General features: G+C 45.0%; 1 protein-coding gene across 1 annotated transcript; it reads right to left on the minus strand.

Annotated features, from left to right (window-relative positions):
- Nucleotides 1-15547: 15547 nt before the first annotated feature.
- On the minus strand, nt 15548-39388 carry LOC119403576 (uncharacterized). The gene is made up of 2 exons (XM_037670503.1): nt 39374-39388; nt 15548-16153 (listed from the first exon to the last, which is right to left on the minus strand). The coding sequence occupies exons 1-2, from the start codon at nt 39386-39388 to the stop codon at nt 15548-15550; spliced, it is 621 nt and encodes a 206-aa protein (XP_037526431.1).
- Nucleotides 39389-72089: the final 32701 nt, after the last annotated feature.

The following is a 72089-nucleotide window of genomic DNA, read 5'->3' on the forward strand; positions in this document are numbered from 1 at the left end:
TCGATCATGAGCTACTCAAAAGGTCATATTTGCTACATATCATATCACATTACCACTTCATCATCATCATCATCAACCTGTCTACGCCCACTGCAGGGCAAAGGCCTCTCCCATGTTCCGCCGTTCAACCGGGTCCTGTGCTTTCTGCTGCCACGCTTTACCTACAAACTTCTTAATCTCGTCTACACACCTAATTTTCTGTCTCCCCCTCCCGCGTTTCTGTCTCCCCCTCACAATAACTGCACAAGTACACAGCTAAAAACTCGGCGGTTACGCGTTTCCAGTGCTTTCCAGTTCGCTGAAAGGCATTTGGAAAGGCCTCTCGCGATTGGAATGGCGTTCCCACAGACGTTGTGAACATTAATCATCATGAACAGTTCCGTAATTCCGTAGCTAACATTGTATACTCAGGCTCTTTCTAAACTCACTGTAAGTTCACATTTTGCTCTTGCTTCATGTGCGTTTTCTTGTACTTTTTTGTTTTATCGTTTTTTGTCCCTTTGTTCCTTGTTTTTTTGTGTGCGTCAAAGTGTTGTTACCACTCCCCCTCTATAATGCCTCTGGCCCTGAGGGGTACAATAAAATGAACTGAAATGACAATGAAATTTGGAAATTCCGGAAACGCTGTTTTTGCTAATTAGTCGCCTCCGGCCCCACAACATACAAGTACAATGCTCTTTACTGCATAGTATACGTGTGCTTAATAATTACTGTTCATCGCACGCGATACGCCAGCACATTGATATAGATCAGGAGTGTAACGGCGCTTTACTCTCTCATGCCAGAAGAGTACATGGGCATTCAACTCTCTCAGAGAAAGGTGGAGAATAAAGTACATTTCACTATCTTCTTTCATACAGAGTAAACGATGCATTTCACTCCATCCGACGCTTACCGAAAGTAAAATACCGCTCTGAATAGTAACTCTGCTTTTTTACTCCTTCGATGCCCTCACCAATTTTGAGATTGTAGCACTTGCTCACACCCTAAAACAACTGATATTGGGAAACCGCAACTATCAATATTAGGACCTCGCTTGTTTTTAATATACAATAACGAAATTTCACAAGGCCTAAAATCATCTGGCTGTATTCTAAACGCTCATGACACCACTATTTCCTCCTGAGATAGAATTTTCGATTAATTATGTGGAAGCTCAACTACTACGCGGCAAACATAGTAAACATGCTGCCGACAGAATAGACTACACATTAATGCTACAAAATCTAACTTCGTAATTTTTTCTACTATACGAAAGCTTATTTGAGGGTCTCTATCGCAAACCTCCGGTTCCAACAAAGTTTGTCCTGATGACTGTGTAATGTTTCTTGGTGTCATAACAAATAAAATGCCTAAAATACAGTGGGCATGTCTTATCCTTAAAAATGACAGCTTATGGAATTCGCATATTATATAAAGTTAAGGATTTCATTATTTTAAACAGACTAATCTACCTTTACTACGCTTTTATTCATACTTATAATAATTATTGCACATCATCGTGGGGGAACACATATACCGTCCAGTTATCCTCTTTGCAGCGTAATCAAAATCAAGATATTCGCATCATGACACGTAGAAGCATCTCCATTGCTCGCCTCTAATGGTATTCTGAGTGGGAAAACTAACTAAATACTAACTTGGAATACTTGTCAACAAATCTTTTAACCGAAAGCTGCCATTCCTTATAATTACTGACAGCCACTTTCCTCACTCCAAGTCTACCCGATTCGATTCAGCCATCAGCTATTTCTTACCGAAACCTAGGACTAACTATGGCAAATTTACTTCTAACTTTTGAGGCATGCTACATTGGAACTCATTACGATTTCATACTAAGATACTCTCTCATTTCCGCACATTCAAATCAAACCTCCGTACTCATATGCATTTGCACTCAACATAATGATTTCATCATTATCGTTTCTGTTTAAATGCTTTGTGTAATAAAAAAACTGTGCAGTGTTATTGACTCATTCATTACAGTGTCCAGTTTGAATGCGTTTAGCTGCTTTGTACTTACTATACTACTCATTCTTAATGGGAGGTCCCCTGTACTGTGTGCTGACTATGGGACTTCTCACTGCATGTTTGCATAATCCCCATTTGTGACAGTATTATTATGCACACTAAGAGAACTCTGAACTCTGAACCATGTTGTACGTACTTACACGCCGCCGGCTTGACACGTAACGAGCCGCGCTGCTAAGCTCTAGCACGCGAGTTCGATTATCGGTCAGAACGGTCACATATACATGGCAGCGAAATTGAAGAAAATTTCTATACCTGATTAGATGCACGTTAAAGAACCACAGCAGGTCAAAAGTAGTTTGTGGTATTCCACTACAGCTTTCCTCGCATCCTTTAGTAGTTGTGCCACGTACAGGGGCGATGGAAAGAAAACGCGAACAGTCCGGCATCTGTGCGCTCTGCTCTTTCGCATCTCTTTTCAAGTGGTTCTAGGCTAGATGTATTAAAGAGCTGCTACAGTCATCTATGATGCAATAAAGGACAAATTTAGCACCTTATTATTGTTACCAAAATGAGAATGCAACGAAAACAGCGCGCCGCGTTGTTCGCGTTTCTTTCTATCGCTCCTCTAAAACCTCAGAGTCTGTTAATAAACGATGTCGCATGATTTACCCTTGCGACCAAATTTCGCTGCTTCTAGCGTAGGCGGAATGATCGAAGCTGAAAGTATTGAAGTGTCATGACGAAGCGGCGGTGAGTGCTGTCTCATATCTTTTACATTGGCCAAGCAGGTAGCGCCACTATACGCCAAGAAAAATTGGAACAAACAGTCTAAAAAGACGGGCGTGCAAACACGGACACAAGAAGTCAGGCCCCCACAAACGCCGAAAATGAATACTTACCAAATATCTAGAAGAATGAATACTTACCAACTAGCTGACCTCTCTTTTATTCAATGGAACAAACAGCTCGCGCAGGGCCTGAGCAGTTTTGCAACCACCAGGGTGAACTTTGAAAAAACATCGCTTTTCGAATTCTCGAAAGCTTCTCTCTCGCTTCATATGCACGACTAGGCGCAATGAAGGCTGCACTGTTTAACTTCTGTGCGGCTAGGCCTCGCAGACGATCGTTGGACGTTATTTCGTTCGCACCTCCCACTTCAATCAATCAAGCTTTTCACGCCGCTGTTCAATTACAGATTCAAGGTCTCACATGAAACTTTAATGCTCGAGCAGCAGCAAGCAGCACGTTTTATGTCAGCCTCCTCTAACACCCACGACTTCATCAATTTCGTCAGCGCGTGTTTTTTTTTCCTTTGCTCGAGCGTTTCGTCGCCACGCGGCCGTGACTATTCGTGGCGAAAAAACAGGACGTCCCTCTCGACAACCCCATTCGCACCGCGTCGTTCGCTTTGGCGGGAGGCGAACTACATACAAGACACGCTTGCGGAGTTATTGTTGTCCATTCTACGTCCACTGCGTTCTTCCTTTACATAAATATGCTTCTTATTCTTCGTCCACGTGCGCTTGATGCTGTAGTTTCCGATATAACGTGGGGGAAAGCGGAAGAAAAAATTCGGCAGATCCCACCTACCGTGGGAATCGATGTTATGCGAAGTATGCGCAGGATATTGACTGTAGCGTAGTTTTTCACATTGAGCGAACCGTTACGGAATGACGCCAGAGAAATGTGGAATTGGTATACGCACATTCATATGTTGAAGAGTAGCATATGTATTATATAAGCAGTTGTTTACAGTTGCGTAACGATGCTGCACTGCTAGTCAGCGATAGTTACATTGTGACGCACCACAGATGCATTCCGAGAGCTCTGCGCGTGCGCGGAAGCGGGGGCGGCAGTGTTGTGGCCGTGGATACCCCCAGTTGCGATAAGAGCTGCAGCGCCGCTTGACGTTGCTTTGGAAGTCTATGCGTCTCTGTTATGACGGAGTATACGTACGCACGTTTCACGAACCCGTGTGCATGTGTAGAAAGGGTTCTTGACAGTCAGCGCTCCGCGGTGGCGTCCGGATCATGAAGCAGCACATCCACCAGATGTCACGTGGTCGTGACGTCGACGAAGGCAGCAGTCGGTCTTTGCAGGGTGAAACTGTTTATTTGGCCGAACTTGTGGCCGGAAAATGAGAACTAAAACTACAGCAATACACGCCGTACAATGATAGCGGCGATTAGGGCGTCGTCCGTCGATCAAGTGACAAGCGGTCAAGCGCGTCGGCTTTTATACAGGCGCTATCGAACTTTCCAGCGATATCGCTGGTGGTTGCGCAATCTCTAGAATGAGCTCGAGCGTTCGCGTCTTGCGCGCAATCTTAACAAAATCATCTACAACAATCGTGAAGCTTCTCGAAGAATGAAGCGCGGTTTGTGCTGAGCGTTGCCGACAGCCTTTGTGGGCGAATGCAGCAAAAGTGATAAGAAACGTACGTGGCAATATATATATATATATATATATATATATATATATATATATATATATATATATATATATATTTATATATACAGGGTGTCCCAGCTATCACGCAGCACGATTTAAAAAAAGAGGAACGGCGTTACGCGAATCAAACCTACAGCATATTGTTCCTAGTACACTAGAGTAGCCACTGCTATTTTTTCATTAATGAGGTTTAATTAATTAGTCATAATTGTATTTCTAACTCGACAAGTACTCGCCTAATAATTAAAATGTCAATGAGGCGTATGTAGGCATGTTCAAATGGCATCTAACTGCGCTACTTTCAACAACGTGCTAATTGCGCGCTCATTTTTTCCGCTTGATCAAGAAAGCCCGCGAAATATGAAAAGTGACACGTGACTAGAGTGTTGCGCGCGTCGGGAACCAGCGCCCTCAAACAGGCTCCCTATGAGGCAGACAGTATCAAGGAAAAAATGCAGAAAAAAAAAAGGCATCGCCCTATCTGCCACTCCCCGGCCTAGAAACGCACCGCTTGGCTTTACAGAGTCAGGCCGTAATCAGAACACCTGCCGCGTTATCAATGAGAACAGTCGGCCGTGAGATATGGATGATTGCGGCGTACTATCGAACGGATTGAATCCCAGCGAAATTGCACGCATATCGCTGGCGCCCGACCTGTACCCTTGCCAAAATGCGGAACGCTGTCTTTCGCAACAGGCAACAGGCAAAGCGGTTGTTTGCAGTAAGCTTATTTGAGGGCGCTGGTTTCCTTTGCGGGTGAGAGCGTAGTCATGCCATATCATCATGCCATACACTTGATGCAACAAGAAGCTAGGGCAGTATAATTACCATTGACTAGTAGTCTTGCCACACAGATTAGCGTTGGGCAATAAATGCTTGATATTGAATAATCTTGGCACAAACTTTGCTAAGATTATGTGCTGCTGGCTTAAGGAAGGGTGCTGTCGGCTAGTGTTTGCTAATGTGGCCTTGTGCAGTCATATGCTTGCTAAGTAACAGAAATAGGAATGACGTCCCAGCATAAAGTCTCTGGAAATTGTTTGACAAAGTCGAATATAAGTGGTGTGCTATTTTACCTTGTACTTGGGATCACCTTCGACCCTTCTGTCTACAAATTCACGTGGTCACTTTTATTAGGCAGGCGTCTGCGCGTTATTCTACCACAATATGAATGAAACGGCGGGTAACCATCACTGTTCATGAAGATTCGCTATTTGGCACCCCAGTAAAGTGTCACGTAATATAGAAAGTGAATAATGAACAGAGCCTCAGTAGCAGTCTAATTCAAGGTTTATATATATTGTAGCAGGCATGGATGGAGTTCGCAAGTATGATTTTAACATGGGACCTTCGTCGGCATACCTCGATCTGCAAGGTACTTATTAAAATTACAAAAATTGGTCCAACAAAGCGTTTCGATTCGCAGTGAAGGGTTCCAGCAGGCTTCAAACATGAGCACAAGAAAGGAAACAGGACAAGGCTTGATGACGTCACGCCTTTTCGCGCGTGACGTCCTCGCGGGGACTCGGCTACCGCTCTGGGCTCATGCACTCGCTACGTGAAGGCTGCTCGACGCTGCCGGCCGGCCTGTGCTGCTTGAGTTATTGAAACGTAAGTGGGCAAGTTCATATAATAGAATTCGCAGTGAATTTTTAAGCAAAATGCTTCATGAAATCGAGCGGAGTAGCCGTCAGGAGCACGTTCAGAGTCGATTGCTCCTGGTGTCGTCTGATGACCATCAATGTTTACGTCTGCATATATGGCGTGGACTTCTTGTCATGACTGTTCTATGACTGTGCATGGTTCACTCACAATGACTTGCCGGCCCCTTTTCGATCATGGACTCCATTGTTTGGGCTTCGGGTTCCGTGTTAGCGTGGTTGCGAATTTGTATAGAGCGTGCTGCGCGTGTTCGGTTGCCAAGCCTGCTACGTCACTTTAATTATGTTGTTCGGAGTTCTAAGGATATGACGAACGACGTGTGATGTCATGCAAATAAATTAAGCGATCGTTACAAGCAACTACCTTTGAGTAGATTCACTTTTTCAGCAGCTGCTTGGAAGCGCGTCGTAAGTAGTTAAAATTTAGACAGGCAATAAGGTTTGGAGCTCGAGGAAAAAGGGGTTGCACGACAGTGATATGAAACATCGCCAAGTTGCGCGGTATTCTTTTATGCAGCATACGTTAATCGCTACGTTAATTAAATCGACGTGTTCGGACTCGTTCACGGTCGTCTGAAAGTATGCTGAACACAATTAGTGTAATCATACTAACGTAGATAAATACAAAGCTTTCGCATCGAAAAGTCGTAGTAAGATGTATTTGTAATAAAGTAGTCTCAGTCACTCTCAATGGTCGACTCCTGATACTGCGTGCTGCGATCGTTATACTAAAAAAAACTTACAGGGTCTGTTATGCATTTACCTCAGAATACTCGAAGGCGAAAGCCATATTCGTCTTTTTGTTCAGTGGAAATATTGTTTTTCTGCACCAGACGTGATTTTGCACTGCCTCCAGGATCGGAGTCATTGCAAGCTTTCTAGGCCTCACCTGGTAGTGCACTACTTCCGTGATCGGTGGGCCGATCACCACTGTGATTTGATGTCGTCATCATGTGACGTCACGTTGTGTAACGTCATGATGATGTTACAACTTTTGAAGTACTGTGACGTCATCAGCCAACGGGACGAAAAGAATGCATGGTGGGAAAGAGGGCTTTTTCTCCTCTTCGTGGACCCTTTTGCCGATTTTTCCGACTGTTTAGCAAGTTGTAGTATTGGTGTCAAATAAAACACGAGCAGCAGAGCGCGTTGCCCAAGCATTAGGAGTTGTACTGTGTTCGCCCTCCTGTCATCACCATTGACAGACGTGTAAACCGGATAAGGCAGCAGTGCGCGATCGAAAGTATGAATGTGGCTCACGAGCCTCAAACCGCATGGGCGCACCTATCTCTAATCATAACGGTGCGAGCTGTACCATGCGCACCACTGCTGGCTTTCATTGGGTGCCGATAAAATGTGTAACAAATATTAATATGCAGGGCTACGCTAGTCCACGCCAGTTGTCAGCAATAACCCCCCTGGTCGGTGAAGTTATCGATTTTATTTTGTCGGCAAACGTTTTTTGTACACATGCCCACACGACTACGATTTGGAGGGAAGTGTGAATTTTTATTCAACTGAAGTTTCATTGCATAACACTAACCTTTGCGAATAAGCCGTAAAACTGTTCCCGCTTCGTTTCGAAAGCAGCCTAGACTCTCGTTAACCCGCTTGACGAGACGTTCGAGCGTTCACGTAAGATATTTCAACGCCATCCAACCCAGTGAGTTACGCTACTAACTCGGGGCATTGACCCTGGCCGCGATGGCTGTAGGCATAGAATTAAAGGTAAGCATTCGGCAGGTGTCTGCCTGGTTGGGTGAAAGACTAAAGGCAAAAAGAGAAATCTCCAACCAGAAGGTTTATTTTAAAAACCCGACGTTTCGAAGCCTGACCGGCTTCTTCTTCAGGGGTGAGATTTCTGGCTGGAGATTTCTGGTTGGAGATTTCTCTTTTTGCCTGTAGGCATAGAGTTTCCTAAAATGACCTAGAGGGAACTCTGGCGCTGCGATCGTTCAGCCACCATGGGAATGATGGGTAGTACACGGATTTGCCTAGTCTTCGTGCTTGTGGGCTTCGAACGCACTTGTTGGTTTGTTTATTGCTATGTTTTGGTTTTCTTTCGGATAAAAGAATGGATCGTTGTGAACTTCGTGACCAGATTTGAATCGGTGAGCCTAAAGAAGTTAAAGTGGTGAAGTGAAACTGCTGATTTTTGCTGAACTTCGTTTTGCGACAAAGCGGATGCAGGCGACGCGGAGCCAAACGGAGCCGAAAGAACGAAGTTTAGACAAATCCGTGTACTACCCATGATTCCCATGCTGGCTGAAGCGCGATGCATTGCAGCTCCCATAGACACTAGCGCCAGAGTTCCCTCTAGTAAGTATTGTAGGAAACTCTATGGCTGTAGGTATATAGAAAGTATAATAATGTAAGCGTTTCTTAACTTCCTCTAATGCTGGCAGCCATCGATAGAACTATCACTTGAAGAAAATACAGCTAGTAGTCGACGAGCGCCGTGCGAAGCGACCGAGGTCTTAAAGAAATGCTGCTGTTCTAGCCAGAGCTTAGCAGACGACAAAAGCCGAATCCCCCCCATTTGCGTCTCCGGAGTGCTGTTCGCAGCGTCGCCATCTGTGGCGCACGAGGCGGATAGTCAAGCGCTGCTCGAATACGCAGAGAACTGCTGCGTATTATATGCAAATCGCCGCACCATGGCGGGCAATTCGCTACAATAAAATTGACGTCTCTTCTCTAATGTGAGTGCCGAACTTGCGTCGTACCATGAGCTGCGCTTTACACGTCGGTGTAGTCAACATACCCGAGGAGAACACGATATGCGCACATCCACTCAATTTACATAAAGACGGCGATCCGCTTCGTAACGCTGGGTCCAAAGCTAGAAATCTAGAATAGGCTGCTACTCGCGGTCTGCTTCGCATGAAATCGATTCGCAGAATGCGTGGGAGACTATTTGCCCTATGTGTACATTTGCCCTGGAACGCGAAGACAACGAGCAGAAAGTAAACGCTGCGCGCATCAAGTTTAAAGCTCGGTTTTGGATCGGAAGCTTCTCGGCTGTTTACTCAAGGCACCTCTTAAATGGACATGTATTTGCACAAGAGAAAGGGGATTTGTAAAATCTTTATAGGTTGTCACGATAACTGAAACATTTCCGTCCTGAGGCACATAAGTCCTTACTGTTGTTCCTAAGTTTATATTTCGTATTGAACGGTACTATGGCTGCCGTTTTTCGAAATCACTCTGCAGAATTGGGGTATAACGGGCGCGATAAATTCCACTGAGAGCATGGATATATTGTCGCTACAGCTAACACTGGTTGCAATGTGTCGCCTTCCTGCGCCGTTTAGGAGGCATTCTTTTCTATTAAATGCGAAGTATTTCTTTGCTGGACAGAGCACACTTTGACCCTATCTATCTATCTATCTATCTATCTATCTATCTATCTATCTATCTATCTATCTATCTATCTATCTATCTATCTATCTATCTATCTATCTATCTATCTATCTATCTATCTATCTATCTATCTATCTATCTATCTATCTATCTATCTATCTATCAGTTATGTTCGGGGGACGATTTCCCCAGTACGGATCAACGGTGACTAATCGCGGACGGCGCGTGACGGAAAACGGGCGCTCGGAAGGGCCATTAGGCCGTTCGCGTCTACCCGCGCCTTTGTAGCCGAACCCCGCGACCTTTTGTCGACCGCTCCTTTCGCGGCGGAGTCACCCGTACGGCGGAAGCGATCTCACGGAGACTGACAACGTAAACAATGTGTCGCCGTTGCGACGGTCCTCACTGAAGGAGCACCGACGTGGTTTTGCAGTAATTGCAACAGGCGGCGGCATCTTGCTGCAGACAAGGTTCGAGACGGCATAGTAAACTGGGCACGTTGGTGTGGTTCATTTCAGTGTACGTTGACTGTGTATGTGATTGATGGCGTTTTAGTTGGCTTGCCGCATAGTGAGGGCAGCAAAGCGTGGGAACGCGGAAGCGGAGACACGTCTCTGAGAGAAACAAAGTTATCTGCTTCATTGGTGGAGTATCCGAAAGGGTTGGTCCCGTAAGGCGGTCTCAGACGAGACAGGGTGGATTTAAAGGAAGAAATAGGAGAGGAGAAGGGGAGCTTGGTGCTCGACGGAGAGATTGCGGAGGGCACAGAGGTCGTGCTTGGCGCCGACTCTGATCCAGGGACGAAGGACTTAGAGATATTCTCTTAAGGGCTTGAACGCTTGGTGCGGGCCCAGCCCAGTTGTTGTCGCGAGAGCTGTTCAGTGGCCGCCCCGGCCTTTGTTTTGTCATACAGTGTAAAAATGTGTAAATAAACCTAAGTTTACCAGGATCTGAACAACCGGGCCTGTCCAGTCCTTCAACGTGTCGCCACGATCATCCGAACCATCGGGGTCACCTCCATCGACCCAAATTTAACTCTATCTATCTATCTATCTATCTATCTATCTATCTATCTATCTATCTATCTATCTATCTATCTATCTATCTATCTATCTATCTATCTATCTATCTATCTATCTATCTATCTATCTATCTATCTAGTAGCCGCCTAGGTATGGGCGCATTTATGGTCGTCTTCTTTACTTGGTATAGACCAAACTTGGCATAGGAGGGCTTGAGTGCATGATCAACACGATTACTGGGCATGCCATGAATAATGCGACATGATTGTTGCACACGTCATGGAACGCTTTCCTTTAGTCACGTGCGGCACATACCTGCGTATCACAGCCATGGAATGTGGGTATACGCCACACGTGAGAGCAACGTTACTGAGAGTGTATATCAACCCAGCAACGGCAAGAATATACTTTGGAAATGTTCACTCGATAGTGGTAAGGAGCCCGTGTCACATAAAATTACCATAATAATATTATCAGTATTAATGTTATCATCTGATATGTATACACATACACAAGGACTCAGAGGGAAGAGGAAAGAGATAGAGGAAATAACCATAAGAGGAAAGCAGGAGGAAAGAAGATAGGAAAGTAAAGAAAAAAATCACTAACACTTGGACAAAAATAGATAAAACACGAAAAAAATATGTATAAACGGCTGGCCATATTTCTTTGGTCCACATAAGTCAGCAGGACTCTATGGGCCTGGTCGCGTCGAGCACACCCTGTCGGAAAGACGAAATCGTCAGTGGTCGCGCACTTAAATCCCAAAAATTTATTTTACTTATTCGGCAGTGATCGCTGCGGAACGAATTAGGGACAGTATAATATAAGATGGTTTAACAAAACTTGACATTCCGCAAGATGGTGCATAGCTGAAGGGAACTCTTGTGCGCAATAAACAAGACAATTCACCAGAACGAGAGAGACAGGATGGGCGCTACTTTCATTTACCGTCAGAAAAAAGGGATCTGTATTGGATCCTGCGCAGCCTTGGTCCTTTGTAATCTGTTCTTACCTTTCGTAGACCGTGCTCATTCAACAGCCGGTTGAATGGTTGAATGGGATGGCTGTGCAAAAATTATTCCGGTACATGGACGATTACCTCATTTGTGTTGATAAAATAACAGTTTTGACGTACCGTGAATGTGTTGGTAGAATTTTGGACATCTTTCAGCAGAATGGGAAGGGTCTAGTTTTCACTCACGAGCTGCTGGTACGGGGTTTGTTATAGTTTTGAAACATTAACATTACGCTAGGGCGTGATCATGTTTGCTAGGAGTGCGCTCCGCAGGCCCAGAAAGAATTACTGCCCTATCGTTCGGCTCATTCAAAGACGGTCAAGAGGGCTGTAGCTGAAGTTTCTTTGGGGCCCGCATTAACGAAACCTTGTCTACACTCAATGCTGTCTAGCTTTATTAAGCACGTCAGCCGGCTGTTGTCGGCTGGCTACTCATGTGCAGGGACTCTGTCTGTGGCTGAAACCCTGTTGCAAAAACGAAGCAGTCTCTGTTCGAAAATATAAGCACCCCAAAAAGAGCACAGTCAAGCCTGTTGTGGTGGCGTACGTACATAAGGTTGCGCACCACGTGAAAAAGGTTGCGAACCGTCATAAGGTGCCATTAGTGTTCTCCGCTCCGAAGAAGCTTGCTCAGCTGTGCTCGCTTGCTTCTCGTAACAGGAAGAAATGTGGTGGCCAGAAGTAACATGGTAGAAAGTTTGTTAACTGTTGTACGGGGATTATCTATGAAGTACCTTTGACCTGAGGCAAACGTATAAATTCCAGACGGGTCGTTGTATTAATGACAGGGCGAGTGAGCTTTCACGGACTGTTAAGAGTGGGGCACTAATTTGGCTGAGCATTGCCCAAGTTGCGCGGCATGTGAGTCGAAACTAAGTGAGATAAAGATGCTGGGCAGAGGTAGAGATAAGATGGCACGGGAGTTACTGGAAGCGTTTCATATTAGGAAAAGAGGAGGTAGGTGTGCCATTGACAAATCGGTGAAGCTTTGGAAGGCAGAAACTGAATATCTTGAGAATTTTATTGCGATAGCAATTATATGGACGGTCTCGGCTGATTTTTGCCGTTGCCGCCGTCATGCACCGTATATGTATATATGTATATACATATATATATATATATATATATATATATATATATATATATATATATATAAAAGCCACGAAGAAATATAATTCAGGAAAATTTTCCGACGCGCGGAATCGAACGGGCGACCTCTCGCTTTGCAGCGCGCGGCGTTAGACGGTTAGGCCACGAACAGTACCGTCTTTCAGCCTACTAACGGCGAGCTATTTATATACACCACTTACTTCAGCATGTTTTCTTAGTCACCACATAGATGGCGCGAAATGCGCGCGTGGCGTGCTTTATAGATCGTCGCCCCGCTCCTGCGAACGCCGTTGCTATTCGCCCTACAGGACGTGGTCGCCTTCGTACGCTTATCTCGAGGAAAGAAGGGGGCGGCCGGCGGGGGTGGAGTGGGAGGTTGTATGTCTTGTGCTTTCCCCGCGATGTCCGCACTGAAGTCCCAGAGCGTACGAAGCATGGATTCCTCCATGGTACGAAGGTCACTTCGCTCACTGCAGCGGCCGCGTTTGCGAAAGGAGCGCGCTGTTCAAACAGAAATAAGCAACTGTGACAGTTCGTTCGCGCTCGTCCTGTGTGTACCTGTGCGTTCGTTTCGTGCGTCCTGCTTTATGTTTGAGCTGTGCGCGTCAAGTGTCGAGCTGTGACGCATGATAGTTCGCGCTCGTCCTGTGTGCGTTCTTTTCGTGTGTCGTTTGGGCTCGAGCGACGCGCTGGCAATTTCGAGCTGTTTTGCGTTCTTCGCGTTACATTGCAATTTATTTCTATCGCATTCATTGCTTCGCCGTTGCGGCGAAACTGTGACTTTTTTTACTGAAGTGAACACGGGTTAGTGACATTGTATTTGATTTTCTGCGCATGTGTGTTTTCGGCATATATTTGCTGGCGAAGCCGCAAATAAAGTTAGATAAAAGTAGCGCCCGTCCTGTCTCTCTCTTTATGGTGAATGGTCTCGGTTTTTGCGCACGAAATTCTCCTTCAGATAATATAACATACTCAAGTGTTTCACAGGAGCCACAAGATACACACAATAGACTGTCCACACGTTCTTTACGGTATAAGCGTTCCCGTACCAACACAGACACAACCTTTCGCTTGCATAAGAGTGCTCTGGAACGACGAGTGCTCCGGAAGGAGAGCCTATACAAGCGTCATGTCAGGGCAGCATCGATTCTGGTTCCAGTGTTGGTTAACCACTTCGATAACATTGTAATAAACATTACATATAAACTTCTATGCCTACGCAAGCCATAGTTAAGCGTTGCTCAACCGCGGAGGAATATGCCAGCAAGCACTGCTTATAACATGTACCTCAACGCAACATAATCTGCACTTCGTTTCGATGACACTCACGTATGTGCTCTAACATGACTACCCATCTTCAAGGGACAGTAGAGAGGAACATTGACTTGGTTTAGATGAATAAATTGTTTTCGAGAAGTGTAATGTCGTTAATTTCGCCATCATAGGTTTATTGATAGAGGAGAAAATCAAGTAGTTTCATTTTTAAATTTCGCGCCGAAATCTCCCCGCCTGACGTCACGGATCTCAACGTGTATTTATCGTATTTTGGCTCCATTGGCTCAACAAAATTACCCCTAACTTGGTATGTTAAGCCTATGGACCCTTCAGAGAACAATGCACTTCATTTTTATCGATTAGGAACTACGTAGTGCCTAGTAGGAGCTGTAGCGACAGAGAAGAGACCGACACCCGTGTTGCCCTGTTTCAACACTTCTTCTTTCTTTTCCTTTATTGCGTGCTCACGAGCAGCCTCGCCTTATGCCCGCTTCTTCGCGCGTCTTGTGCACGGCATGGCGTTTCCCGCCAACGTTTTCCGGTGGTAGATTCAACATCCTCCCGGGGCCACGCTGTGGTCGTTTGCATCCAGTATAGGTACAGCCGCTGAGCCGTGCGCCGGACTTGATGGCCGTTTGGGTAGGCGAGCTTGAATTATCTCGCTTTGCCGTCCTTGCCTGGATACGCCTTGACCACTCTGGTGACTTTTACTGCAGTACCAGCACGTTGTCATTCTGGATAACCATAATGTCGCCAACGTGCAGTGGGAACGAAGATAGATGGCACTGATGAGCGGAGCGCAGGCAAAGCAAATATTCTTTCTTCCTGCTTTTCCACAGCCGTTGCAGAAGCTAGTGCTCGCACTTCACACGCCTTCGCAGGTCATGCGTGGTGGAACCAGGCAAACACCCTGCAGTTCTTGCTGGTAGCCGCACGACGTGCTTGCCGGTTAGGAGGTGCGAGGGTGTCAGCGCCCGTGCATCCTTGGTTTCCTCGCAGAGTTGCGTTAGAGGGCGGTCATGTACTGTCACGCCTCTATGTTCTTCAGATGTCAATGACGGGTAACGTCAAAAGTGATGGTCAGAAAGAGCAGGACGTTCCGATGCCCACTTCCACAAGTCCTCGACGTCAGGAGGAAGAGGCTCGTCCCAGTAGATGACCTGCCTCAATTGCCGTCTGCGTTTTTCCTCCTCTGATGTTGTGGCTAGGCAGTCACGCGTGACGTCTACTGGCATGCGGCAGAGAGGACATACGGTCTGTCTAGGCATTGAAGTAGCTCCTGGCGATGATGACTGCGCTGTCACTGTTATGGTGGACGGTATATGAGGCGATGTTGAGGTGTCCGTTGCCTTGCGGTTTGCTGACGCTTTCCCTGAAGTAGTTTCCTCACCTGACATTCGTCTCTGCCGTTGACTTTCCACTTTAATGAACCTTAGGATTGCCTTTACTTGCTCTTCGTTTGATTGCCCCGCAGAGTCTGTGACGTCTGTGTCGGTGTTCGTGCGCTTACGGTACAAGATTGCCTGGTCCTCTGGCAATGAGCGCATCGGCAGTCGATGCGAAACAACCGCGTACTCCGCCGACGGCGTGTAAAAGCTGTCCAAACAGCCATTCCTGAACTGTGTTTTCTCGTAGAGGTTGCGCAGCTTAGATACTTGTGACGGTGACTGGACCGATTAAATGGCAAGCAAGCTGTCTGTGTGGTCCTCGATGAGGAGGTCTTTTCGGCCATATCGTTCGATGAGCACCTTGGCTGCGATATTGTTGTTCGCTTCATTCAGCTGTATCAATTCGATGGCTCGCTTCGCAGTGCCGGCCAAGTAAGTCTTCAAGTACTCGAACTTCTCGATACCGGTGGGATCGGGGTGCGTGTTAATGGTCGCCTCGTAGTGCTCCCAGAACCCCGGCCACTGACTGCTCTCGCCGCTGAAGATGGGTACTTGAAGGTTCGGCAGGGCGTCTTCTAGGCCTGGTGCTCGCGGCCTACGCTGATCGTTGAGGTTTTGACTGGTCACGTCCGAGTGGGCTGCTCCCATGGAATTGCTGGATCCATCTCTTGTCCACGCGTGCCTCGACTGGTTGGCTTCGATGAGGGTAGGACCAACCGATGCACGCGCTCCAAGCGCGGACCGAAGCCTGTTGACGGCTTTCACAATCTTCTCGTGGTACTCAATCGCGTCCATAATTTCCTCGTCAAACTCCTCATCGTCAAGGGCGTAGGCGATCTGTCTGTCCAGTTCAGCGAGAGCGGAGTCCTTGTCGCGAAGCTCGTCGATAAGTTCCTGCAAGTCGGCGGAAGACGGAACTGTGCCTTGCAGGAGGATCTCGGTGGCCTCGGACAGGAGTCGAGTAGTGTCACCGAGAAGGGCGCCTGGATGCCTACGTAGCTTGTCCATCCTCGGTGCGGTACGTAGGATGTCGGCCTTCGCCCGGGTTTTCGGCACCAATAATATAGCGACAGAGAAGAGACCGACACCCGTGTTGCCCTGGTTCAACACTTCTTCTTTCTTTTCCTTTATTGCGTGCTTACGAGCAGCCTCGCCTTATGCCCGCTTCTTCGCGCGTCTTGTGCACGGCATGGCATTTCCCTCCTACGTTTTCTCGCGGTAGATTCAACAGGAGCCGTCAAAATATGTGACATCACGGCGAATGGTGCGGAAACTTCTAGGTGGCGTCGCCAACCACATTTTCTTTTTGCGCGTTTTCTCGCTTACTAAGCGTCTTCTCGCAGCAAGCGTGGTGTTTTTGGCATCGTGAAAGAGTACTTTACTAATATGAGAAAAATCGTATTCCTATTTAGTGTCCCTTTAAGTAGGACCACAAGCCAGCCTTTAGGCTCCAGTAAAGTGGGCGTGCCTGGTAAACCATTTATATGGCCACAACTACTCAATCTATGTAAATACGGCGACCCACCTCGTCCCGCTTGGCTCGAAGCGAAAAAAAAAGCAACAGCGTAGGCAACTACTCGCTGAATTGTTCGCATGAAATCGACTCCCACAAAGCGTGGGATCTGCAGTAATTTTTTTTTTGTCAGGAAACGCTTATCTCTCGTCGTTTGCAGCTGTTCACTGTTTTATTAGCAACAGTCACTAAGGTCACACTCGGACCCTGAGAATGTTACATTCTACTGTGTAGTAGGGTATGCTGTTGACACGGGGGCTAGTGCTATGTAGGTGTGCGTAATTATCTGACCAGAGCGTGCTATGTTGAAGGTCAGCAGTCGGAGGCGTCGCACATCACTGTTTATTATTTATGAGCAACTTTCGTGTTCACGAAGTGTATGCTATGACCATAGGTCGGCAAAAATATTAGAACTCACTCAGAGTAACTCAAGCAATATATTTTGCTCTGAGAGTTCACTCGGACTCAGATTCACCGAAATTTTCCTCAGCCAGACTCACTCGGACTCAGACTCACTAAACTTTTTCTCAACGGGACTCACTCGGACTCAAACTCACCAACATATTGCTCACCGTATATTGCTCAGCCGGACTCACTCAGACTCAGATTCACGGCTTGGCCTGAGTCTGAGTGAGCCTGAATGAGCCGACTCATGAATTCGCTGGCGTAAAGTTATCTTTTCCGATCATGGTGTAAATGCTCTTTAACGCCAATATTTTACATAATCCCAGAAAGAGTTATCGTAATCGGGGCTCTACGATACTTTTACAGCGGAAGCTGTTATGAGATCATTTCACCGGCCGTTTTTGGCGCCGTAGTTTTCCGCCGCCGCCGCCGGTGTGCGTAACCAGTATCGCTCGAAATAAGAAAAAAAAAACGAAATAAGAAAATTCCAGGACGGAACGAGGTTCGAACCTGGGCCCTCTGCGTGGGAGCCCAGTATTCAACCACTGAGCTATGCCAGTGCTTGAAACTGCTTTGCAAAAAGGTCCTATACATGCTTCATGTCGGGAAAGAACCACATTAGCATATGCAATATAGCGTGGTAGAAGAGCAAAATAAGCATCAAGCGTCGCACAACGCGAATTCTGTAACCAGGCGTCACACAATGCGAATTGCGCAACGAGTAGGTTGTTGAATGCTTCCAACCCATTACAAAGGGCTCTGCCATAATTCTTCATCGTCATCAGGCACAGCAACAACAAAGTGCGCATAACGCCTTACATGCGTTTAGCAGGTACCAACGCTCTCCGTAGAATGACAAAAAATGGTACAGTGCCTGCAGCCCTACTTCTCAAAAATACAACTATTTTTATCGTAGTGGGTTCCTCGCAAGTGCACTTGTATTGGTTGCCAAGGAAGCCCATAAGCGCATGATTTATTTCCTCGGGGTCTCAGTAAAATTACAATAATTTATAGCGTAGTGGGTTCCTCGCAAGTGCACTTGTATTGGTTGCCAAGGAAGCCCATAAGCGCATGATCCATTTACTCGGGGTCTCAGTAAAGTTCTTCACCCCCCCCTCGTCTCTCTCCCACGTCAACGTATGTTATAGAGCATGACGGGAGAGGGAAATAGCGACTGGGCGTCACCCAATGCAAATTGCATAACTGGTGGGCCGTTTAAAGCTTCCAACCCATTACAAAGAGCTGAGCCATAATTCTTCAGCGTCATTAGTCGTCGCGTCAACAAAATTCACATAATGCCTTAGAGACGTGTAGCTGGTGCCTCACTTCTCCGCAGAATGACAAATAATGGCTTAGAAGGTGCTTCCCAACTTCAAAAAAATTGTGATTTATGGCGTAGTGGGTACCTTTCTAGTGTACTTGTATTGTAGCCCCAAGAGAGCCTACAACGGGCTCTAGAAACGCCGCTCTTCCAGCTTTCGCTGTGACTGTGCTGCGGTTTCAGCGCAGGCCTGGAGTTTTTTTTTTGATCTTATACCTTCAAATACGAGTTATCAGTGGTTGCAGTCCAGGAAGGCCGTCTTTTTTTATGAAATGTGTGACTCACACGAGATATTTCTACCAAGAACTTCCCGTGAAAGAGTTCACGGGGAGAGGTCATGGCAACTACCCCCCCCCCCCCACTAGAACCCCGCACCCCCCCGCCCCCAACTCAATCACACCTCTTATCAATAAACACTGAGGTGGAGCATGAACGCTAGTGCGTTGAGGCACGTGTGAATAGATTTGAGTATAAACGTAAGCCGAAATAGGGCTGATAGTAATACCGATTGGTCAGTAGACAGGACCACTGGCAGGCAATGAAATTCACTCATTCACTAAATATATTTTGCGCTTAGGGCTCACTCGGGCTCAGACTCACCAATATTTTCCTCAACCGGACTCACTCGGGCTCGAACTCACCAACGTATTGCTCAGCCGCACTCACTCAGACTCAGACGCACGGCCCGATCTCAGTCTGAGTAAGTCTGAGTGAGTCGACTCATGAGTGAGTTTGCCGACCTTTGGCTACAACAGTCTTGATTGCACTTTTTGCTGTCCTTCAGCAATGTGACTATCGATAAAATGTGACTTCTACACACAGCCATCAGAGCTCTGTATCATTTTAGTTTGTTTCTCAGTGTTCTCGGAGCAACGCACGATCTGTCGCCGCCGTGCGCTGCTGAATATTATTAAATGAATAGGGGATTAATGTCTAAAATTAACAAAGCTAGACTATATGGATATTTTTTAATGTTTGAATATAACATAGAGTATTGAGAATTCTGATCCTTAGTAAGCTTTCGTAGTCATATGTTTCATGTAATGCAAATGCGCCAGATAATTATATCGAATAGTCAGGCTGACATAAAACAGCATCGAAAAAAAATTCCAGCAGATACCACGCATTGTGGGAATCGATTTCATGTGAAGCAGTCCGCGAGTAGCTGCCTACCGCGCAGCTTTTTTTTTATCGCTTGGAGCCAAGCGGGACGAGGTGGGTGGGCGTATTTGCGTAAACTGAGTAGTTCTGGGCATAGAGAGGGCTTACCTGGCACGCCCACTGCACCGGCGCCTTAAAGGTAGTTCATGGTTCGACGTAAGATGGGTACTCATCCTAAGAGCATAGATACGTCAGTTTTATCGAAACGAAGAGCACGCTATGCTGCAATGCGGTGAGTATCATAAGTAGCGGTCGTTGGCATATTCCTCTGGGTCTAGCAACGCTTAACTATAGCTTGCTTAGTCGTAGGAGCTCATATGTAATGCTTATCACATTTTTATCAGAGCGGTTTGCCAACACTGCAACAACAATTGATGTTGCCCCAACATGAATCAGTTATATACGGTCTCATTCCGAAGTAGTTTCAAGCACTGGTGCGACTCTTTGGTAGAATACTTGACTGCCACAAAGAATGCCTGGTTCAATTCCGGATGGAACCGTGATTTTAGGTGCGTAGCACTTTAGGGGCCCGGCTTGTCATCCAGTGTCTCATGTCGCATAGTAACGCTCAAACTCAGGTGGACAATACTGGCCTAAAACAAGGCTGGCAATGCTCAAAACCAAACTAAGATAAATGAACAAGGTTTAAATAAATAGTTAATAAAAATAACCAAGAGGTAATTGTAGTCTATAATTTAAAATCACTAGACACGCTTCGGAAACAAGCGGCTGACATCCGCACCACGCAAGAGATGGCGCCACCGCCCAACCATGCGCGCGATTGCTCCTCCCAGCGGCGCTTCTCTGGCGCCTTCGTCGCTACATCTGAAGGGGTAAACAACCTGACGGAACTGGCTGCAGACGATACGTCTCTCAACTGCCGCAACAAGCATGAACTCAATAAATCGCAGAAAGACGTTGCGCGCATGTCGCACACGGAGTTTACGAATCTCCCTAACAGGGTTATAATCGTGCCAGGGAAACCCCCACGTCAGGGAACTGCATGAACTCATGAACGCATAGCGCAGTGGGGTCGTGCGGGGACCCTGGGACGTACGTGCCCAAATCCCTTGGTCAAATAATGTTTTACCTCCTCCTCCTCCTACATGCTGACCTCTAACACTGACGCCATCGGTGGTTTGGTGAACGGAGCAGTGGGAACTGTACAAGCGGGAATCGCTCGAAGCCCGTGCTACGCACCTCCTCAGGTTTCACCGTGGTGGAGATGCATTTAGCGCAGGATTTAGAACTACACCAATCACTACACAAGAACGACAAATTTTTATGAGTTTCTTTTTGTATTTATCATACTTCCGTTTGCATATATACGGACACGGGAGGTGAACCTCGTCGCCATGGCCATACGTGGCCAAGAGGTAGTGCTATTGAAGAGGGCGGAATGCTTTACCATTTCTATAGCTATGTGTGTGTGTGTGTGTGTGTGTGTGTGTGTGTGTGTGTGTGTGTGTGTGTGTGTGTGTGTGTGTGTGTGTGTGTGTGTGTGTGTGTGTGTGTGTGTGTGTGTGTGTGTGTGTGTGTGTGTGTGTGTGTGTGTGTGTGTGTGTGGCTGGCTGGCTGGCTGGCTGGCTGGCTGGCTGGCTGGCTGACTGACTGACTGACTGGCTGGCTGGCAGGCTGAATCTACTGACAAGCGTAACAGACGTGGAATATCGCCATCGCGTTCAACACTAAAAGTGAAGATTAAGCATCCCCCGCTTTTTTTCTCGCCATTGCTGGATTTTATACACTGCAGCCCATAACCGTATTCCATGGGCCTTGGTAGGCGGGTATGTGCCACGTGTGACTAAGGGAAAGGGTTTCTTGATCGAGACGACAAACATGCCATAATATCCAATATCATGGCCTGTTATTCGTGTTCGTCAAACACTCATGTCCTCCTATGCTGAGTTTGGTTTACACCAAGTTAAGAGGCGACCATAAGAGCGCCCAGACGTAGGCGGCTACACAGAGATACAAACGGTCAAAGTGTCTTTGGTCGGCAAATGTATGACATTTAAAAATAAACAGGCAGGTACTCTAAGTAGGATGGCAGACTGGACGAATTGGTTGAAATTTATGGTGCTTTAACAACAGCGCTAAGTACGAGACCAAGAGAGAAAGACTGACACAGACGACACTTTACTTGGAAATGAGTTCATTAGAATAAAGATTTAGCTTTTAAAGCCAGGTAACAAGAATGATCGCATGCTCCTTGTAAAACACACTGGAAAGTAGATAAAAGCACAAAAACCTTCTCTGATACACGCACGTGAGCGAAATGCCGACGTTATCCCTGATTAAGCAAGCCTATCTCTTTAATTAACAAGGATACAGAAGGCTAACTAACACATTTACTTCCTATTCTTGAAATGTGAAAGGCTTCCGCTACTTCTGCAGTGCAGGCATCATTATGCACAGACAGAATCCCCGTCTCAAGAAAGAATGGTGTAGAACCATATGCAACGCAGTGTTTTGCAAGGTCACTCAATTTCTTTGGTAATGAATTCTGGTGTGCAAGCAGTGTCACATTAACACGCCAGCCTGTCTGCCTTATATACGCATGGCCGCATGATAAATGGATATGGTATACTACTATGAAACACACAACGCAAGAACCTACAGGTACCCAGGAAGGAAACACACTCTCTATGGTATACTACGCCAATTTTACAGTCAATAGACTTGCTTTGATGTTTCATTTTACAGCTTACACTCCTTCTTAGTCCTTTAAGTTTTCTTTGAACCACGGCTCCCACTTTTCCCAACGTATTGGGAGCGGGAAAAAAACAGCAAGACGGAAAGAGATAGAAATAAAGAGAGAGAGAAAACGCGAGTCTTGGACGGAAAGCGCAGCACAGTCACAACGCAAGCAGTAAGAGCGGCCTTTCTAGAGCCCGTTGGAAACTGTCTTGGGACTACAAATGCAAGTACATTAAAAGGTACCCACTACGCCATAAATCATAATTTTTGTCAAGATGGGTAGCACCCACTGCGCCATTATTCGTCATTCTGCGGAGAAGTGAGGTACCAGCCACACATCTGTAAGGCATTATGTGCACCTTGTTGATGCGATGGCTGATGACGAAGAATAATTATGGCAGAGCCTTTTATAATGGGTTCGAAGCATTCAACAACCAACTCGTTGCGTAATTCGCATTGTGTAACGCCTGGTCACAGAATTCACGTTGTGTTACTCCCGGTTGTTATTTTACTCTTCTACCACGCTGCATTACATATGCTAATGCGGTTCCTTCCCGACATGAAGCATGTATAGGGTCTTTTTGCGAAGGAGTTTCAAGCACCGGCACGGCTCTGTGGTAGAATAGTAGGCTCCCACGTGCAGGGCCCAGGTCCAACATCGAACCCTGTTCCATTCTGGATATTTTTTCTTATTTTCTTTTTTTTTTCGTCCGATAGCGGTTACGGACACCGGCGCCGGCGGACAGTTATGGTGCCAAAAACAGCTGTTGTTGCGATCTCATTACAGCTTTCGCTGTAAAAAGGACGCTGACGCCAAACTTTGACCCTACTCTCTTGAACCTGTGTGAGAGCCCGTAGCCATAGGGCATCATAACTGCATTCTTACGCCTTAGGCGTGTTTCCAATCGTTCGGAATGTTTGTGCCGCTGCCATGGCCACGTCAACGAGTTATTTAGCTGCTGACGCCATTCCGGCGATCCGGTATTCCACTGCTATAATTTCTCGAGGCAGAACGCGTTCTAGCTGCATTCATTAAGGTAATGTTTTCTCCTCCTCTATATGAATAAAAAATAGTTTGTAGGTTATATTTAAGCCTTCAAGTGTCAATTGCAGATTATTTTATTGCACGTAATACTTTTTAGGAAGGCCTCACTTAAAAGTGCAAAGCAAAGGAAAGGAACTATAGCACTTCTAACAGGATAAAGGTGGACTTCCATTTGAGTCTGCCTCTGACGGAGGAGGATTTGTGGGATGAAATTACAGGATTGCCATCGGATATACGAAGGCACGTGAAGCGGAACGTCTTTGTCTTTTCTGCTTTTTGGACCTGTCCTCCCTCATCTATTTGAAAGAGGCAGCTGGGACATAGGGTCCAATTCCGCCTTTAAAAAGAGGGATCATAATGTGTATGGCGTAAGGAGGGGCACTGTGTTGCAGATCACTGGCATTGGTGGCTGTAAATTACGTCTTTGTGTTCGCGCGACGTTTAAATTACAAGTATTTTTATCTTGCATGAACATCATTAGTTACTGATCATCTGGCACGGGTGCTGGTTTCGATACAGGAAATATGCATTAAATAATTTGCAGTATGTATGTATGTTCATTTTTCACTGCACGCCCAGCTATCACAGCTAGCTTCATTGAAGCATTTTTGAGGACAGTTTATAAATGCGATAGCGTTAAAGAACTCGTTTCGCAGAAATTCTGATGTCGGCGCCAGTGTCGGCGTCGTTCGTTGTGAGCCGAAAATCGTTGTCAGCGAGCGAAAAATCGAAAGAGATGCATATAAATTAATAACAAAAATGTTCGTTTCGAGAGGGAATCCAACGTAGGACTTCTGCGTGCAAGCAGGTGTTCAACCACCGAGCGATGCCACTGCTTGAAACTATTTCAGAAAGGAAACCTTTACGATTGTCACGTAGTGCGGAGTGATGCATGCACTATTGCATGGCAGAGGCGTGGAATCGCACCAAGCGTCAAAACATGTGCATTGCGCAATGAGTGGTTTGTTTAAAGATGCACCGATCACAAAACGCACAGGCATAATTAATGATGTTTAATAGCAACAGCATCGACAAAGTGTGCAGCTGCACAAACGACTGGCTGGCAGAACCTGCTATGGTTCCCATTAGCTTCGCTTGTACCATATTGCGGTGTAGTGTTGTGAAGACATAGGACGCCTGCGCTATTTTGTTACTGTATGTCTCCATGCACCTGTATACGTAGGGAGCACAAGCAATCCCCTTACGTAGGCGCTGTATGCCACGAAAAGGTCCTATTTTCCGCCATCGCTGGGTGATTATTCAGTAGAAACTTGAGCGTACTGCGAAGAATCAAATAATAGACGCTAGCGGCTTATAGCGTCTTCAATGCGCAGTGCGCGAGGAACGGACATCAAAACATCCGGTACAGCAACTAGTATGTTCCCTTCCTTGAGATCAGGCAGGAGCGGAATAAATGAAGTGCCTTAAAGATGAGACTTGTCAAGAAAAGCATGTAGATGGTGCACGCTCTGTCAGAATCGATGTCGCGCGGGAGTATGTGCTCGTATATGGTCATCGCGATTGTTTACAATACTGTGTGAAATGCTAATAAGTTCGAGCAACGTAGTCTTGCATAGCCAGCAATTTCTTGTGTTTTTTTAAGGTGCGCCTGAGTCTAAAACGGCATGTCTACTGCACGAGGACAATGAAACCGTTATGTCATTGAAGGTGGAACTATAACACAGGTATGGCACACCTACGGACAAAGAATACAATCTGTTCAGACAAATAATTGAACCCTACTGGGGCGGGACAATGCCACATTAGGTTCAGGCAAGTCCACCATGAGGCAATAGAAAAAGGACACGAAGTAATATTCCAGTTTGTGCCCAGTCACTGTGGCATTCAGGGAAATTACCAGTCGGACGCTGCTGCAAAAACCGCTCACGACGGTGTCAGCAGTATCGCCATTCCCCCTCAAGACCGGACGCGGCGAAAGAACTTCGTGTGCTAGCCCGTCGTCTTGGATCCTGATCTTGAAATGCGCATCCCATGTAGCGTATCACGACGTGACTCTCACCTGCTGGATCGTCTATGGCTGGGAGCGGCCTTCTCAAATGCCTATTCATTTATTGTTGGAATGGCTGAGAGCCCTTCATGTAAAGCCTGCGGGTGCAGCGAAACAGTCGCGCACCTTCTCTGTGAGTGCACCCGCTTCAACTCCGAAAGAGCGGCCCTCTCAGCCGCACTAGGCCAGCTGGACAACCGCCCTCTCACGGAGAACAATATCCTAGGGCCCTGGCCTACCCGGTCTTCAGCATGAGCTGCTCTGAGGGCGTTGTTGCAGTTTCTCCAAGCAACCGCACTCAATGTCAAACTGTGACTGTTGGCAGAAAATGTTCCTTGTAGCGCGTGGACTACTGTCATGACTGTTTTTTTTTTTTGTTTTTTGCTGCGTGCTGTCGTTACAAGCTCTTCGTGCTCTTTTTCATTCTTTTACATCCCCTTTCCCCTTCCCACGCACAGGGTAGCAAACCGGAAGCTTCCTCTGGTTAACCACCCTGTTTTTCCTTTCTCTCTTTCTCTCTCTCTGGATAAATAATATGAGCGATACACGCTGGGAACGCGCTATCTCTATCTTTACTTAACAAAGTACTAGTTGGTACGGGACATTATGTATACGCCTATCGTCTAATCACGGCAAGTTACCACAATCTAACACGCTGCCATCTCTAGCTTAACCGACACTGGGAGAATAAGAGTGAAGTCCTAACATCGGACCTTTGTGTGTTTTTTTAAAGCCCGAAATGAATTAAGGCTAAAAGTTAACTTGGTGTTCTCGCAACTTCTTTTATTCTTTAAACACATGTGCTGTGTGTGTGTCCGTAGGCTTTTTATGACCAAATCTAACAACCGAAACTACGCTAAGTTCCACGGTTATATGAAACACACACAGCATTACTTCATTTTAAAAACATTTATTGTAAAGATTGTCGTATTATCTACTGAAATGCTCAACGCCAAAAAATAGTTTCCCGTAAAGAATTGAATCCTTGACCTGTTCCAATACAAGGAAGTCAGCTAGACTTTTAACAAATGTACGTGATCCATGGGCACCTTGTGACTAAAACATCCAGCACAGCCGCCCTCAGTTCGACGCCTGACCAGCTGCCTTGTTCTCCTGCTTTTGCTCTTAAAGTGGTGCTGCACCTAAAATGACGACGGGGAAGGTAAACATGTTGGCGTTCGCTCGAATAAGGTGAAGGAGTTATGATAATCGACAAGAAATTCTGCAGTAAACGTACGACTTTGACAGCTGCTCACGCAAAAAAGCTACGGTCTGCTCTTGCACACCACAAATGTGTAAACATTTTTCAGGCAGAAAATGAAACTCAACGGAAAGCGCAACGTGGCACTGATATTTTCATCTTTCGTGGTCCAAGCGCTGGCCTGCAGAGAATCGGTGACTCTTTTCAAACTAGAATGCGCTACCCAAAAAAGAGCATTCATGTAATATATATTGTCACAGAGCACTGTGAAATTGTTAAGGCATTGTCATTTAAAATGAAGGAAAGAAAGGCCCAAAAGCCAAATACTGTGTTCGTGCCTAGATGTCTCAAGTAAGACACTTACCCCTGAATACCGGCTGTACTAGGTTATAGCTAGGGCTTTCAGATTAATCCGAAAAAATCCGGTAAACACTCGCCCATAAAATGTTTGACAATTCGGATTCATCTAATACACTCCGAATTTAAGGCCAATATGACCCTGTTCCGCTCTTACTCGAAAGGGCATGTTATAGGCGCTCATTGGTACATCGGGCGGTTTGGCCGACATAAACTTTACCTCACGTCAGCAGTTTCTCGCAGACCGCACCCAACTCACATTTAACGAGGGTCTTGTCGCGCACGGAGCGAGAGACGTAAACATACGCAGTGTCCGCGCGAGCATGAGGTGACATCTCGATGTAGCATCCCCTGACTGCACTGAGGTGCGCCAGATGACATCCAATATAAGTACCTCGTAAAGTATACTTGCGTCTATTACAAAAAGCTTTAAGGTTGTAATGAGTTCAAACGTAGGTGTTTTGTATTGAAGTATTCGTGCCTGTAAGAATATGCGTTTTGATATTCAAGCTCATATTACACTCCGGATCTCGGAAAATGAGATATTGACGAAAAATAAACTCGAATAAACGCCAAATTTACTCCAGAAATATTAACTCCGAAAAACACCTTCCGACTATCAAGAGAAATAAACTCCCAAAACACGAAGCCCTAGTTATTACCATATTTAAGTGCAGTGCAGATTTGAGATGCTTTGATGGCATGGACGCGCTGATAAAAACACGCAGTACTGTCGGCAGACAATGCTAGCGTTTTCCTGGGTTGCGTCTAAAGCGGATCTGGCTGTTTTCTTAAAAAGGCTCCTGAACTTAAGGTTCCAGTGAGTGTTTGCTGCTTGACTGTCCGTCTGCTGTGCGCCGTGCTTGACTGTCGCAACTCTTGATTTTGTTTCATTTTGTTTATTTTACTCGCAAACGCATAAAGCTTTACGGAGGGGAGTGGGCTACATAAAATAAGAAACAAAAGCGAACATAATAACACTAAAATAATAAAGTGACGCGGTCTCCTATGCATTTCCCTAAGACGAGTAGAAGGCGAAAGCCATCATCGCCTTTTTCTTTTCGGTCGATTGTATTGGCCGCGCTCTAAAGCTTACGTCATCCAACGTGATCTTACACTGCCTCCGGGATCCGTGGTATTGGAAACTTTTGCACCTCACTTGGTTTTGCAGTGCCTCCGTGACAAGCCCACTTTTGACCAAGCGACGGTATGACGTGAAGACATCATCAAGTGACGTGACAGCATAGTGACGTCCCGATTACGTCACGAATTTTGGCAACCTGTGACGTCATCATGCGATGGGAACTTTTTGCATCACTCGTGTTGACGCCACCGATGCCGACGCCGACGTTAACTTTTCACGTTTGATAAGACATCAAAGGTTTTCGCCTTAACAACTACAACACACATGAAGATACGGTGTTAGGCTGATACAACCAAATTCAAATGTACGTACGATGATAAATACAGAGCAAACAAATTAAATATATATGTATATATACGCAATATACAGGTGTGACGCGTGAAGTACGTTATCGTGTTAGGTGAAATAAAAGAAGTCATGATCGTAAATTGGAACAATGTCAGAGGGAAGGTTGTTCCAGTATTTTGACGTGCTAGTGACGTGTGTGGTGATGGTTGATACGAGCTGAGCGATAACACGGAGTCGTAACGAACTGAGATTTAATAACTGGATAATTCAATATCTTAAGAAAATGCATGATATGAGATGCTTTGCGACGTGATTTAGGTGAGTGCAAGGAAAGGGCGCATTTCATTGACATGACGGTGTCATTCGACAGCGATTACATAATATCAAGGGTGCTGCGTTATTATGTCCTTTTTCATGCGATTGAGTTCAGCGCGATTGATAAGAGTCTCAAATGGAGCATGCGCATTCGAGTGTTGGACGTACTAATGTTTTACACATTGTTTGTTGCGCGGCTTGAGGAACGCGACTAAATTTGTGCCATATATGTACTCTGCTATGCGGTTACTATTGTTAATAACGTAGTGATGTGCCCGAGGAGGGGTTGAGGCTGCCACCCATGTTCCGGCGACGAAGGACTCTTGCGGCGCTTCACACGTACAAGGAAACCTGTTTATTTACACATTTACAGGAGGTTTAAGAACCAAGGCGTAGAGACGCGCCTTTACATCACAAGGGCCCAGAGCGAGACGAGAGGGCGAGCAAAGGCTAGTGAGTCCCCAGCGCACACCCGACGCGCTCCTTTTATCTCGGTCCGAGCACGCGCTAGACGCCGACTGCGTATAACAGGCCTGCCGATGCGCGTTCCTCGCAGCGCACCAGGTGATTTCTCGCGTTCCTGTGGAACGCGGACAGCGTATAGCAGGTACGCTGATGAGCGTCCCTTGCAGGCCGAATCCTTGTATTGCCGGTTACAACAGCTCGTCCGCCGCCCGAAGAGGTCACGTAAGGGCTGCAGTGGCGCTGCTCCCTGAAGTGGCCGTTGCACGTCTCCGTAGGCGTCGCTATGATTGCTCACCACAACACAGAGACGCACACCACACAGCCGGTCTTACGGAAGGCACACCTTGACGTCGCAACGAACCACAGCAAAGACACACTTAGTCACAGCGTGGGACTGTCCACAGCAGGAAAGGCCCGGTTGCCGCTGCCCGGTTGTCCTTGCCGCCGGCAGGGACCGAACCTACGACCTTCGAATAACGCGTCCAATGCTCTACCAATGAGCTACGGCGGCGGTCATCTCCTCGTCCACTTTATGAAGTATATATGTGGATTCAAACCTGCGAGTGTTAGTCAGAGCCGATTGCAGCCATGACGGCGAGTGTGGAACACCTTTTTGCCTGTTGGCGCCACGTAGCACGTGATCTCTTTACGAGCCGGCAGCTGACCAATAATCCCTCGCATACTACCGTAGGTGTCAAGTCTGCCAGAACGAGACCCTCGCTTCGGTCCCTGCCGGCGGCAAGTTATCATTTCGTCCACTTTACTTTCTGCACATTTATATTCTAATTACTACAAATAACACCCCCTATACTTTCCTTGGCATTATTATCTGTTGGCTGTCATTAATATTGTGTCTAACAAAGAAAACCAAGCCCTTAAAAGAGTCACTGGATACGCCTGAAGAAAGACAGCGCCTTCCTTGCCCCCTCTCCTTCCCCTTCTGCTCGCCTCTGAAAACAATGTATCCAGAGGGCAGGTGTGTGAACTTTAAAATTATGCTCATCATATCGGAGCGTATCACGCAAAGTGATACGCGACTCCAAAGACCGTCAACAACTCTGTTTAATATGGTCCAGTTTCAGCTCGTTCTTTTGCCATTTCGTAAGTAGAAATATTGATTAGCGCAAGTAAGCGAGAAGAAATCAGTAGAAAGAAAGAAGCGCTTTGTCGTCTCTCTCGCTTTTTTCACTCACTTACTTGCGCTGTTCACTGTCTTTCTTTTTTATCTTGCTTGTGAAAGTTTTTATTCAGTGTCTGCATATGATGATCTGGGCTCAGGTCTGTCATGCCGGGACGTCCAGGCCTTGGCTAATCGCCGCTTTTCGGGCCTGCTCGACGGCCCCGATTTTTCAATGTCCTGAAATAGATTATCTGGAGGAGCACCGAAGTGAAAAGCCAGCTGTTGACCGGGTGCGGTCCAGCGTTGACTCTTAATTATTAGCTCCTGAAACACTGCCAGCAGGAAGGCGAGACAGCGGTTTATTTGTTGCCTTTGTTTCCCTACAATGCGGGGGGTATCTCACTCCTAACCGCTTGCTTAAGAAGACATGTTGACATTGGCCGTTACTGTGACGTGAGCGCTTATCAGCACTCTGTGCTTTTCGGCTGCTGTTGTTGCCGTTTCACAAAACAGTGCAAAATGCGATACATGAGACAGAATGGATCCGTGGCGCACAGCCCAGCGACACCAGAAACAAGAAAGCGATGTTCGAATTGTAACATTAAGTATGGTGGCAGAGTATGGTGGCAGAACTGAAATACCTGTTGTATGAATTAGTCGACATCTAGTACAAACAGTGACTTTACGTGTGGTACCCCGTTGCTAGAAGAGAAGGAAAACCGCAGGAAAGGAGCACTATGACAGTTTTACTTATACAAATTTGTTTCAGGTCCATTCACCACGTTTTCTAAGCGGCCACCATTGATGATAGTAACGCACGAGTAACTCCGTGCCTGAAGAACTGAGAGAAACTGAGCGTGTGCTACCCATGCCGCCTATCTCCGGTTCCTTGGACTCATTTCCCTCTACCGCTCCTCCTGTCTCATTCTTTCTCTCCTGCCCAACGCACAGCTGCCCCTAGTCCTTCCACAAAAGGCAAGATGACCCGCCTCTGCGACCTCGCACAGGATTAATTATAGTGCGAACGCTCAGGTGCTGCGTGAAATCGCGATCGATGCCACCAAAGGCGAACGGATAACGGTGGTTGGGGCCATAAAATACGTTCAATAGCTGCCAGCAACACTGTGAGGTGCCGTAGCTGAAAGTGGCGGACGAAAATGCCGACGCTGACACATCTTGGGCCCATATTGAAAGGCTCTGCAATGCCATTTTTCGTACAAGTCAGTGCAACCCATTTCGTGATGCTTCACATATAGTATGGAAGTTCAGTGCTTGTTCCTGAGCAGGCACTCCCGAAGAGAATACCATGTCAGTTCTTCCCCGTCTTTCGTGCGTTTTTATCTGCTGCAGTAGTGCTTGCTATATCTCGAAATATAAGCACAGACACCGTCATCTTATAATTGTCATCGCGCACTTAACACTCTAAGCAAGTCGATACTGATGTGTTTCAATAGAGCTAAACAAACAATGCAGTCTGGCACATACAACGTTCTCCGGAATATTACATTCATATTCAGTTTCTTAAGTGAACTTCGGTTTTCCGTCAATGCACGCTGATAAAGAAGCTTATGATGGGCCATTACCATGACGAAAGCTTAAAGAGACCACAATGGCACAGTGATATGGAAAAATCAAGGCATCAGGTGTAAGCCGCTGTCAAAGCAAATGAACCTTCATATTTTTAATTAAGCACTCATTACAACCCAGTTATCTCCATGGCTAACATATTTATAGGAAAAGTTCACTTATGTTAATCCCCTTGACAGAAAATGCGGTAGTATGGCGCCAATAGCCCTGTCGCCATAGGAGTTGAGCTATCTTTCGCCGCCTTCAAGTTTAGATAGCTCGGCTGTGCGTCCACGACATACAGAAATATATCGCGTGGCTTGGGTGTTTCTGCCCATGCAGAATATAATTTTTGATACGTATCATTTCCTTCTTAAAGATGTTTTCGTTTCCCGTCTTGCGTTTCACACCGGGAACCATATCATGTACCATATCTCTGTAAAAATCATCATACATTTCCCGAATAAAATTATATCGGTATTTTACGCCTAAATTTGTCTACTCTCAGACAGTAGTACTCCACATTGTGCGCAAGGAATCTACAGCTCTGGCTTTGACATTGTCCTGCTGAGTATAAGATTTCGAGTTTTATGGTAATTTTGAATGACAATGCGGGATGAATTTAAATTTGGACTCCACGGAAGAAAATAGCTCTTTTAAGGTCACGCTTTAGGAACGAGTTAATAAACCTGAGGATGCCTTTTCTGTACATCCCCCTGAATACAACAGTACAGTCTGCCTTGGAATAAGTAATTAGGCAAGGGAGCTCCCAGGAGCTCACTTGCCAAAACCAGCAACTTTAGCAGTTTGTCATTGTATAAGATAACTTAGAGGGCACCTTGGCACAAGTTCATTACAATGCATGGTGCAGATTTCGGGTAAAGCGAGGCAAATTCATTTTAGCTATCTCGTTATCAGTAAAAGAAAGCACCGCTTCTTCAACGCATGTGGCAATAAGCCCTTGGAACTACAAACCTTTCATTATCATACAAATTTTCATCATGAGCGACCTTTCGCCTCAACACCAATTTATCTTAACTTTGCCTCACGCAGAAATTTGTTTTATAAAAATGTACAGTGCTCACGGATTGAAACGTGAATAATGAGGGCTATTAATGCACATACAGTCGCCCTAATCTTGAATTAGCGTGCCCGAGCCCCAATTTTTTTCTGTGTGTCTTCGCCATATGACTGAATTAAGTTCCGAAAACGGTGAGGGCAAGTGTATGGCCACAAAGCACATGTCCACAAAACAACTTTTTGAAACTTCGTTCCATCATGAGGGGCTGACACTCACAAAAGTCGCCTCTGCGCACGCAAGGCAAAGATTAAAGCGGCTGTACGTTCGTTTCCAGCATCGTGAGTTCGCGTCATATTGGCGTATTTTTAAATGCGAAGTATTTCTTAGCGAACCTCAGGCACTTTGGCCGTTTCTATCTATCTATCTATCTATCTATCTATCTATCTATCTATCTATCTATCTATCTATCTATCTATCTATCTATCTATCTATCTATCTATCTATCTATCTATCTATCTATCTATCTATCTATCTATCTATCTATCTATCTATCTATCTATCTATCTATCTATCTATCTATCTATCTATCCGACGTCTGGGCGCTCTCCTGGTCGTCTCCATAGGTTGTAATATACCAAAATTGGCATAGCAAGATATCAATGTATGAACAACACGATTCACTGGTCATGACATGCATAACGCGAAATACCTGTCGCGTACGTCATGAAACCCTTTCTCTCAGTCACGTGTGGCACATACCCGAACACCAGAATTCATGTTGTGTGGGTATGTGCCACAGGTGGTGTAGAGTCTCAGTCAACACACTAACCGTGAACTTACACACTGACACGCGAAGAAAGTGATAACCAACTTTAACCAGTGTTTAACCAGTGTTCTATAACGTGCACTGACATCGCACAGCGCACGGGCCTTTATCATTTCGCCTCCATCGAAATGGAACCGCCGCGGCCGGGATCCAACCCGCGACCTTCGGCTCAATAGCCGAGCATCGTAACCGCTACACCACCGTGGTGGACGCAGTGAAATTGCGGGAGCTGGAGACAAAACAGATGTGGAAGACGGTCGACTACCGTCCACTCGTTCACGTAGTCCGCAACGTGGACCACGTGGATTGCGCGAAAATCTGGCTCAGTGCTTCCTGCAATAACTCTGCCGAGGGGACCATGCCCCTCATCATTTCCGGGGACTTGAACACTGATTTATCAAAACCAAACAACGTCTGCTTCTTACACTGCATGAAAGACGGCTCGGATGTGAACAGGGCATCACAAGACCTCGTTACCAGATCCCGGACAGGAGGCATCATAGATCATTTCTTCGTAAGAGGCATCCACGATTTCCACCAGCTGTACTATAACCGTGCACTTCACTACACTTATGCCCCTCATAGCAGCAGTCACGAACACATTGCATAACAAGTCATTTCCAGCTGCTGGTGATGATGACCTTGTTCAAGAACTGTCAAAAACCCATTCCACACATACGCACGAGTTCGTGAAACGCGCGTGCGTTGTCCGTCATAAATGACAAGTATAAGCATGTTACACTCAGTGTAACACCAAGTTACACTCAGTGTAACAAGCAAGTTACACTCAGTGTAACGTGCTGCACGCACGTTACACTGAATGTAACGTGCGTGCAGGGCGCCTGCGCATGCCATTCTGCTGCATATATATCTAGAGAAAATTTTGTGAATACGAGTAGCGCCTGTCCTGTGCATTTCTGTTCCTTCTTTGTCTTGTTCTATTTCGTGCTATACAATAATGAAGAATATAAGCACTACGTATCGGCTTTCCGAGTCTGGTGTTGGTAACACTCATGTTGCTCTTGCATCGTTGCGCAACTGTAAACAACTGGTTATATGGCACATGTGCAACTCAACATATGTGCGTGTGTATACCATTTGCACATTTTTCTAGCTTCATTCCGACACGTTTTGCTCAATGTAAAAAACTTACGCCACAGTCACTTTCCCGCGCATGCTTTGCATAACGGATTCCCACGGCACGTGGGATCTGCCGAATTTTTTACTTAACATTTACATGAGAGCAAATTTTAACTTTAACGGCCATATTCGTAGCGGAATGACGTGGCTATCTCGAGCAATCGCACATAACACTCCTTATACTAAAAAATGATGTCGCTTTTCAATCTCTGAGGACTGTACCTCGATAACGCAGCCACATAGCCAAAGAGCCAAGTAAGTGTCGCTGCCCTCTTGTTTTGTAGTACTGACCGATGCTCCGGCCTTTGTTTTCTTTTGTGGTGTTGGATAGGCAGCCCAAAGGTGGAAGCAATACACTTTTGGTGTAACTAAGTTATAAAATCCTCATACAGGGAGATTGTCTTTTGTATACGCATGTTCAGCGTTTCGACGGTCCAGTAGTCTGTTTGCTTAAGTGTGGCGTGCCCCGACATACGATATCGAACAGCCACGTCAGCTGGCCTCTGCAATGAATGCGCACGTGCCTGCCTCCAGGCAATGTCCTGGCCTGTGTATATTCCTTGCATTTGTACGTTTATGTGCAAGAACTGCGTATACGAGGCAGCAGTGACGTTTCCTATATTCTTTCTTTAGGGCCTCGCAGAAAAAAAACCTCATGCTTAAACACCACCACTACCGGACACTGAAGTACTGAAATAACATGCGCATTTGCCACCGTCAGATGATCGATGTTCTCCTGCCCGAAATCAATATTTATCCATGATGAACCTTCTTTCTAGATGTGTTATGCCGTTCGTAACCATATGGGAAGAACTTAGCATTTTGTGATGCTTTCGATATTGCACTTTATCTGCAACCATTCACAGCTCAATGGTGTTCTTTGCCGATATACGAGACATGGCCTTATGATACTTGCATCAGCTGTTAAAATGTAGCATATTGACGCTTTCTTTCACAAAATAGAAAGTAAATGAAACAAGGTAAAATTCTTTCCAATTCTGGTCCAAAAGACGACAAATTGCCTGTGAAATCATTTCGAGTACCAAGGTAGATAACTATTAGGCTGTTTTAATTAGCATTTGATACTTGTTTAGAGTGTACAAGTTGGCATAGCGTAGCTCAAACTCAGCTTCATAGTACTCAAATTTCGGTGACAGCCATGCAATATCCATCCATGCATGCATCCCAGTTAACAGTTTTTCGGTTACGACTTTATTTCAATCCTCGAAAATGGTAAGTAGAACACCATGGCGGAGATTTTAGCAGCAGCTTTCTAGAATACCTGTTGCTAACATTTTTTTTCAAGTTGCTTCGTGGATAGAATTTGTACCCTAACAGGAATATTGCGAAAGTCCAAGTACTATTGAACAATTACAAAGGGAAATACTAGATCTTGTAATTACCACTTCAGTCTTGCAATTTATAATGCTGTTCAGTCAGCCTCGTCCACAAATCTAGCAAGGGCAGTAGGGAAAGTACGTGTGTCACACTTGTACATATAAATGAAATGTTTTATGTCCAAAAGAGGAGATGGTGTAACATAAGCCCTAACAGTGTATTTCTTCCACTTGGAGACCATTTCTCCTCTCCAGAAAGCTAATATAGGTAGACGCGTGATTGCGACATTGCGATCGAACCCATCTGTATGCCTTTAATAATATCAAATGAGGGAACATACAAATATGATTAGGCCCAACAGACCACACATATTTCCTCTGGGTGTGTCGAGATAGTAAGGAACTCGATGTCCTTGTCATCATTTCCGATTTCAATGAAATTTACTCTAGGCACAGATTTGTACCCAGAACACTGATAGAGAAGTTAGCTTAGCAAAAAAAAAAAAGAACGTTGTTCGCTTTAAAACATATCCCAATTTTTGCCGCAAAATCAACTTTTCCGCTAACTTCGCAATTTCTAAATTTGGAACGCACCTAACGAAAAAACGGTGTGCTTCAGGGTTACAACATTTATTGCCGTGAAACAACAAGTGAAATTCAATGTTATCAATATTATATTTCCATTTGCTGTGGAAGGACTTTTGAGGGAAAAAATGACAAACTTGGTGAAGTGCACAAAATACCTGTTCCTCATGAATTTATAGGTGCAGACAAGTTAAGCTGAAGATTATAAAACACGGAATATATTGACTTTTATATCTAAAGTTCTTTTTGAAAAAATCCATGGTATTCGCACTCAGCGTTATGCTTAATCATTTTGCTGAAGCGTATGTGGTTGCCAAAAACGCCGAAGTTTAAAAATATATTTTTAAAAAAGGCCATTTTTAACTTTCTCAAATCTCGCTGATTGAAGTCAAGGATGTTGCCTAATTTCTACATAATGAAAACCTTGCATTATTTAGGTCGCTAACAAGTTATAATGCGTCAAATGTTACCAACGCCCAATAGGGCCCGCACCATTGCTTATCTGCTGCAAATCAGACCCAAGTTTTTGAAAATAATTGTTCTCGACATAATAACAAAGCAGCTGTTCTAAAATAACATATGCGCAGCCAGGTCATGTGATGCGGGGTTTGGCAAACTGCAGTATATGATAGTGACGTGAACAGCGCGTGTAATACACAAGGACGAAGAACCGGCGAGGACTAGCGCTGTCCTCGTCGGTTCTTCGTCCTTGTGTATTACACGCGCTGTTCACGTCACTATGGAATACCAACTAGCCCGGTCACACACCTTGCTGCAGTATACGACCCGCAGCGGCTGCTTCTCGCGGCTGCAGGTGCTCACATTACCCGCGCCGCGTCGATAGTGGGCGAGCTCCGATTGTGCTTGAAAACGACACTCCAAGGGCGCATGAAATAGGGAATACATCATTGTGAAAAATGAAAGCTCTTAATCACCAGCAAAGTCCATGTCAACGAGGACTGTGCGGGCAGTTTGCGGTGAGAACCTCAAGTGCTGCGCACATTTCTTGCTTCCTCTCTTCTGACGGCCTAAAGATAATCACACCCACTGTATTAGCAGCATATGACAGAGACAACAAGGCTCTAACATCTCAATAAAGCTATCATACATGCTCACGCTCATCACACAACTGAAGCTGCGGTTTTTCTGCTTCTCGGGCCGGAGCACTGGTAGCCGGGTGTTGACGGGAGTGTGTTTGGCATAGGTTCCTGCGTAATCCTACGGTATACAATTCTTTTGTAATTTTTACCACGTTGTGCGAAAATGAAAGTAAACACTCCTAGAAGAAAACTAGACTGGCGTTTACAATTAGAGCGCTGCAGAGAGGACCTAAAGACATGTTTAGAAGCTTAATAGAAGAATCAGTTGCAGCTCCTCAATTCCTATCACAGCCATTGAGAGCAGCGCCTCTGGCGGCTAAGTCAAATAAGCTCGATGCTTTCTGTTATTGCGCTGTCGCAACTTCGCCACGGAGTTGAATGGTGCACAGCCTTTGCTTTTCGTACGTCTCTTTGGTGTTTATTTTACTGTTCACGTTGTGCGGCATGAACAATGAAGCACCTCGTGTTTTTGCACATTGTATAGCGCAACTAGTTGACGGGACACAAGAAAGATACACGCACACAACAAAGCGCTATGTTGTGAGTGTGTATATTTCTTGTGTTTCTTCGATTAGTTGCGCTATACAAATTTTAGTGATGTTTTACTAAAACGCCCAGTTTCAAACTTAGCAACCCGCGTCTTTGCAGAGTTCTCGTGTTGCTGTACCGAGATTCTAACTGTCGCGTTTTCTAAACAGTGCGCTCCTCATGCTGAATATGTTAAGCATAAAGGCAACGCTGTCGTCAGGAAGTGCGCGATACCTCGAGCGCGAAAAAGTTCGCAACGCATCGTTGCAGCAGTCACACTCGCGTTGCGCTACTGAAAAAGGGTTTCGCGCCCGTGGCGTGTACACTCACGCGTTCTGCTAAGAGCTGCCAGCGATAATATACACTGCAATTAAGTTCTATGCTGAATAATAACCTAAGGATTAAAGCAGTCGCGATATTTTAGAGGCCTGAGCGGCATCAGCTTGAGCAACGTTAAGCATCTCAAAGTAAGAAAATGACTCACAATACTAAGAGGAGCAGAACCCATTTCCTAATAGGATCATTTCCTGGATGTCTCGTGTTCCTGTTCGATACTTGCTCGCACTTACAGACAAGTATTATTAGGTTTCTTTGTTTATAACAAAAAATTGTAGCACACCGTGGTTCAAAATAATCTAAAACCGAGTGTCCGCGATGACCTGAATGCAGGAATTCACGCTTAATCCAAACCTATGAGATGACTCGTTACTTTTCTTTCCGATTTTTCAAACAACTCAAAGCTCTCAGCGACGTACCGTAGTGATTCACGCCGAGACGGTGGAAAGCGAAAACTACACCAGAGGCAAATTGGAATGGCAAAAACGAATGGCAGCCCAAGAAGGGAGACATCCTCAAGGCTAAACTCAATTGACAGCGTCTCCAATAAGGGATGGATGAATGCTATGAGCGTCCCCTTTGTAACGAGGCGGTGACGTGCTCCACCAGGCTCGAAAAAACAAAACACTCACACTGTACAGCCCCATCTGTCGACAAGACCGTAACCACAATTGCGCCATGTTTTGTTAGGCGCGAAACCGAAACCAGTCGCATATGGCAGCCTTTCAGGTGCTATCGTCTAGTTTTTTATGTTCGTTCTGCGATGACTTGCCAATGCTTCGTGCACTGTTCAGGCAATGAGAAAGACGTGAAAATGCCGGGAACAAGGTAACACTAATTTTAATCGAATGTATCAGTTGCCTGTACGAAGAAAAAAAAAAAGTACCGACGCGAACTTGTTTCGTCACCAAGATCGGCACAGCGCTTTGATTCTGAAATGTCCGGCGCGCGAAAACTCGGTCTTCAGCCTCAGTTCTAACTTCTCAGTGCAATTTAGTTGCTCGCCTGCAATATAAGCTAGACTTGCAGAACAATATTACGATATGCGCAATTTAAAACAGACGGCCGACGCCGCACACGTGCGACGGAGCATGATTGATCAACATTAGCTTGTCCGAGTTTCATATCGACTAAAGCAATAATTTACGTGTACAGACGTACGTAAGCAGTCCCACAGACGCTGCTGCGTGCGTACGCGGAAAATCAGTGCCGGCACACGAGACTTGATAGGCACAAATGCCCCAACTGGCACCTCTATGCAAGCTTTGCAATGCAGTGTGCTCTTGTCCAATAGTGCCAGCACAGTGAGAGCTGCACAGTGAATTCTGAGCGCAGCTTCGTGTTGGGGCAAGGCCAACTGCGTTTGAAGTTTCGAATACGCCATAAATCATAAATTTTGTGATACAGCACCCACTACGGTATCATTCGTCTTTCTGCGGATAAGTGAGATACCCGCTACACACCTTTAAGGTATTATGTGCACTTTGCTGATCCTGCATGTGGCTGTTAATGATGAATTATTGTTGAGCACTTTGCTGTTGTTGGGAAGCATTAAACCACACACTTCTTACTCAATTACCCTTTACGAAGGAGCAATGGGTGGAATCCCTGAAGATCAGCGACCTTCACACCCAACTCCAGGCCGTCAAGACGGCCCACGACATCGCGATGGAATAGAGATAATGAAATAGAGATAATGGAACGCAGATAGAAGACGCCAGAACTTATATCAGGCATGAGACATAGGCATAAAAAAAAACAGTAAACTAAAAAGTCTGGCAAATCCAACGCGTTGTTCGAATCATTTTCACGCGAAGCAGTCAGCGAGTTGCAGCCGATCAGGGATTTTTCGCCTTGAGCCTAGCGTTACAAGGTGGATTGATGTCTTTGAGTAAGTTGAGTAGTAGCACGCATATTGTGGACTTATTTGGCATGCCGAGTGCACTGGCGTGGCTGGTACGCTAGTGTACTCGCCAGTATGCGCCAGTGGTCTGACGTAACGTCGCCACTCACTTTTGAGCAGATACGTCTGTTTTATCCCCTCGAAGTGCACACTATCGTGCGATCATGTGCACATCACAAGGAGCTGTCGTAGACGTATTCGCACAACTCTGGCCTATAGCTTGCCGAATGCGCATGTAATGTTTTCTATCATCTTTCAGAAGCCACGGAAGTGGCTATTTCGGGCAAAGAAAACACAAGGGGAGGGTTAAGGGGAGCGCAAACTTTCGACTGTTTATTCCAAATTTACTGCAGTAGTGTATATATATATATATATATATATATATATATATATATATATATATATATATATATATATATATATATATATATATATATATATATATATATACATGCAAACGCATGCGCAGAAAGCGAGGCAAACAACGAACATATAACATTTTGTGCAATGCAATACGGAGGTATAGACATGCGCAAAAGGGCAGGCTCACAACAATCGGATACCATCTTAATCACAACCTGCGATGCAGGAACGTGCTCTCTGCCTGCGAAAGGAACAATGAAGTGTCCCTAATGAATAATAAACCTCGTGCTTTTATGTGAAAAGCTTCCAACAGCTCCCGAGCAGTGGTGCCCCTGCTTCTCCCAAGAATCTGAATTTTATGCAGATACGGCTCACACTTGTGGGAATTGCAGTGGGCTGGCAAATGTGCCCCATCTTTACCTTTTAGTGACAGCTCGTGTTCCCGCGCACGCTCATTCACGCTCATTCAGAATGTTTTCTACATTGATATAAAAGCTGATAGCCAACACGGCAAACACAGTCGGCGTTGTATCGACACGACGCTTGTATAGGATCTTTTTTTCGGAGCAGTTTGATTCACTGGCGTGGCTTTGTGGTAGAATACTTGACTGCCATGCGGAATGCCTCGGAGAGATTCGCGCCCGAATCGTTATTCTCATTCTTTGCTTATATCGGTATATCTTTGCTTATATCGGCATCGACAACGGCGCCGACGACGGCACCACATTTTCTGCGACACGGTCTCCTTCATGCTGTTGCGTTAACATTGCTAAAGTCTGTGTTGATATAGACTGTCGATACCTGTGTCGCATACCCGCATACCATGGGCCGTGGTATGCGGTATGCGGTTATGCGCCACACGTGACTGGTGGAAAGGATTTTACGACGCGCGCGACAGGGAAGTCGCGTTATTCATGTCATGACTTGCGAATCGTGTTCGCCATACATTCCCGTCCTCCTAAGCCAATTTTTGTTGATACCAAGTTTAAGGAGACGACCACGAGAGCGCCGAGCCATATGCGTCCAGAGTAGATAGATAGATAGATAGATAGATAGATAGATAGATAGATAGATAGATAGATAGATAGATAGATAGATAGATAGATAGATAGATAGATAGATAGATAGATAGATAGATAGATAGATAGATAGATAGATACGGTCAAAGTGCCTTCGGTTTGCTGACGCTTTGCATTTAAAAAATTCAGCGTGAGCTAGTTGTTAAAAATGCTACAGCCATTTAGAAGTGAACAAGAAGCGCGATTAGAAGAAGAAATAGGTAATCCTAAAGTACGTCTTTGATCCGTTCTTGCCGTATTTACTTACTGGACAGATCAAGAATTTTTCTTCAGCAAAACAGAACTCTTCAAATGCATATAAACACAGGCGGTTTTCTGTCGGGACATATCATCATGATATACATCTTTTGAATTCAGTATCGAAGAACTAATTAAAACTGTACTGCCCGAACGAGAGATGCTGCTGTATCGATTTTGAACTTTCAGTTTATCCCTGTTGATCTACGTTGCAGCATTTATTTATTGTATGTCTTGTCTTTGGAGTTATTACACTCGCCTTAAAGGGGTCATGAAGCATCCCTTGGGCTGATTGAAAAAACACATCCTGCGGAAAGCTGACACGGCTATGAACTGCTCTGCCAAATATTACAGTCGTGCGCGCCGCGTAATGGCCACAAGCGGAGCGCGAAGTTGCCGTTTCCCCAGGCACCCTCTTTTCAAACAGAGGCCGGTTCTCACTCTCGTCGGTGGGCGGGGCGTCGGTCCGCTGTACGTCGCAAGACCCATAGCATGCTTATTGGCCGATAGCCGACGTAAATCGAGAGCGGCGTTCGGATCAGATGCGCTTCTTGCCGCGGGGTGCCGCCCCTTGCCGGCGCCGCACTCCTCAGTACACGGTAGCCGCACTCGCGCAAGCGAATCACAGCGGGAGAGCGATCGCGTTTCATGACGCGCGCTGGCGTAACTTCTTTCCCCCATGCCATCCCTCCCTGTCTAGCTTCCAGTGCGCTCGCCGGCACGAGAAAAGAGAGAAAGCGCTGGGAGCGTGCGCCAAACCCCCGTAACTCCGCTGATTCTTGACGGATTCGAGAAATTTTTGCGGCAATCGATTCGGGAGGCAGTACACTCCGATACTGAGGCCATTAGATCATTACTTGGAAAAGTGGTTCATGACCCCTTTAATGAACATATGAAGTCGTTGAATAATAGCATTAACTCCCATCTAGCCGAGCATTGCAGGAACTGCCAATGTCATTCTGTGTGGTGTGATACTAACATTTTGTTTCATCATAAAGACAAGATAACTCGGGAAATAGTTAAAGCTTTCCCTATTAGAAAGTGTGCTGATAAATGCGTAAGCAACCCATCGATTGCACTAACTGACAAGGGGTTCACCTTTTTGAGTAGCACTTGACTTTTAAAATCTGCTGCACGATGTAGATACTTCTGCAAAATTACTGTCATGATGTGTTTTTTCTTATGTTTCCTTATCTTTTGCTTGTTTGCTTGTTTGATTCTTTTCACGTACATGCGCCATTGAGCTACCCTGGGTTATATATTTCGTGTACTTCCTTCAATAAACTTAGTTGTGAGTTCGCGCCCGTTTGTATTCTCGCCTTTCGTTTTCGTCTTTTGGGTGCGCGCCGAAATGTTTCCAAGAATGTCCTCAAACCAACTCGCCCAGCTCTCCATACTGTTGCAAGGGAGAAGCTTGATGAAGTGGCGATTTCATTTCGCGAGGCATTCGGCTCTCGTTCTTGGCCGTCTGCTCGGATTCACAGGCTACACTGACTGGAAAACATCGGTGTTTCATGTTTGTCTCCTCGGTCTTCTGTGGTCCATTTTAGAGGGCAGCTCTTAGGCGCTCGCTCCTGCGTTGAGCGGCGTCGCCGCCGCCGTCGGTGGCGTAACCGATAGACATGAAAAAGTAACCGATAGACACGAAAAAATAAAATGAGAAAAAAATAGCCAGGATGGAATGGGATTTGAACCCTGGCGTGGTAGTCGTGTAAGTCGTGTATTCACCACAGAGCCACGCTGGTGCGTGAACGTCAGTTGCAAAAAAGACTCTATACAGGCGTCATGCCGGGCAAGGATTCTTGTTAACCTGTGTACGTAGCGTGGCAGAAGAGTAAAATAACAACCAGTGATCACACAATGCTAATTTCGCAACGAGTGCGGTTGAATGCTTCCCACCCACTTCAGAGTGCTCAGCCATAATTCTGAATCATCATCAGGGACATGTAGCATCACGAAAGTGCGCATGATACCTTACAGATCTGTAGCGCGTACCTCACTTATCCGCAGAAAGACGAATATTGGCGTAGTGGGTGCTGTCCTACTTCACAAAAATTATAATCTATGATGTGGTAGATACCTTGCAGAAGCCAAAAGTTCAAAAACAGTTGGCCTTGCCCCAACTCGAAGCTGCGCTCAGAAATTGCATTAGGCAGTATCGTAATCGTTGGTGAATTTTTTGTATCTGCCGTCCTTGCAGCGCCAGAAATCGCGGAAGAGCCATCCTATGATATCTCGTCAAGCGACAGGCGCGTATCATTGCTTCGGTCACAAAATATTCGCATACTTGTGTGACCGCCAATAACAATCCTTGCCAAAACACGTTAGAATGTAATGAAAACAAAACGCAACTTCCTGATAGTAAGACATAAAATTTGTAGTAAAAATGTGAGAACATGGTAGTTATTCAACGTGCAAAAGAAGCAAAGAGAGTAAACATGTGAAGGAACTTGAAGGTTGATATCCAATACTTAATCACAGTGTTCAAGTCAAAAGCAGGCCACGCATATTTATGGCAAGAGGAGCTTTCGTACTGCCGCATGATCCTAGCAGATTATTGCTTTTCCTTTCTCGAGAAAAACACCGATCTACGGAAATTGCATTAATGTAGCAAAAAGAGTTCATTTTATCTCAGTTTGAAAACAAGCATGTGGTACTCGGTATGTTTGTAGATTTTAGTAAAGCCTTTGTTAACATTCAAAATGCTACGCGTTGTTTGCAAAGTTACCGTGTAATGGAATTCGTGGCCATCCGCTAGATGTAATTAAATATTCCCTAAAATATTCGAAACAGGTAGTGGAAATGGATAGAATGTTCTCGGAGCTAAACGCTATAACTAAGGGTGTGCCGCAGGGTAGCATCCTTGGACCTCCTTTTTTTTCTGCCTACATTATTGACGTAATTCACATTTATCGCGATGCTAAATACGTTCTTTATGCCGATGATGTTAGCATGTTTCTTTCAGCTGATGGCAGTGCAACACTTCAGGAAAAATTAACATGACTCTTGTGAAATTAAAGCTCTGGTCATGCTTTATTAATTTAAATATAAACATTAGTGAAACAAAGGCGATATCATTTCGAACAAAAAATAAGCCCATGAACGAAAATGTGCCTCTAATGTACGGTCATAGCCAAATTGACCTGGCAGATTATATAAAAATCTTAGAGTCACATTTTCAAGCAAGATGCTTTCGAGCGAACATATTCAAATTGTTCTGGGACAATTATGACTCACAGTGGGCATGATATACAGCTGCAAAACAGTATTATCATATAAAGTAAAGCTTTTTGTTTAGAAATCACCTAACTATTCACAACTAGCTATTGCTTTTTTAGTATGGGGCTCTGCAACTAACGCGAACCTGCAAAAACTGTACCTAATGCAATGAAGTACATCAGAAGCCTCTTTCACTTACTGTATGATGCTCACACGAGAGAACCATTTCAGCAGGCTCTAATGTTACCCGTCCATGACCTATACGATCTTAAATTAGCATTTACAAGCAGGCGCGAAGGGAAAAAAAATGAACATCTTTTGCATGATCCCTCCCAAATGAAGCCAAATATTACATTGCTTATTACACAGAAATGAATAAACGTGGAAAATAAAAATCTCCAGAAGAAACTACTCTAAAGATAAGTTATCCTACACAGCACCTACTGACCTATCAAGTATGTGAAAGCTGGCACAGATTTCTTGCACTGTACATACCCAATTTCATGAAATGAATTTGTTAAATCTTTAATAACTTTCCATAATTACATTATTGTTGATATTAATATTTTTTGTTTTGAGACCAGGCTGTCCTTTGTTTGCTTTGTTGCATGTTGAAGTTTTCGATATGCGCTGTTTGAAACAACAACGACGAAGATGCAGAGACGGACAGCGGTTGTTTAAAACAGCGCCTATCCAAGACTTCGACATGAACCAACTAGCCCCAGTCATCGCCTTACTGACTATTTGTCGCACGTTATTGAAGTTACTACTGCTGACTTTTGCCACTGTTGTTTTGCACAATGGTAGCTGTGGGCCTTCGTGAAGCTTCCTCTTCGTAGAGCAGCTTTTGCCTACAGCTGTCCTTCATCTATGTATTGATGAAAACTAAACGTTATTATTATTTTATTATGATAATATTAATGATTAATATTGTTGTTGTTGTTCGATAATAATAATATCAGGGGTTTAAGGTCCAAAACTCACGATATGATTATGAGAGACGCCGTAGTGGAGGGCTCCGGAAAGTTCGACCACCTGGGGTTCTTTAACGTGCACCTAAATCTAAGTACACGGGCCTCAAACATTTTCGCCTCAATCGAAAATGAAGCCGCCGCGGCTGGGATTCGATCCCACGGCCTTTGGGTCAGCTGTCGAGCGCCATAACCACAAGACCACCATGGCGGCACTATTATTATTATTCGAATGGTTATGTTGTCTGAAAAGTTACCTGCTTGCATATATAACGCAATGCGCAAATAATAAGAATGATCTGCCATGGAGCTACGTGCACAGTGGAGCGTTGAGCTTCTTGCGCGTATATCCCTGATGCGCGGCTTCCATTTCCCATAGCTATACGACAAATCACAGTAGATGGAGATTTCATGCAAATCAACTTATAGAAACGCGGTACTAAATGTCTGTAAATCGTTCATATTTGTATTCTCCATGTGAAAATTAATGCGAGCAATTGTGTGGGGCATAACTTAGCGCTCCCTTCCCGAGCCCCGATACCTAAATACCTTCGGTGGATAACGTGGGCGTTGGGGCATTTCATGCAAGGAAAGCAGGTTGCTAATGCGTTTTCAAGAATGGCTGTATTTGCACTCTCGCAATCTCAAAGAAAGCAGATAACTTCAACTGTGATATTCTGTTGTTCTCAAATTGGGTCAGCAACCTTAATTAGGCTACAGCTATTCACAAATACTTCGTGTCACTGTTCATCAGGGCTGGGCAGAGATACTCAGAAAAGTATTCCGGAATACAGATATCGAAATACATGAACTGGAAGCCTAAAATACAGATACTGAGATACATTTGCTTTTAACGTAACGGGATATTTCAAAGATACTTTTGCAATAAGACGAAAAAAGTATTCCGGAATACAGTTACAGCGATACAGGTACTGGAATACTTTCTTTTATTTGAAGGATGCTTATACTACGCAAAGACACTTATTAGTGCCGCATAATGTTGTAATTAAAGTTACAGCGCATCGAAACGTTCAGTTCATTTATTCATTTATTACAGTACCCTCAGCGCCATTAAGGCATTGCAGGGGAGGGGGTGGACAAAGTACATAATTAGCAATAAAGACATAATTACAAGTATCAATTGCAATAAAAATACACTATTTCACAGCAACAGTAACAAGGATTGGACACCGAAATCGACATACTTAGCGAACAAACTAAGCTTTGCTAGAGATAGCACACTTTAAGCAAATCACTCGAATCACTAATGAAAACCAGTGAATTGAGAAAAAGTATGCATTTACTTCGCACATAAGATCTGCTTTACTGAGAAGGTTGCTGTGTAAGCATCTCAAATAGGCTGTCTTCTAACAGCGTCGGTTCAGCCTCAGCACAAGACTCACGAAAGAAAAAAAGTCTGTCTACCTCTGAAGGCGAGCATAAATTCGTGTTACAGTGAATAAATATCGCCTTCATAGCCGGATTGCCCTGCAGCGTGGCGATATCTCTTCTCTGGTCATCTAGATACCGAAACACTTCCGCCCTCACTTGGGTTGTTCTGACCGTAGAGAATCCGAAGTCTGTCCCCATTTTCGGAATCCTCAGCCGTCTGTCCCTGTCGGCTTCAATGAAGCTTTCACCACCACCACCGACGCTACCAGCACCTATATCAGAAAGCCGCAACAGGCGAAGTCGGCTCCGGCGGTGGGGGAGCCTGCTACCACAAAAGACCGTTTCACGCATGTAATCAATTAGGAACGCACCCTGACATTGGAGAGGTGGCTGAAAGCGCGTCAAAGATAGCCATCTTCTAGTCACTTCCGCGGCGACTACTGGAACTGCTTTTGGAAGTGCCGCCGCTTTGAGAACTGAACGCACGCGAAGCATTGCAAAGCCTGTTCCAAGGCGGTATCCGCGCGGGGGGTCGCGAAGTAATGGTTTGCCACCCGAAAAAAATTAGGCGTGCTGCACTGACCTTGAGAGACAGCGACTTTCGTCGGCAGATGCCGACAACGCTGCCCCCGCGATTCTGCCGTCTGCGGCGTCGCGCGCTTTACCACATGGACCATTCTGTGCTTGAGCGGAAACCATCGCCGCCCTATCTGTCGGCGACCGGTGGCGCGTCTTTGCTTGTCTTGGCACAAAAAAGAAAAAAAAACGCCATTCCTCCATTGGAAACACGCCTCAACTCATTTTCGACAAAAAGGCAATGTAACGAGATACCCGTGTCCAGCATAGTATCGCGATACAGGCGATACATCGTAAATGTATTTCACTACTGAGATACAAATACATTTTTCAAATGTATCTCGATACAGAAATATAGATACTCAAAAGTATCTGAAATACTATCGCGATACTCTTGTATCGCGATACTGCCCAGCCCTGCTGTTCATCCACCCAAGACAGACGTTGCTCTGTCAGAACAAACACCAGATAAATGTAGATCGCGTCGATTGGCCATATATGTCACTGTAGTTGAAACCACTTTATGCTCGAATGCACCAGCTTTATCTAAAATTCGCTTAAATGTTTCAGCGACAGTTTGAGCGACTTCGGAGAAAGATATTTTTGAACATAAAGCGAATGATTTGTTTTTTTATACATATAATTTAGCTATACGCGCTTCATCAGGCTACGGAAGCACTTCTCCCAATAGTCCTGTTCGGCGAAATTTGTGACGGTTTGTTATCGTCAGAGCTCTTCATTCATTATTTATTTTAGAATTCTATCATTGCTCACCTTATGCCCAGCAGTGGCTAGTATCTAACAAATGGGCAAACTCCTCTTCATTTTTTATACCAATGAAGAATAATTAGGCAACTTTTACATAGTTGGAATTTATAGGATTGCCCTTACATATGTGGAAAGGCACAGCTTCTGTAAAAACGTAAAAAGCGTTAAACACGACCAAGCAAAAAATACTCACTCTGCAAACCTAAATTAGTCCTTGAGCAAGACCGTGCTCCTTATTTATTGTTACACCAAGCATTCAGCTGGTGACGGGGGCCTCGATTACAACAGGGAAGGATGTGTTGCAACGTATTTCTCGTTCCTCTGCTGTCACACTTCTTTGTCGCCTTTCCTCGAGTGTACAGGGGTCACGCCCTGATTGCGAAAGAACTCTACCTCGAAAGAAATTAGGCAACCGCTTTATGAGGGTAGCCGTTATCTGGTGAAGCAATGCCTCAGTACCGTACTGTGAGAAAAGAGGACTGACCTTCTAATGCGTAACCATTCTGAGTAACAACAACAAAAACAAAAAACGGGGACATAACCGCAGGCACTAAACAACCGTACAATATTGTCGGCGAAAAAAGTAAATGTATGATAGTATGATATAAGGGCCAAAAAGTAGGGGTGTGCGAATATTCGAAAGTTTCGAATATTCGTCGAATATTACATTCGAAATATTCGTATTCGATTCGGAAATCGTGTATTCGAAAAGTTTCGAATATTCGATAAATTCGAATATTCGACAAAATCGAATATGCCATTCGATTATCATGCATAAAATAACTCGTCTTCCACATTTATGCTGCGCGTTCGTATAGCTAAAAACGTTGCCGAGAGGAGCGATAAACATCGTAAGTACACGGGGGCACGATATCTGCCTGCGACGAGCGCCCCAATACGTATGATTTATTGCTGGTGCATCTCCGACGTGCAGCGCTGTTGGCGATCATAACCGTACATTTTCAATATTATGCGGCCGTAACGTGCCGCACTACCACTCGTTCACTATGCGGGACCACTTCTGAAGAAAGACAATGACCCATGTGACTGGTGGCGGACTGTAGGCACCTTCAGATACCCCAGTCTGGCAAAGCTTTGCCCTATATATGTACCTCCCTATACCAGCCACTTCTGTTCCAAGCGAGCGTGCCTTTTCAGGTGCAGGGGGGGGGGTTGTCTCTGTTACAAGGGAGCGCCTGCTGCCTGATCATGTGGAGCAACTCATATTTCTTCATGATAACATGATGTAGTCATTACTTTAATTGTGCCGTGATATTTGCTTGTGTTGTGATGTGCATTGTGCTAGCCTGAACATTGTGTTCTGGAGATAGCAGTGTATGTTGTGTTGCCAGTCAGGCTGTTAATGTTTTTTTTTTCTTGAAATAGCTACATGTTAAATAAAATATCGTTACTGTGGAGGCATTTTTCCTTTGATATTCGATATTCGATTCGATATTCGAAGGTGGATATTCGTATTCGATTCGTATTCGAAAAGTTTGATATTCGCACACCCCTACCAAAAAGTAATCATGGCATACAGTCGATACAGCAAGATAATAGGAGAATACAATTACCCTTGACAAACAATCGTGTCATACAGATTAGCGTCGGCTAAGAAGGATTGATGTTGAATAAACTTGGCAAAAACTTGACTGGCATAAGGATGGGTGCTCTCGGATACTGTTTCCTAATGTGACCTTGTGTAGTCATATGCATGCTACGTGAAGTAAATAGAAATGATATCCCTGCAGGGAGTATCTTGCAATTGTTTGACTAAGTCGAAAATAAGTTGTGCGCTGTTTTACCTTATCCTTCGGATCACTTTCCACGATTCAGTCAACCAATTCGCGTGGTCGCTTTTACTCGGCAGGCGTCCGCGCTTTATTCTGCCACATTAAGAATCAAATGGTGGGTAGCCGTCACTGTTCATGAAGATTCGTTAGTTTCCACGCCGGTAAAATGTCAGCGGATCATAGAAATTGAAATAAGAACAAAGCCTTCGTAGCAGCCTAAATGTAGGTGTATATTTATTCAAGCAGGCATGGCTAGAGCTCGCAAATAAGATTTTAATATGAGACCTTCATTGATATAACTCGATCTGCCAAGTATTTGTTACAATTATAAAAAGGAATTTGTACAAAGCGTTTCGATTCATTCTCCGGATTTTTTTTTGATGTAATGAAACTGGAGAGGGAATTATTGTGACAAACTTTGTATCACTTTGACGCAGGCTTTACATTTATCAGAGTTTAAAGCATAATACTACATCTTTAGTTAAATGTATTTAAATTCCATTTTAAAAACACAGCGCTAATTTAGACATGAACAGAAGAAACAGCAAACAAGGATGGGCACTGCCAAGAAAAGTTTTATTGTGCGTGCGCAAATATATAGCTTATGAATGAAAGGAAGAAAGCGCCCGCCCTCGTTTGCTGTTCCTTCTGTCCATGTCTAAATTAGTGCTCTGTTTTTAAGATGGATTCGTACCAACGAGCTCGCATTCAAACTCTTCTAGTGTATTTAAAGTGATTCACTTGATCAACTATACTCGTTAACATTCTTTTGTTCATACACATTCCTGCCCGCTTTACTTAAAATCTTCGCCTTGAAAACAAGCAGTCCATGTAAGGCTGCCATCAGGAATATCAGAACGCTCTATATAAAATATTCGTCTCGGAAGCAAGCAGTGCATGTAAGGCTGCTATCAGTTATCTTTAAACAATATAAAAAATATTGATGAGAAATTGCTGAACGGAGAACGTCGCTGTAGCCAAAATATTGACAAATAAGACTAGTCTTCGTCAGAGCAGCAACTGCATTCCTTAGCCGCCCTTTTATGCACGCCTTTATGAGTAGAGCAAGCTTATGCGCAAAGAAGGGTGAAATAGGCGAAGGGGAGATAGAAAGGTTGGGTGCAAGAAGTACGGTCGGTGCTGAACTGTTAAGGAGTAACAACAATTGGTACATTAGGAGATTACATGTTTTGGTCTCATACATAGTAAGCATGAGGCTGTGCCATCCTGCGGATATGGCTAGTGCTTTTGTCCTTTATTTCGCAGAAGCAATTTAGAGTGGGGAGCGAGTGAAAGTGGCAACTATTTCATTAAAACCCCATAACAGAAAAGCTGCACATATCCAGTCAGATCATCCGCCTGCATGACGTCGCGCTTCCAAGACGACGTGCACTGAAAGTGGGCGGTTTGAAAACGCGTTCGTTGAGCCGCTGTGATCGATGGCGTTTCGCAGCTTTGAAGCCTTGTAATAGATTACATAGTTTACACACATAGCTTAAATCGGTGTGTAATGATCCTCATAACTTGCTACCGGGACAATGTGTTCGTACAAAATCGTCAAAACCGTTTCAGGGTCCCTTTAACGAGACACCCGTTGTTTCGGGTAGGCATTGTCACTGGAACGGGGAGCGGCAAAAGCACAATCAGCGGGGAAGAAGGAACGCTACCATACTGCCTGACCGTATTTGCGTACCGTATTTCCGTAACTTGCTAAAACTCTCTATTTATGTTCACCATTTACCGCTGGTGGTACGCAGGTGTCGGAGGAGCTTGAGCGTGTTTCCTATCACGCAACGATCCTACATTTTCTTTCAATTTGAAATCTGCCTTTGAGACGCCCACGACCAAGTGGCCCCTTTTTGTACCCACTCGTGATGTGGCACGATAAAAAAAAATAACACCGGGAACACCTTGCGTCAGACGCCCCCGCGTGGCAGGAGACGCAGAGGGGTCACTCCACGCGCCGCAGTTTAAAAGAAATAGAAATATCTAAGAGCGTCTGATACTCCATTGTCGACACGCAGTCTTCGCCAATTCACCTGGAGTGGGTATGTGCCGTAAATTTGAGGGCAGAAACCAACAAAGAAACAAACATTGTCGACACTTGCAGCGCGTTGCTCAAGCACAAACACGTAACTGTGACAGTTGTTAGTTCGCGCTTGTCCTGTGTATACCTGTGCGTTCATTTCGGGCGTCCTTCTTTGTGCTTCAGCAGCGTGCTGCAAGTATCGAGCTGCTTGTCGTTCTTCGTGGGACATTCCAATTTCTTGCTATCGCATTCATTGCTTCGCCCTTGCGGCATTTTAGATGCGAAGCAGCTTATGGCGGAGTTCAATCCGGTGGTGGTGTGTGGCGTGAGCACCCTTACCCTCCTCTCCTCTCCTAAGCTCCCCCCCTTCTCGCGCGCCTCATTCTCTCCTGCGCAACGCCGCAATGAGCGCCAGCGCATCCCCTCCCCCTCTCTCTTCTCCTAAGCCCCCCCTCATCTCGCGCGCCTGTCGACCGCGTTCCCCGCTCGCCCTGTGAGAATTAACGAGCAGGCTTGAGGGAAGACACGTCGAGCGTAGCGTTCCTCTTCGCGTTCCACGACGCTTTGAATGGATGGATGTACCTTATGGCGCGGGACTTTGCCCCTGCTTAAGAACCTGGCGAGCCAGTTCCTAAAAAAAATTACACCTTCTCCCGATCAAGAGAACCATCTTCCCGCTGCGTCGCATTCACACATGGTTCCCTTTAGTAGGAGATGGTGTAAGTTTTTCGTATCCGCTCTTTATATTTGCGCTTCTTCAATCAACTTCCAGTCGTTAGTCCGCGCTAGTGCGTGTGTCTTACTTGTCTCAGTTTTTCGCGCATTTCTTCGTAGTGGAATTGTGGGTGACAGAAAAGCTGTTTCTCGACGTACCTTCCTGCGATAGCTACCCCGTTCACACTGCGTATTAGAGTCAGTGCTTGAAGATTCGCCATATACACTCATAATGTGATGTTCATCCTAACGATTATTTGTTGAGCTTGTTTCAATGTTAGCTGTCTGTCTGCCTCTTCCATGAAAGGAAATACTCACCGGGTCCCTTATGCATTCGCGTAAGATGACCAAAGGAGAAAGCCACCCTATTATTCCTTTTCTTCAGTCGATGTATTGATCGTACCCCTCCCCACTCCGAAAGTTTTCTACACCTAACGCGGTTTTGCACTGCCTCCAGGATCGGCGCATCGATCACTGAGGCAGTGCAAAGTGACGGTGTCATGTGATGACGTAGTCATGCGACGTAAGGTTTTGTGGCGTCATAATGATGTCACAAATTTTGATCAACTGTGCCGTCACAATGACGTCATGACGCGACGTCTTCACGTGATGATTTTTTGCATCACTCGTGTTGACGCCGCCGGACACCGCCGACGGTCAGTTTTCGCCTTTGATTAGGTATCTAAGGCTTTCGCACAAGGATTGAAAGCTGGGCTAGTTGGGGACAGTACTTGAACAATCTTCAAACAGCGCAAAAATGACGAGGATGAAAAGAACCACGAACCATACACGATTTTCTTGTAGACGAATGTAGACGATTTTCTTATTTTCGTTCAGGCTTCGAATTTTCCACAAGAAATGCGCTTGATGTTACCCACGTCTTCGAAAAATGCGGTCTTGGTTTGGATTTCACCCATGAGTTACCTAAAAACAACCGCCTACAGTTCCTACACATCCAATTAGAAGTATGAAATGACCATGTGTGTTGGAGGTATAGCCCACGCTCAGGAAAACCACTCCCTAATTTCAATTCAGGCCACTCGAAAGTTACCAAGAATGGTATTGTTTTTCATGTTTGCGTTCAGCGCTGTTTTGGTCTCACTGTGATCAGATGGGCACTAGCTTCTCTGAAGTGGTGACGAGGCTAAAAGCCACCGGGTTTCCAGATGCCATCATCCGGCAAACCGCCCAAAAGTTGATCAAACGAGTAAAGATAAACGCAGACAACATGCCTGTTCATCCAGCGCCACAGCAGAGCAAATTTCCAGCAGTACTTCCATATATACACAAACTACCTCAAAACCTGAGTAATGTGGCCAGCCGTTTTGGAGTTAGCGTTGTTTTTTTTTCGGGGCCTAATAGGTTAAGTAGGGTCTGTGGAATCGTTGAGCGAAAATTAAAAAAAAGCGCTTGTCAGGAGTCGGCAAGAAAGACTGCCGGGTCAGACACGTGACTCCCTTTGTGCAGTGTAAAAAAGGTGTGGTGTAACTCGTGCCGTTTTCATGTGGCCGAGTACACACAGGACAAACGAGTAGGTGTATCAGCATCAGACTATTGGAACACGAGCGTTCGTTACAACGGAATCCACACTCACATATGTCCCAACATGTTGCTCTGTGCCATTGTGCACCTAAATTTCATGAAGCTGAGGTGCTGTCAACACATCGCGACCAGATCACAAGAGAAATAACTGAGGCTTAAATAACAGGAAAAGGGGTGAGCAATGCATTAGCGTACCTTCTATTGCTCTACATGATAGCGAGTTTGTTTTCCTAGATAGTACAGTATCTTAAAATTCCTTGTCTTGGAGAGTACACTAGGTCTGTTTCTGGTTTTTCCGTTTCAAGATGCAGTGATGGCTAGCTGTTTCTTTTGCGCCTTTGTTTGCTCAAATGAGGTCACATGGGTGTGAGGGGTGTGTAGTCTTTTTCTTCCTTTTCTTCTTTCGTATGCTTTTAATTCATTTGCGAGTCAGTGCTGTGGTTTGTCGTTCTTTTCTCTTCATCCTCGTCGCTTTTGCGTTGCTTCAAGAATCTTCAAGGCTTTCGCCTTAATAACGACGTAATTTTTTGTGCGTAAACATTTCCACATTGCAGCCTCATGGCTCAGAATGTTTTGTATGCACGAGTCATAATCGCATTCAAAAGAAAAAAGCAAACGCTTTCAAAACAAAATACCGGTGTCTTCATCACCACCCGTATTTCTCGAAACATCTTGCCACGATAAAGAAGAATGATACAGCCGGCATTTCACCACAAAAACACAAGATCCATCATGTTTGCTGCACCGCTGTGAACCAACGCCCAGAGGCCTTTCAATGTTTTTGCTTTAAGTATATATTTACCCTGGAACGCGGTGGCAACGAGCACAAAGTAAACATTGCGCGCATCAAGTTTAAGGCCCAGTGTTGGATCGGAAGCTTCTCCGCTGTTTACTCTGGGCACCTGTGAAATCGACAAGTATTTGCACAAGATAAAGGGGATGCGTAAATATTTTATAGATGCTCACGACAGCTGAAACATTTCCGTCCTGAGCCACATCAATCCTCACTGTTCTTAACTTTGTTTCGTATTGAACGCTGAAGCAGCTGCTCGTTTTCGAAATCCCTCTGCAGATTTCGGGTACGTCGGGCGCGATCTATACCACTGAAAGCATCGAGGTGCTGTCGTTGCAATGTGGAAAGCTGCATTAGCTGACACCACTTTGCTCGATGCAGCTATAATGGCTTGAAATGTATCGCTTTCCTTCAAAGTTTAGGAGGCATTCTTTGGTATCATAGCCAATAAACGTGTTGTCGTTTACAGTTGTTGAGTGCCTATTAGCAGGTATCGGTCACACTCGGGCATTCAGAATGTAACATTAGACTATATCGTAGGTTATGCAGTTGATTTGGGCAATAGTGCTATACAGTCGAAACTGGATCTAACGATGTAATAGGGATTCTCGAATTATTTCGTTAAATTGGGCAGTTTGTTAAATCGAGAAATAGATTTTTCAACTCTTCGAAATCCGAGATTGTAACGTTGCGACAACCAAAAGCTACCAGGCCATTGTTCTTGCCACCTATATACTTCTGCGCATGTGAAAATTCCGCGACGGCGGCCCGAGGGCGGCCCTGATATGGAGCCTCCCACCCCAAATCTCCCGGGCATAGTGGGCACTATGTCCGGGTGATGCAGGCCAGAACGACGGTTAGGGGAAGCAATGATGGGCGAACGATTTGCGGAGAAGCGGAGAACGAGTAAACTGATTGTGCGAGCACGCCGAGCACGAAAGTTGCAAGGAGTCTATTTGTGTGATGAAATCACGAAACCAACACCCCCCACCCCCTGCCCCAGTAGCATCATCCGGTACGTAAGAACGCTAGCGACTGCCGAGTCGACTGCTACATGCAATGCATGGGCGCGTCGTGCAAGCTCATCAAAACAAAGCTAGGGCGATGAGTAGGGCGCCTAAACCTTTTAGTGCGATAGCGTTGGAGTGCATGCTCGAAGAAAAACCCGTCGCTGCAAAATTGGAACAAAACTGCTGCAATTTATTGATGTATTTCTGGAAAAACTCCGTTAAATGAAGTTTCGCGGCCCAGATAGTTCGTCAATTCGGGTTGATGATAACACTGAACCTTATGGGTATATGCTGGCGAATCAGGGGCCGAATTCACAAAACTCACTTACGAGCAAATTGTCGCGTAAGAGAAATTTTGTCGCGTAAGTCGATTCACGAAGCGAAAAAAACGTCGTAAGAGGCCATCGTTATCACATCGGCCGCTGTGGTAAAGCGCGCTGTGACTGTCCAGGAACATGTCAGCGATGGTGATGCAGTTGCTATATTTGGTGACGTCACTGAAAAACGCTCGTAAGTGGATTCACGAAGCAAAAAAATTGCGCGGAAACAGCGTGGCTACGAGAAAATCCCAAGAGTGGTCCGGACCACTCTTACGAACAATATGGCTGTTTAGGACATGCAACTGCGGCGGGTATCTGGGTGCTGTGGCTAATTTTGAGCTAATTCACGGCCATTTAAGGCTTCTTGATGATTGCTGGTACGTTTTAATTTATTGCGGCGCTTTGAGTTTCGTGTGTTGTTTCGCTTGTACGCTATGGACTGTATTGGCACTCGTAGTCGTCCAATAAACTGGGAGTCGCAGTAATTAAAGAAGCCTATTGGGTGTCAATGGCGAAACATTATGCATGCAAAGACTTGTGGTTGGATTAAAACCAAAGGTCTACATGAATGGTCGATGAAGTCGAAAGCGGCGCGGTATTTGGTCAACATTTTTTTGTAATGTTGTTGTGTTGCGTCCGACTTCCTCCAATGAGACGTCCAACTTATCATGATGTACGCAGCATTGGTCGAAACCACCACCAAAGAGGTTCAGAGGAGCACATCAGCTGCACGCTATTCGAAATAAAATTGAGCGTAGCATTTCAATTAGCCGTTATTAAAGCCTATTATGTGATTCCACAACTTGTCTAGTTAGATAGGCTTTAACTGCCCAATAGGCACGATCGCTGAAACGCAGCTGTCGCTATGCGCTTTTGGTCGATCCAGAGCGGGCTCGTACATTGCAAATCGCAGCATATTATAGATGTGCGAGATTATGCATGAAATCTCAAACAAATTAAGCTTTTCGATCTTCACTGTTCGGAAACCGAAACGGAACGCGTTTATACGGCGAGCAGTCAGAAGTAAATGAATCCAGTAATTTGAAATGACATCAAAAATATGTGCGAATGCTCGCGATTCTCGAGTATAAACAAGCCTTTGCCGGATTCACGTCCCTTTGATTACTAACTGCCATTTAACATGGCGTGAGAATATCAATTGAAGGTGGCTTCACCCACTCATAAATGTATTTTGTGCTCATAAGCGTCAGCTTGACCTAGAAATCATCGCGTAGATAAGGCGAAACCCCCGCAGGAGGCTACTATCGTAGCAGACGACAAACGATAGCAGACGACGGCTTGGGCGAGAGGTGCAACTCGTGATTGGTTGGGAAGCAGTACTCTCTACAGCAGCCCATCTTATGACGTTGACAAAACACTTCTTTCATCGCGCGCTCCTGTCGTGTTCGTCATATCTTCCCCCTCGCACATAAGAGAACTTTTTATCTTCTCGCGATCAACGTGAAAGAGCTTTTTCTAAGTTGTCTTAGCGCCTACCCCCTGCTGCGCAGTTTGTAAGAACAACATGGCGCCGTAAACCGTAGGTGTCGGCGCCGATTTTCGCCAACGCATGAGTTCCTTCAGCGTTCGACTGGATGTGCTGTGAATACCGCTGCTTTTCCGGTGCGCGCAAGCAGTGTGAAGACCGACGGCAGTGTCTCTTGGTGTGCCGTGAAGCGTAGCGAAGCCTGTGCCACGGAGTGTTTATGAAGCGGGGATCGGCGCCTGTGTACCGACGGTAACTAGCACTGGAGGAGCCTGCAATGTGTGTTTGAATGTCGGTAACACAGTTCGTTTGCATCGCTTTCCAGAGTCTCAGTAAGGTGCAGTGCGGCATTTCGAATTGACAGTATTTTGGCGCGTTACTTGAGTGATTCCGTGCTTCCGTGATTCCGTACGGTAACGCATGAACTACACGCTCTGTATTTGGTTCTTGCTTCGCCAGTGGTTAGTCCGTGCGCTTCTATTTTCTTGTGAGCATTCCAGGCAAATGCAGTGTTTGGGAGTGAAAAGATGTGCGTTGTGAACAGTGGTGCTGTGTTGACATTTCCAAGACTTGTCAAGAGGCTGTGCCCGTGTGACAGAAGATTAAACGCGTTGATAACCGTGTTTCGCCCTACGAAGTTGCGATGGTGCTTTATGAGGACTTTAAGGATTTGGCGCTGGGCTTGGCGCTTTCTTTTTTAACTCGTTGCTTCTCCTTTTTGTAATAACCGTAATTCGAACGTCATAACGTGTCGAACCGAAGTCGCTCGCCGAGACGTGCTGTAAATGTGGCTGCTTTGGCAGTATGCCTTGACTGTTCTCCGGTGAAAACTTGGACTTGTACCTGGCAGCGAAAGCACGTGGACGTCACGCTTCGCTCCGGACAGAACACAATTCTCACTGGTGCTTTGCCTTGGATGAAGTCGTAGACCAGCACCTGCTAACTACAGGTTTTCGAGCCCATCTGTCGTGTCGTTTTGCGCGGCACTGGAGTCTTGACTACAGCGGCCCACGGCGATTTCTCACGCTTCACCGGTGGACGTACACGTCTTGCTAGCGTTGCATTTCTACGTCAACGGCAGCTTCCAGTCCACGGACGTCTTTTGCTTGTGGCTGCAGAGCACATTCGATTCCCGATGACGCTGACGGCTGCTAATATCGTTGTGCCATCGGTGAGTTGAACTTGCGCAACTAATTTCGTTGCTATTCGTGTAGTGCTATAACGTACGTTTGTAAGTTTTTCATCCCAGCAGATGTACTGTCACCCCATGTTAAGTTCCAGTACGAAAAGTACTACTACCGCTTTGTATATACGTATATATGGCCAATATACATATATTGCAATATGAGCAAGTACACCAGCAGTTTTTATGATTTTGCTTAAGCAGGCTTTTATCTGATTATTAAGAGGAGCCTGTCTGTTTACCACGCTTGACAGTTGAGAGAAAAATATTTGATGCGAATTTATCTTCCAGGAGCCATTTAGCACTTTTTCAGGAATTCCCTTTATATTGCAAAATTACTTGTATAGAAGATTACCGCTGTGGCAGCACTATACTTTACCAGGACATATACATTATAGCATGTAAAGCTTACATGGGGCTTCAGTTTGTTTCAAATTGAATAAAGCATATTTGATAGCTATGACTAAGTGATAATTTTTGTGTTTCTGCAAAATACGTATTAAGAGCGCTTTCAATGATGGTTTTTTTAATATATCCTTTTTGGCCTCTTCACAGATTGCAGATTTTCGTAAGGTCGTGGGATACATCGATTGCAAGCACTGGCAAATCAAGCCACCTTATGACTTGGAGCACCTGTACAGAAATAGGAAGGACTTGTGCTCCCTAAATCTACAAGTCTTTTGCAACGGTGTCATCATCCAGCCGACCTCAAAGGGGCCTGGAAGCACGCATGGCTGCCTCATCTGGATGGACTGTGATCTGCCTGGGAGCTTCAAGGGTAGAAAACTGCATAATGGCTGGTTGCTAGGTTAGATTTTTTAGGTGTTTTAGGTGTTTAACCACAGTAAACACCGGTTAATGTACACATTGTTACTAACAGTGGATGCTTGTATTATTTTCACACAGCGATGCTATTGGACGCGTAAAGAGAAGCAAATTATAATAGAATTGACAATGTCGAAAGTGTAAAGTCTACAGCTTATGAATTTTACTCCATACATGTGAGACTGGAAAGTTGTGCTTTTGAAATAGCACAAGTACTTTTATTGCTTATTGAGCTCTTGTGCTTGTCACTCACACAGAGTATCAAGTGCTCTGCATGGAAATAGCAAGCGGGAGAAAATCGCCTGGCTGTTCGCAACATGCAGGGAGAAAGAACTCTAGTTCAAACCTCAGGCCACACAGGAGCAGTAAATGCGCATTTTACCTGCCGTAGCTTATATTTTTTCAAGGTTGTGGCACGTTGTATTTCCGCCGTACATGTTCTCAGCACAACTGCATAGTGACACGGTTATTTCTACAAATCGTATGTGACCTGAGTACCCGTTTGTTGATCTCTGAAGGTGACTCTCGCTATGCCTGAGAGCCATGGGTGCTCACCCTCCTGTCCGTGGCTGGCCCAGCTGAGCAGCAGTGCAGTGCAGCCCCCACCCATGCAAGACAAGTCACACAGTGCACCTTTGGTGTTCTGAGCAGGACACAGCGTATCCCTCGGCATGGTAGTGACATCAATAATAATGATGGTGAGTGTCTGTGGAAGCCATAAGAGCCCATTAACATGCATTTATGGAATATGAGTGTGTTTGTTGCTCGCAATCATTTCTCCTAATCAAGTGAATTTTTTTGCAAAGTGTAATTTTGTTAGGAAAAACCGTTTCGAGCAACAAAAACACACAATCCAATAATGCTTTGTGTTTTCAAGTCTTCAAAATTGCTCCTTCACACTGTATGATGAGGTGGCTATGTTAGATAACTTTAAAGTGATGAACAATAGCTGTTGTCTTGTAACATAGAAACACATGAGTACACTCTAAGAACAAATCGTGTATTTGGGAGTATTTCTGCTACACAGCAATAATCAAAATCTTGCTTGCTCGCATTTCCTTTTTTCAAAACCCGCTCTTGGCACTTTTCTATCAAGAATGCTATGTCACTTTGATAACACGCGCGTCATTCGTGACCCGGAAGTCCCGGGACCGTGGTGATAACGCGAGGAAAGTACGTGAGATGGATGACGTTTATAGTTGTGGGGTAGCAACACTCCCCAAATACTTGTTTTTTTCTTAGATTGTAGCATAGTGAACTCATTTTTGGTCGGCTTCTTGCACCTAGTGTAAAGCCGAAATAGAAGACAATTTATTGGCTTATGTCTCACTATTGGGCAGAAGTTTGTTGTCTTCAAAATGAACATCGTCGTTATAAATTTATATCATAAAATACTTTTTCAAAGTCTTCATTGTTGATGGTTCTATGTTTAGGCCTTTTTTCTTGTTTTTTATTATTTCTTCATACTTGTCATCGGCTTCTGAAAATTCGACAGCTAGAGTTGTTAGCACATATCAGCTGTCCATTTTTACACATATCACGGTTGTAACAATCATCTGTATTTTTCTATATTCCAGCAGTATCACTGGATCAGGTGCCCCACTGTCATGTAATTGCACAGTGTATCTCGGACAAAACACACAAGGCCAACAAGTAGAGAGCGACTACCAGTGACTGTGTCCTGCTGTTCAAAGTGCACGTCAACAGAAAGAATGCATTGTGATAGTTGGAACAGCTTGAATTGTGTGGTGAAAATCTGCACAGCTGCAGTTTAATCGTTGAGCAGTGCATCATTCAGCAATTCCTTGCACCTGAGGATTCAAAATTAATTAAATTCTGCATTTAATATGCCAAACCTTGGCGTTAATGTAAATCACACTGTAGTGGTAATGTGTAAATTAATTTCGGTCACCTTGAATTTTTAACATGCACGTAACTCAAAGTGCATGTGTGTATCTGCATTTCACTGCCATTAGAAACAGCAGCCATGGTCGGCAACCAAAACCGTGTTTTCATGTTTGGTAGTGCATGAATGAAACCATTGAAGCGCGTAGTTTTGCTTTGAGGATACACGCATTATTATAGCACAAATGATTTTATGTATATATGAGCTCTGGAAAGTCATTTTCCGCGGATTATTTAGATGTAAAAGGAGCGTCACTATTCCTAGTATGTCTAACAGGCTTTAGCACCTGTGTAATGTTATCCTATCGCATGCTTGTCCTCTTCAACGGTCAACCTTTCTGCATGTACTGTGTAAGTTTTAATTTTTTTTTCATATAGTGTTTGCTGCCATAGGTTTCTACATAATGTACTTGTATACTCTGCAAATAGTTTATCATCTATGCAGCTTTGCTCATATTACTGCTGAAAGTATTTATTGCTTTTTGTATGGTGACTAAGCATGCACGTACTTATGCTTTTTGATGCGCCTGTGCAATGGTTTAGCCTGAAGAGGGCTGCTGGTGTGCTCTAAACTTGAAACTGGGGACTTCGAACAAATTTGAAGGCTGATAACCATTACTACTATATTCAGACAAGTTGTGATAGCTCCATGAAAATGTATTTAAGATTCTGTAAACTGTTCCAGGTAAATGTTCTTAAATTCCTTTATTGTTGTCCATGTTTCATGCACCTGAAACATAATTACTTTGTCATGGCACATTATAAAAATGTTATTCTGCCCATTTGTGCTGATCAACATTGCAGCTGAGGCCAGCAGCAAGATATACATGCAAGGTACTGAATCTTTGCATCACATTCCTTGCCCAGCAGTGCACTGAAATTTTTTTCAAGCGAAATGAGAGACTGCTATAGAGCAGTCTCTCATTTGAAGGAAGTCGGCACATGTGCACATTTTGAAACCTTTTTGAGGAGTGTTTTCAGAAGAAGCAATAGGGTATTTACATGTCAACAACAGCATTATTTGTACCGAGGAGCTTAGTAACAGTGAATTGTTTTATTTATGTATTGTCCAGAATTTGTCGGAGCTGTGCCAATCTTCCAGCCCACGTCACCTGACATGGCTTGTTATAGTGTTGTCAATATGCCGGACTATGTAAATAAACTATGTGTCATCTTGCAGGCATGTACCAAAATGTGATGCATTGCATTTTTCCTTGACATCACATTGTCAGGGGCTCTTTTCTTATATATCGTCGTAGGCTGCCGCCCACGAAAATGTATAAAAACTGCTTGTGAGTGGGCAGAAGCAGAAACTATACATGAAATTGTTCCAAGAGGGTTTGAGAAATGCTGAGTTGGCACATAAGAGTGGTGAGAGATTTCTCTCGTAAGTTACTGCCTTGAAGCCGCATGTGCTCAAGACTGCGTGTATCAGCATTGTTGTTTTATAGCAGTTCATCCTATTAACTACTACTCAATGTATGTATGTATGTATGTATGTATGTATGTATGTATGCATGCATGCATGCATGCATGCATGCATGTATCTTTTAAACAAAAACTTACGTTTTTTTTGTTTAGTGTAACTTTCATAAACATTTTGCTATTTGATTTCTAGTTCTTTTTCTATCTCATTTTCATTTCTCAAATATGTTTTCTAATGGGCAAAAGTTAATGTAACCTTACAAAAAATGGGTGCATTCAAACAAGATGTTTCACTTAACAACGTACAGTTCTCAGCAAGAAGTTGGGAACTATGCAACCAACCAGCAAAAATAAGTTTATAGGACAGCTCCTCTGTGTAGCATTGCTTCTACACATTGCGTTTGTCGAATATGTACAACAGACTAGTTGACTTCAACCAGCAGAACCAAGCTTTCGCCCGTGGCTGTACATATTTTACATATGTGCGTGGTATTTCTACGTATTGTCATACGTGTTGCCAATTACTATTAAGGGCACAAAACTAGTCAAGCTGAATATGCGGATTTTTGTCTGTTCACCTGTCATCTATACTGTAACTGCTGTTGATAAAGAATAAACTCGCGTTTAAAATTTTCATGTACTTACCAAGGGAAGAGTAGCCCTTTATGACGCAAATGAATTTGCCATAATGTTTTCCCAGGTGTACTGTTTTGCCCTCTCCTCAGAACTCGATAGCCTGCTGGAGTTTTCTTTATAACCATTGACAGAGGCATTACACGGAGCTGCGCAACACGACAGAGACCGAGAGAGAAGACACAAACACATCACTGTGTTTGTGTGTTTTCTCTCTGTCCCTGTCGTTTTGCGCAGCTGCTTGTAATGAATCCCACCCAACTAGCACGGAAACGTGTCCCGACAATGGCAGTCATCTTGGCCGCAAGCATTTTGGCCGCCGCGTGTCTCCTGATGTTCTTGTAAACACCGTGATGTCTGACCAGCGCTCGAATAGCCAGAGTCGTGAAAAGTAATGTCTAGGTATGATAATTGGGTTTCAGGACTGGGCGCTCTTGCGATAGTAGTGGCTAGAGCAAAAAAAAAAAAAAAGATACTCTTATTTCTGTGATCCGTGAGGGAGCACGGCGCAGCGTTTTTGGGTCTAAAGGGGAGTGAAAGAAGAGAACGGAAAGACCACCTTCTGAAGAAAAGAGTGCCCGCAACACATAACCTCAGGCCGTGCTATCCGTTTTTCCATAAAAAAAAATACATGGGTGCTTGGCGACACTGCGAATCGAACCCAGTACCGCCCGCATTGTAGTCGGACGCTGTAACGACTCGACCACAGCTGCAGTGTTTCAGAAGACAGCTGGCCACAGTAACACTTACATCATTGTATATATATATATATATATATATATATATATATATATATATATATATATATATATATATATATATATATATATATATATATATATATATTATCTTTCCCTCGATTGACGCCTAATGCAAAGCGTCCGGTGAAAGTCGATCAGAAAAAAGAAAAAAAAACTCGGTATCCTAATGCATTCGCGTAAGGTGACTCGAAGGTGAAAGCCATCAAGTGTTGCTATATTACCTTGCACTTTGTATCGAGTGTGACATCACTAATAAACTATCGCTAATTGACTGTCACTAATGTCACTTTCACTAAGTGAATATTCAATTTGTTGAAGCGTATACGATTCCTCTCGCATTCCGGCCCTGTCAAAATGCTACGGTTAATTGAACCTGCGGCTTTACGCTCATACCTTTCTTACTACTGCTTTATATTTCTCTACAGTTCTCCGTAGGCTCAAAAGCCACTGCTATGTCTTGTACTGAGATCTTTGTAAGAAATGCAACATTTTACGTATAGCTACAACACACCCTAATGACAACCACCATACCGTGCTCGAACATGCCTAATTAGTCGAGTGGCAGCGCAGCTTCATGAAAATGTAACTAAACTGGTTGTGGTAAACAGGGGGGGGGGGGCGTTTCGCTCACATCTTCAAACCTTCAATGTTTTAATTTACGCGCGGTTTATAGATGCGGTGCATCTGGAGCGTTGTTCGCCTGCATTTGACGAGATAGCACACGGACTATTAACGCCATCGAGCAACTAGATTTTGGTTAGCTATGGCCATCAACGAAGCGCGAGCACTTGGCTTCGCGCAAGACTCCAGGACGTCTGCTGCAACGCGGCAACGCGGAAGCGCTGTAGCAGACGCCCGGAACTGGAAGCTGAGATGCAGCGAAAAAACATTCGCTATCATCGTATACCCTCGATGCTAGACGCTTCGCGTGCTGCCTTGCTATCACCTGCGCGCACTTCTTTCTTTCCTTGTCGTTTCATCGGCTTTCGCGTTGCCTCCTTGCCCTCAAAAGTGGCTGGTAAGTTAAATTTGTACCATTGCTATCGTAATCCCTCGAGATACGAGAATTCTTGGCTACGAAATTGCGTAGGCAAGAGAAAGCTTTGTGAATTCGGGCCCAGTTTCTTCGTTCGATGGGAACTTTGTAAACTCAGGTTTGGTTATATCGAGTTTTAACTGTGTTGGTGTGTTTCTGATGGTGCATGGTTTTAAAAAAATAAGGGTGCGGTAGTTAGAACTGACTTCTGCTTTGATTATCTTGCCGCAGCGTTTTATGTTATAGACTAGGCTCCGTGTTTTCGGAGTTTATTTTTCTTGAAATTCGGAGGGTGTTTTTCGGAGTTTAATTTTTTGGCGGGAATTCGACGTTTATAGGAGTTTATTTTGCATAAATTTCTATTTCTCCGAAATTCGGAGTTTAATTTTGAATTATTCTCAATGATGCAATATCTTAGATGAAATAATATCTTAACACGAAAACATCAGAACACACGAGGCGTTGTTGCAGAACAGCGCAGAAAAGGGGATGGTAAGCACACAAGACACAGTGCTGTGGCCTGTGTGCTCTTCGTTCCATCTTCTGCGCTGTTCTGCCGCAATGTTCATCAACCAACTAGCCCACCTAAGAACCCTTGTACACGAAGCGTATTTTAGTTGTCCGGAAAGTTTGAACGCACAAATACTACAATACCATACACCTACGTTTGTGCGTATTACAGCCTTAAAGGTTGCTGAAGTAGACGCAAGCATACTTTACGAGGTCCGTATATTCGGTGTCGTCAGACGCGCCCCACTGCCGCCAGGGGACAATATATCAAGATGTCTCGCACTCCCGGGAGCCCTACATATGTTGACGTATCTAGCTCCATGTGCGCAAGCCCTTTGTTAAATATGCAATGAGTAGTTTACGAGATACTGTTGATTTGAGGTAAAGTTTATATCGGATAAAACTACCGATGTGTCGATCACCGGTTAAAAAATACTTTCCATAAAGGACAGAACAGGGTCATATCGGCTGCTAAAATCGGAGTTTACCGGATAAATCCGAATTCTCAAAAATTTTACTGGAGATCGTTTATCGAATTTTTTCGAGTTTATCTCAAAACACGGAGCCCTAGTTATCGATCAGCAGTCGACGGTATCATACATCAGTGTTCATTATTTGTGTGCAAGTTTGCGTTCGCGAATAGTGCGCTATAATGCTCGTGATTGTACTTCTTGCTCTTCTTGGGCAATGTAACTACTGCTAAAATGTGAATATTACAGATAGCTATCCATGTTCAGTAATATTTTAGTTCGCTTCTTACAGTTCACTGAACAATAACGGATTTGTTGCCGCCGTGCACTGCACAATAATATTAAATAAATAAGGCATTCATGTCGAACGTCAACAAAGCTGTACTGTCACGGCGTCGTGACGTCGATGAAGGCAGAAGTTGGTGTATCCAAGATAAAACTCTGTGTTTGGCCCAACTTGTGGCCGGGAAACTCAAAGTCAAACTACAGCAACACACATTCCACACTGATAGCGGCGAACAGAGCGTCGGCAGTCGATCAACTGCACCGCGGCAAGGCGCATCGGTAATTGTACATGCGGCATCGAACATTCGAGCCTTATCGCTGGTGACCGGATTAGGTCGAGAATAAACTCAGCTGTTCGCGTTTCCGTGCTCAAGCGTAACAGATGATCTCAAAATAATATGGAATGTTCCCAGACATTCTGGCGCGGTTTGCGCAAGGCAGAAGCTACACGTGCGATTGGCCGGTAACATAACAAAACATAAAAAGAAAGGAGCGTGTGTGGCATTGCGCCCCCCCCTCCCCCTCTGAAAAGGCATCGTCCCGATGCTTGTAACAGAACATGAAGGGGAAAAAAGTGCACACACAAAGGAAGTGCAATAATAAGTGCCTCTGTGCGCTGCTTCACACGTTACAATGAACTTTTACCAATTCGCCCAATTTTTCAACTTTACTGTTCTTATTGTACGCATTCTTTATGTAGTATTTTCTAATGACCGGCACACATAAAATCGCAAACGGAAGAGAAAGAACTAGAGTACTTTCTTATGGGACAAGGGTGGACTTATTTGTTACTCTGTCCGCAATAACTTGCTCTTGAGACTGCCTCTGAAGGAGGGAGATTTGTGGGATGAAATTACAGGACTGTCATCGGACGTATAAAGGCACCGTGAAGCATTACGTCGTTGTCTTTTCTTATTGTTTGACCTGCTCTCATTCCATTGTTTTGAAAGAGTCAGCTAGGACGTATAGACTCATTCAGTTCAACAAAATTAAAGGTAATGAGTATGGCGTAAGGCTGGGTGCTGTGTTGCTAAATCACTGGTATTCGGGGTATAAATCAGCTCTTTGTGTTGGCTCGACGTTTAAATTATAAGTCTTTCGATCTTGCGGGAGCGTCATTACGCATTGGTCATTTGCCACGAGGGCTGGTTCGGACACAGGGAATATATATTAAATAATATGCACTATATGTTCTTCGATTTTCGGCACACACCTAGCTATCACGTCTAAACTTCATTAAATGATTTTACAGCGAAAGCTGTTATGAGATCATTTCACCGGCCGTTTTTGGCGCCGTAGTTGTCCGCCGCCGCCGCCGCCGCCGCCGGTGTCCGTAACCAGTATCGCTCGAAATAAGAAAAAAAACTAAATAAGAAAAAAATTCCAGGATGGAGCGAGGTTCGAACCTGGGTCCTCTGCGTGGGAGCCCAGTATTCAACCTCTGAGCCATACCGGTGCTTGAAACTGCTTTGCTAAAAGGTCCTATACAGGCTTCATGTCGGGAAGGAACCACATTAGCATATGCAATATAGCGTGGTAGAAGAGTAAAATAAGCACCAAGCGTAGCACAACGCGAATTCTGTAACCAGGCGTCACACAATGCGAATTGCGCAACGAGCAGGTTGTTGAATACTTCCAACCCATTACAAAGGACCCTTGCCATAATTCTTCATCATCAGGCACAGCATCAACAAAGTGCGCATAATGCCTTACATGGGTTTAGCAGGTACCAACGCTCTCCGTAGAATGACAAAAAATGGCAGAGTGCCTGCTGGCCTACTTCTCAAAAATTACAATTTTTATAGCGTAGTGGGTTCCTCGCAAGTGCACTTGGATTGATTGCCAAGGAAGCCCATAAGCGCATGATACACTTCCTCTGGGTCTCAGTAAAATTACAATGATTTATAGCGTAGTGGGTTCCTCGCAAGGGCACTTGTATTGGTTGCCAAGGAAGCCCATAAGCGTATGATCCATTTCCTCGGGGTCTCAGTAAAGTTCTTCGCCCCCCCCCCCCCCCCACCCGTCTCTTTCCCACGTCAACGTATGTTATACAGCATGACGGGAGAGGGAAATAGCGACCGGGCGTCACCCAATGCAAATTACATAACTGGTGGGCCGTTTAAAGATTCCAACCCATTACAAAGGGCTGAGCCATAATTCTTCATCGTCATCAGTCGTCGCGTGAACGAAGTGCACATAATGCCTTACAGACGTGTAGCTGGTGCCTCGCTTCTCCGCAGAATCACGAATAATGGCTCAGTAGGTGCTTCCAAACTTTACAAAAATTGTGATTTATGGCGTAGTGGGTACCTTTCTAGTGTACTTGTATTGTAGCCCCAAGAGAGCTTAACGGGCTCTAGAAACGCCGCTCTTCCAGCTTTCGCTACGGAGTGCGGCGAGCAAGGCAGCTCGTTGTGCTTGAAGCGCTGGGCACACACACAACAGGTGATCAATTGTTTCGTCTGCCCCACACGCACTGCACGCAGGTGACGAAGCTCTGCCGAGCCGGTGAGCCGCGGTTATTCCCGCGGCTACACAGAGGGACCTCCTTTTCCCTGCAAAGCACCACACCCAGGTTTTCAAGGCAGTTCTTCGCTTCCTTGAGGACACTGGACTGGCCAACCGGCTATAGTAGCCGCCCGCCGCGTCCTCGGTCATGGACAGCATTCCTCCTCTCCTTCTCCTCCCTCTTCTCATCTTTATCTCCCTTTCCCCCTTTCCCCTACAGGCGCTGAGCCGTGCTCCCAATTAGGGTTGCAGAAGTTGCGCCTTTTCCTTTCCTCAACCTCTCCTCCTCCTCCTCCTCCTCCTCCAGCTTTCGCTGTGACTGTGCTGCGGTTTTAGCGCAGGCCTGGCGTTTTTTTTAGCTGATGTTGTATTTTTACGCGCTTCGCTCGTGAAGCATTATTGCCTTGTACGAAGCGACACATTCAGGAGTGCCAGAAAATTCATGCATCGGCGTCATTCGCAGCTTTACATCGTTTCTTTTCACCTCTACGTTATGACGCAGATCAATTCTAAAAAACTCTGTGCACAGTCTCTCTTGGTCACCATTGCGCATTTCGCGGTCTTGCACAAACGCCTGGCTCGCAGAACCTGTTCTGACTCCCCGTATCTGCGCGTGCGCCGTATTACGGTGTAGTCTTCTGAAAACTCAGGACTCACTAGCGATTTCGCTATTGCATATCTGCATGCGCCTGTAACACAGAGAGAATAAGCGATTGCCTGACGGAGGTGCTATAGGCCACAAAAAGCTCAAATTTGCCTACATCTGCGGGTGAAAACTCAGCAGAAACTTGATCGTACTGCGAAGAATAGTATAATGCAGTGTTATGCCGTATTGAATCTTGAATGCATGTGGTGTTCGCGGATTGAAATGTGACATCAAAATATCAGGTATAACAACCGATATAGGCGATTGCTCGAGAAAGCACAGTATCGGGATAAATGAATTGTCCTAAAGATCACAGGAGAGAAGGAACGAGCTTGTAGATGGTGCACGCTCTGTCGGAATGAATGTTACGTGGAAGTCGATGCTTTGTATCGGGCTGTTTGCCATTGTTTGCGATTATGTTAAGTGTTAATGAAATCAACCGACGTGTCATTTTGAAACGAGTAATTAATTGTTTGAGTAACGTAAGCGTGATTCTAAAGACAACATGCTGACGATACGATGACGCTGACGGCGTAGTAGCAAAAGCGATGGTGTGATGATACAGGTGTGGCACTTCTACGTTCAAAGAACACAATCTGTTCTAACACATAATTCGCACTCGCTAAAGTGGTACAATGCGTCATGACGTCTCGGAGAATTGCTTATTATGAGTGGTCAAGGGTGCGAATTGCTGAACTCGCTCCCTAGTTAACAGCGTATTGTTGCTACACCTATTGTCTCAAAACGGCGTTACCATATTATAGTACGCTGCCGTCTATACCCTAACGGACACTGGGGAAATAAGATTGAAGTCCTAACGTGAAACCTGTGGGCTTCTTTTTTTTTCTTTTCTTTATAACAGCGAAGCTCTTCTAGCTCGGCGTAAAATGTACGGTCGAGCCCGAAAACTATCATAATCGTGAAAGGGTATGTGCCCCAGAACTTGGGAAAATCCCACTGCTCACC

Source organism: Rhipicephalus sanguineus, chromosome 8 (genome assembly GCF_013339695.2).
Source record: "Rhipicephalus sanguineus isolate Rsan-2018 chromosome 8, BIME_Rsan_1.4, whole genome shotgun sequence".
NCBI classification, from domain to species: domain Eukaryota; kingdom Metazoa; phylum Arthropoda; class Arachnida; order Ixodida; family Ixodidae; genus Rhipicephalus; species Rhipicephalus sanguineus.